We start from the raw sequence: 72089 nt of genomic DNA, 5'->3' as shown, positions 1-72089 counted from the left end.
GCCCTCCCTTGAACTCCTGGAACCGCTGACAGGTTTATCCTGTGTGTGTGTACGGGTGCTCCTTTGGGTCTGACTCGTTCAGACTCCCTGGACTGTAGCCTGGGCCAGCACTTCGATCCTTGGAGGTCACGAGCACCCTCTCGATCACCCCCTCTGGGGACGGGGACCAGCTGCCTTTTACAGGATCACTGCAGCCAAAGAAAGTTTCTACAGGACTAGTCCCCACAACCCGACCTCACACCAGCAACCCCAACTTCTGCATAATGATAGCTTCTGTAATCACATGTGCAGGGAACGCAGTAGCTGGTTATGCCCCAGGTAACCACATGCGTGTGCTCCACGTGCTCTCCATACCACGCCCTGAGGTCCCCACCCTTACTGTGGGGCCCACACTGGCAGAGGGAAGGGGACCCTGTGTATGGTAATTGCATGTCTAGCCGAGGGGCTGCCATGCTGTGCGCCCCTTCAGAAATCCCATGTATCCCTGGCCTCTGCTGGCTCTCCTGCCACCTGTGGGTGTGTGATGTTTTCCTCCTTCTAAGGTTATGCCTGTCTCCTCCCCAGCCCACACTCAGGAGGCTGACACGACCTCTGGAGACCCATGGAGCCAACTGGGCTGCTAAACACAGCCAGAATGGATACCCATCCTTTTCACACCCAATGTGAAAGCTGCCTGTATGCCTGGTGGAGAGTATAGGCCAGCAGGTGTCCTCCCACGCTCTGAAGAAGTCAGGGTGTAGGTACAGAAGGGTGGAAACGGTGACCGGGTACATCACATCTAAGCTGAGTGAAGGCTCTGAGACTCCTGTCTTCTGATGTTGTCTCTGGGGCTGATCCTCATCACGGAGGACCCCCCAGATAGGCAAGATTAAGAAACTGAACAGTAGGATCTGGGTCTTATCCTGCACGTGGCGGCGGATCATCCGGATTTGGGAAGATGGAGAAACTGTGGACAGCAGGAGCCAGGCTCCACGGCGTCGGCAGCCTCTTCCCCGTTGCCAACTCGTCTCCAGTTGCACGTCTCAGGGCCTCGGATACCGCAGGGCTGCCAAAGCACCTGCCCAGTTATCACCGCAGAACTTCCCAGGAGCACGCAGGCTGCCAGCCCTCGCACAACCCACATCCTGTGTTGCTGCCACCAAACCCACCAGGCCCGGAAACCAGAGACGGACCTTCCCGTGGGCAGGGAGAGCTGACAGCCTCCCTGGCACGCGCCTCCGCCGCAACAGCCGCTGCTGCACAGGCCTGAAGGCAGACGCAGTGCGCCGTCCTCTGCAGGATCCAGCAGGTGAAAGCAAACACCTTTCCCGCCTGCAGGAAGTACTCCTCTGACCGTTTCTGCAAACGGTGAGGAGGACGTGAAGGAGTCTGTAACTCCCCCAGGATGACAGCAGCCACGGACACTGAATGCAGAGCCAAGAGGAAGAGGGCAGGCTGCGGAGCAGCAGGGCCCAGAGACATCCCGGAGCCCAAGCTCCTTCCGCTCGGCTTGCCTCACGCAGGCCGATCCACCCAGGGCCGGGAGTCGAGTCACGAGTCACAGCCTCACTGGCAGAGCCAGTGGACAGAGCAGAGGGCCAACGAGGGTCCTCCTGAGCCGTCTGGCCTGGGGTTTGACTCTAGTTCCTCGTACGGTGCAGGGACCGGGAGGTGAGGAGGTAGAGTGCTACAGACCACAGCCTGCCGCAGACACTCCCTGCTTCCCGCCGGATTCTGCATGGAGGGCTCCGGTTCTCATCCCCTGCAGCCATGCCCAGTGGGGCTTGCCCAAGGGTTTCCTGTGAGCTGACACTCGGGCAAGGGGGCAGGGTTCAGGAGACAGCCACTCCGTACACCATGGGCCACCTCCCTGTAGCGAGCAGCTTGCAGTCAAGGCAACAGAACACAGCCGTGAAAGGGAAGGAACCAGATTCAACTTGTTCTCTCCCAAGACAAGAAGGCAAAAAGCAAAACGGCCCAACAAGCAAAATGCAGTAGAGGGCACCCTCTGTTGATACAGAGTTCTCATATTATAGACGAAAGATAAATCTTGCTTTTGATTCTGCCCTGTGAGTGAGTTTCTGTCCTCTGTGGATGGCTCTAAAGTTGTGTAAAAATGCCTGAAATATTTCCTCGTTCCTCTTGGGTACCAGCAGGCCCCCTGGGTCCACAGAGGTACAGGTGAAAACCATCCCCTGCCGGGAACGAGCCGCACAGAAGGACAAGGGAACCCGGGTCTCACAGTCAGGCCTGGCTTCTGGTCTCACCAGCCGGGGTCAGCAAGAATCACAGAGAGCATTCCAGAGGAGAGTGGGGAGCCTGCTCTTCAGGGGGCCTAAACGAAGCTTCCAAGCGAAAACCAAGGGGAACACACGGTTTGCAAGTGACCTACCAGCTAACCAGAATGAGACACATGCAATTATGAACTTTTAAGACATTTTCAGCACCTATGAATGTGACGTGAGCAGTGTCTGGTTCCAATCGCCAAAGTAGAAGGAAGTGGTGCTCTGCGGGAGGAAGAGAGGACTGCGCGGGAGGGGGCCTGGCAGCCCCCGCGGGCAGAGCGGGGTCGTGAGCCGCGGCGCAGGTTACCTCGGGCGTGCAGACCGCTGGAAGAAGGGCTGGACGTGCGGAGTGGAGACAGGCCTCCGCTCCCCTGCCCTGCCCCTCCCATGTCACCCTCGTGGACGCGGCCCTCCGCCCGCCCCTGCTCAGCCCCGCTGGCCTGATGACCAGGCTCACCCAGGGCCTCGCCCGCTGACTGTGACGCAGTCTCTGCAGATGACCCGCCCGGGCTGGGCGCTGGCAGCCCAGGCGCCCTTTGTTCTCCCTCAGCGTCTCCTCGGATGGCAGCGGCCTCAGCTCGCGGCTCAGACCTGGCTCCTCTGCGGGGCCTCCCCTTCTCTGTCCTCACTGCCCGACACCCCTGAGCAGCGCCCCCATGCTGGCCGAGGGCCGGGTCACCCTGAGGGCAGCCCTCTGGCTGATCGGGCTCTGGGCAGTGCTGGCCGCTGTCCAGTGCTCTCGGGACCGCCCCTCATGGCGCTACATCTCCACGGAGCTGGTGATTCCCAGGAAGGAGCCGCACCAAGGCAAGGGGGCCCAGGTGCTGGGCTGGCTCTCCTACAGCCTGCGTTTTGGGGGACAGAGGCACGTGATCCGCATGCGGCGCAAGAGGCTCTTTTGGCCTGGGTACCTGATGATGACTCAGGATGACCAAGGAGTCCTGCAGACGGACCGCCCCTTCGTCCCTGAAGACTGTTACTACTTTGGCTACCTGGAGGAGACCCCTTTCTCCATGGTCACCATGAACACGTGCTACGGGGGCCTCCAGGGTTATATGAAGTTGGATGACCTTACCTACGAAATCAGCCCCCTCAAGCATTCTCGAAAGTTTGAGCACGCTGTTTCTCAGATGGTGGCAGACACCAATGCAATGGGACCGATGCACAGATCGGGGTATGAGGAGGAAAGGGACCCTCTGCTCTCTCCAGCTAACACCACTGCAGGCCCCAGGGTGTCTAGTAAGACTTTTGCATTCCATGTAGCAATTATGAAAGGATCAGTTCAGTCTACTAATGCATTTTACAGAACCTTAAAGAATGTGTCATCAACTGTTCAGTACATGGTGGAGGTGGGCAATATCATTGATGCAGTTTATCGTGGTCTTGAGATAAGGTTTTATATTAGCGTCATGCACATTTATGATGTTAGGGACCCAGTCAGCACTGCGTCTCTCATATCCGGGAGTTCATATTTCCAGTTCTATGCTAATAACCTGTTTCCTGCTTTTAAACCACATACATCCATAGTCTTTAATACAGTTCAACCACCTGATGGTGCCTATGTTCCAAACCTTTATAGTTTGTGCCGTAGAAGTAGTTTGTTGCCAATTGCTACATCGGGGAAAAATCTCCTAACAGCGGCTCTGTATCTGTGCTTCCTACTCGGCAGAAGTGTGGGTCTGTATTATGACGGCGATAACTGTGTTTGCCAGAGAAGGACCACCTGCATTATGAATGGCTACCAGTCGCTGACAGATGCTTTCAGTAACTGTTCCTACGAGCATTTATATCATAATATTCTGTATGATACAGGCACTTGTATATATCAACATGAGCCAGAATATTACAATAGATCATTGACACACCAACGTTGTGGAAATGGAGAAGTGGAAAATGGGGAGCGATGCGACTGTGGCTCCTTCAAGCAGTGCTATAAAAACCCATGCTGTGACAGCCTCTGTTCTTGGACTGCTAAAAGTAAATGTGATGCAGAAACATGCTGCACAAACTGCACGTTCTCCGAGCCTGGGACACTCTGCAGACCCATCCGGAGTACATGTGACCTTCCTGAGTACTGCCGTGGAGTAAGTCAGACCTGTCCTAAAGATGTTTTTATGCAAGATGGAACCCCATGTGGTGAAGAAGGTTACTGCTTTAATGGAAGTTGCACTGACCGCAGTGTGCATTGCAAGGAAATCTTTGGTAGAGGGGCTTTCAATGCTCCACGTTTATGCTATGGTCTAAACGGAGGAGCCAACAGATTTGGACACTGTAGACTAAGAGCTGACTCTCTCCACTTTGTAGCTTGTAGGAGGCAGGATGAGCCTTGTGGAAGGCTGCAGTGCACCAACGTCACTTCTCTCCCCCGGCTGCAGGAACACGTTGCATTTCATCAAACTCCTATATTAGGGACCTTGTGTTTTGGTCTGGACCTGCACCGTGGGCAAGGAGCCACTGATGTTGGCCGAGTGAGAGATGGTGCCATCTGTGCTAACAGAGTGTACTGTTTAAACACCTTCTGCAACAATTCTGTGAGTAAAATAGAGTATAGGTGTCCCCCTAAGAAATGCAGCTTCAGAGGCGTTTGCAACAGTGAAAACCACTGCCATTGTCACAGAGGCTGGGCGCCCCCGCTTTGCAAAGCCAAGGGTGACGGAGGGAGTGAAGACAGCGGGCCGCCTCCGAAAGAATTTCGATCAGTACCATTCGAAAAAACAGTTATAGTCTATCTGAGACTGGTGTTCGCTCGCCTGTATGCCTTGACAGCTGCGCTGCTCTTTGGTGTGGCCACAAATGTAAAAACTATCCAGACCACCAAAATTAAGGAAGAAACCGTACAACCTGTGTAAACCAGCGTCCTGACCCCTGCAGAGCTGCAGGGAGGTAGGAGGAACTCCTGAGAAGCGATCAGAGACAGACAGCAAAGCTGAAGTCTGCGGCAGGCAGGGGTGGGGCCGGTACCAGGAGGGTCAGCCTTCTCACACCAGGTCTCTTCGAGAGGCCGCTGACCAGCACTCTGAAATAAATCTTGAAAACCAAACATAGGTGTCCTCTAGTATTTTGTATTCCTAAGAGCCCAAACTGAGCCTGAGACTGGTCAGGAGAGAGCTGAGACAGCTACTGGGTCTTGACCCAAAGTTGCTGGTCCCAGTGTTAACAGCCCCTTAGGGGCAGCTTTATTTGGGTTTTCTCCAAATCAGTGCTCTTGAACACTGAGGTTTTCCTCATCTCCTAGGTGCCTTCTCTTTTGCCATACTCAAACTGGATTCAGGGTGGTCGAGGACTACTCCCAGTCGAGGACTATTCACGTGGGGTGGTGGGCGAATGGAGTGGTCTGCCACACGTGGCAGCCCCACTGTCCTCTGGGAGCTGGGCAGGGTGGGTGCCTTCCACGTTCAGCCTCAGGACAGAGCAGACTCCCAGACAGACATGTCTCACCCTTGGGTGACCTCTGGCTGTTTCTGAGCTGAACGCCATGCACGTGTGTGCAAGAGTGAGTGTGCTCAAGTGCTGGGTGTGTCTGGCTTCCGTGAGGACACACCCCCAGGGAGGCCAGTCTGGTGCCCAAGGCCTCCAGGCTCTGCAGACTCAGCGCTAGAATCTAGATTGGCTCTCCTCTTTTTCCACAATTCTTGGGTAAAGGCTTTAAAATCGTCAAACTCAAACTGGGTTCTAAAACTCAGCGATGGAAGGTTCTGGAAACACTCTCCTGGCCCCACAATGGCTCCAGGAAGTGGGGGCCCAGGGATCACTGGGTCTGCTTGGGAGATGCACCGCCAGCACTCATGTGTGAAGACCCTCCCAACCACCCCAGGGTCCTCCCACCTCTCACCGATCCCTGCTTGCAGAGCCCAGTGCAGGCGGAAGAGGAGCCCTACCCTGTCCAGGGGCAGGACTGCTCCCCCCCTCTCCTGATCAGGGCTGGCAGATGCCTGGGTTTACGTGCTTGTAACACAGGGGCACCTGCTCAGAACCTTGACAAAGCCTCCTTTCGCCCACCTGCTCCCTCCCATACCTGAGGAAGCAAGTGAACCAGAAACAGCACAACATGGTGAAAGGCCGCTTTTCCACCCAAGCCCTTGAAAGACAAGGTTCTTTTCTGTCCAGCCGGTTCTTCCCCCAAGTAGGAGAAGAAGCTGGAGAAAGTGGGCTGCTATGGATTAGCCATTGCAAAGTCCCACTGAGCAAAGTCAGAGGCTTTGGGTTCATCCAGGGTTTTGGGAGGAGGGAGAGGATGCAGAGGCAGTATTGTCATGGTTCTTGACCTGAAGCAGCCCAATGGAAAACACTTATTTGGTATTAGTCGATTCTGAAACTGAAAGCAGAAGTAGCATCTAAAATAGAGGATATCTTCCCCTGTCTCTGGGGAAGAACCAAAGAAACCTGGACCAAGCAGCAAGTATCAAAGAGTGGGACTGATGAGAGTGACTAGTGAGTGAGCCCCAGGAACCCTGGACCGGCTGGGAGGGGCTCGTCGGTGGAAGGTGGGGCCCAATGGAGAGGAGATGCTCCCTAGGCCTCCCACCACCCACAAGAGCCACACCTCCCTGATCGGCCCCGCCTCAGTACCTCCATGTTGGAGAAGACTCTGGAGAGTCTCTTGGACTGCAAGGAGATCCAACCAGTCCATCCTAAAAGAAATCAGTCCTGAATATTCATTGGAGGACTGATGCTGAAGCTGAAGACCCAATACTTTGACCACTTCATGTGAAGAACTGACTCCTTGGAAAAGACCCTGATCCTGGGAAAGATTGAAGGCGGGAGGAGAAAAGGACGACAGAGGATGAAATGGCTGGATGGCATCACAACTCAATGGACATGAGTTTGAGCAAGCTTCGGGAGACAGTGATGGACAGGGAGGCCTAGAGTGCTGCAGTCCATGGGGTTGCAAAGTGGGACATGACTGAGAGACTGAACTGACTGAACTGAGGCCTCCTGCCACTCCCCAGAGCCACGCCTTCCTGCCACCTGCTCTCAGCTGTCCTTGCTCATAGACACCAGCTGGCACCCCTACAGGGGGCAGCACTGCAGTCCCTGTGGCCCGAGGGCTGCTAGCAGCCTCAAAAGGAAAACCCACCTGCATGGAGCCCCCAGGACAGGCCGACTCACCCAGCCCAGGCTGAGCGGGTAGGCATGGACACTGCTGAGGGCCTCAGCGAGCAGCCACAGCTGCCCAGACAGCTGCAGCCCCACGAGGGCACATGCCGGGGGCGCTTGGCTCCAGGGGCCCTGCTGGCCACCTGGGGCTCCAGAGGTGACCTGCAGGGGACGAGGGGAGATGCCCTCTGCCTGGGGCCCCGTGTGGTGCCCAGAGGAACCCCAGGGCAGTGGTCAGGCTCCTCTTGTCCTCAAAGGCGCACTATCAGCCTCAGAACACAGGCTGGCGAGTCCTCATTCCAGTCCCAGCAGAGCGCGCGTCGTCCACTCTGCCTGAGCTCACCGCGGACCTGCCCTGGACTCCCTGCCTCTGCGCCATCCTCCCCAGACCCACAGCCCTCCCCCAGCCCAGAACAAACCCTGCCCACCCACCCCAGTGCTGTCTTCTCTTCACAGCCTCCGTTCTTGCATGGAGATCTGGCGCCACCAGCAGCTGGCAGGCAACGGCGTGCTGGGTCCTTTGCTGCCGTGGCCAGCCTGTGGAGAAATTAGTCATCACAGTCATCACGGGTCCCCTGGGGATTCATGGTGAGGACCCAAAAAGCGGCACGTGGGCACTGGGCATGGTGCCCCGACCACAGCAAGCACTCAGTCCGCCAGGCTCTGCAACAGCTCCTGCCACTCCGCTCCTGCAACCCGAGGCGCCTCCCTCCCTCTGCGGCAGCTGACACACCTGCCCCCACCCACAGCACCCCCAGAGCACCGTGTCTGTGGAGCCAAAGTCTAGCCATGGCATTCGCTCCAGCGGCTCTGCCCCTCGGGCAGGGCACGACACACCCTCCAGCTGGAGGCTGCCTCCCCAGCGGGCCGTGCTCGCAGGCAGCCCGGCCATCCAGCCGTGTTTGCAGCATTGCTCCCTGTCTTTGCCCCAGTCCAGGGGCGCTCCCTGCCCCGCACCACCTGCAGGCTCTGCTCCTCTGCCCTGGACACAGTGCGGGCTGGGAGGCCCGAGCAGGTCAGAGCACAAGGGTTAGCAGAGTTGGCTGACAAAGTCAGCGCCGTCACCCAGAATGCTGCTTTTCCAGCAACAAAACTGACTGAGGAAGAGGTAGGAATCTAATTAGAAGGCTAATCCTCAAGAAAGCACTGAGGTTACTGAGTTTGCAATCACCTGCACAGGCGAATCTGGGCCCCGGTGGATTTGGGACAAGCTTTCAGACGTCTGCAAAACTGGTCATGCCCACGTGTAGGAATCCTGCCCTGATGCCCCATGGCCATGTGTGGGTTCCTGCCCTGATGCCCCCAAAAGGAGCTCAGGCTGGATGACGAGTCAGCAAACAGCCAGACGTCATCACTGAAAATCTTATTCTCGTTTGTTGTGGTTTAGGCGCTAAGTTGGGTCCAACTTTTCACAGCCTCGTGGACTGTATAGCCCATCAGGTTCCTCTGGCCATGGGGCTTCCCAGGCAAGAAAAATGGAGTCTGTTGCCATTTCCTTCTCTAGGGGAGCTTCCTGACCCAAGAACAAACCAACATCTCCTGCATTGGCAGGAGACTCCTTTACCAGTGAGCCACCAGGGAAGTCCAGATGAAAGTCTAGGAAGCCAAATTCTGTCCAGTTCACTGCACAGACACAAACCAGACACTCAGACCTCTGTACAGCTCACCCAGTGATCTCGCCCACGGGAAGCAAAGACTCGCTCTATTAAGCCACTGCAAGCCCATGTGGACACCAAGGGGGCACCCTCTCCTGTCCACACCTGAAGTGACCCTGAAAGCTGATGAGATGGCATTTATATTTAAGACAGGACAGTCTCTGCAGAAAGTGCCCATGGGAGCCATTACACCTAAGTCTCCCTCCCAGCCCTGCAACTTACCAGCCCGCCACCACATAGGTCAGCCTGGGGAGCTCAAGATAGACTGGCGTCCCTACCTGCCAGGTTCCTGTGAGGACGCTGTCCTCGACCACCCTGCTCTGGCCTCTGTTCAGTTTCTGAGGTTCCCTGACCCACCAACACCGGCCTGAAGGGGCTCGGAGTGCGGCTCAGCAGTACATCAAACCTGGGCTCAGAGAGCCCCTCGGTCCAGGATGAACACAGCCTTGCACCTGGACGAGAGTCCTCCATGGCCGCAGGGTGGGCTGGGCAAGGAGGCATCACAGGCCACCCTGCCGCTGGGCCCATGCAGACCTGGACCAGCTGACAGCTCCCGAGGGCTCCACGCCCACCAGACAAGACCACGGGCTCGCTGAAGGCCAGCAGCGGGCTTTCTGATGCCGGCTGTGTCACGGTGGTGTTATGACAGTTACAGTTGTACCACAGTGACACTCTCCATGACAGAAACCTCCGAATGCGAGGGCCCACAACCAGAGACGCTGTAGGCTGTGTTTGGGGTACGGCCCTGCCCTCCTGACCTCGGACTGCACCCTGCACACACTCAGCCTGCTTTCTCAGGGCAGCAACAGCCTGACGAAGGGTCCTGGGCCATTAGCTGGGCTGCTGAGACCCAGACAATGAGACCCCCAGCAGCTTCCCGCCCCCTCGACCTGGAGGAAGTTGTGCAGGCCTGAGGCAGGCTGGGCCTCTGCTGGGACGCCCATGGTCTCAGCCACTCATAGCACCAGCCGCGGGCGGGCAGTGGGCCAGGCTCAGACTCAAAGGCCCACACTCCCGGGTCCTGTCCTGACTGACCGCCCAACCTCATGACAGCAGCCCTGGGCCGGGAAGGGTAACGGGGATTCTGGGCAGTTCTGGGTCACTGCGGAGCTGAGGGGAGCGACTCTGAAAGAGGAGATGTAGCCAAACTGGCCCCCTAGGGCCCCGAGCCCAGGCCAGAGGTCAGAGAGCAGAGTGCAGCCTGACCCGCACCGCCCTAGACCTGGGGTGGGCCAGCAACATCTCCAGGTCTTGGAGCTGGGCAAGTCATGGGCTCTGACTGTGTCCCCATCCTCCTCCGTGTCTCCAGAGTAACCGGCCAGAGTTACCCCCAGTGGCCCGAGCTGCCCAGGCACATGTCCAGCCCCTGTGGACCCCGCATTGACACCCAGGAGGCTCAGAGCCGCACTGTCTGCATGTATCCACCGGGACCACAGACCCCACGCCCTGCCTGCTGCCTGGGGCTGGCCACAGTGCTGGCTCTTAGGAAGCAGATCTGGAGGACTCCACGGGAGGCAGGATCGAGGCAGCACTCAGGCCCCTTTTCAGGTGGTGGCCCCGGGAAGACCACCCCAAAAGAGGCCCCCGGGCCCTCCTCCCAGCCACGGGGGAGCCCCAGGGCCGTCTCCTCCTGGGGGACAGTCATTCTCTCAAGTCTTCCTCGGGAGCCCCACAGCATGTCCCCTCCAGGTGCTCACGCCTCAGACCCAGCTCTGATGTCTCGGCCACCCCAGGCGGCCGTGGTGGCCCGGCCCACAGCAGACCCCCAGAAGCCCGAGGCCCCCGTGGGCTCTACGTTCAGGTGTGTCCACAGCCTCCACTTGCCCGCCCATCACCCCGAGCCTGTCTGCAAGATGGTCTGGACTCCGCTCGGGGCAGAGGTTCAGGACGGCACTCACCGCGCTCCTTTCCTGGGTGTGGGCCACCCTCCAGACCTCAGAGCCAGCGCTGGTCTCCGTGGGGCAGCGGCTTGACGCACCCGGGGCCCGGCAGCCTTTTCTCTGTGCGTCAACGCCCCCGCCCCCGCCGCCCCCAGACAGGAAAGCCCTGAAGCCGCAGGCCAGCTCCGGTGACAGCTGCTCACTGAGTCTGAATGCAAGGCCCCTTCCTGCCTGGCTTCCTGCCCTGCCCCACCCCCCACACAGGCCTGGAGGTCCGCAGAGACTTCTAGCAGAGAGCCGGACTGCCCGGCCCAGAGGCAGGCTGCCCACCAATCCTTCCCTCGCTCACCACCCCGGGTCCCTGCACGGGGCCTGGGCGGGGGCCACAGTCAGGCGCAGGCCTCACTGCAGTACATGAGCAAAGATGCAGAGAATGACAGGGGGGCCAGGTCTCCCTGCTCAGTCTGGTGGAGTCAGTCGGGGTGACTTCTTGGAGGAGGCAGCACTTTCAGCTGCAGTGGGAGGGAAGGAGCGTCTAGGACTCGGTGACAGGACACATTGGTGCAGAAGGACACCCCAGGGCTCCGCCTGCAGCAGCCTGGGGAGGACGGGGAACCAGCTCAAGGTCCGGAGGCTCAGGACTCTGAGACCCTGCGCTCAGCCAGGAAGGGCTCCGCAGGCGGGGGCTCCGTGGCCCCAAGGCTCTCAGTGCTCCTGCCCCTGCACAGTGGGGAGGGCCTGAGGCCCACGCAAAGGCCCCCCACACCCGCCCCAGGTCCCTGAGATCCATGCCCAAAGCTCCAGTCCACAGGCTCCCCCAGAGTCTCACTGGAATGCAGAACGCAGGGCAGCAGTCGGGGCTGGGGGCACACAGGAGACCCTGAGCTGCTGGACCACAGTGCTGGGGCCCCAGAGTGCAGGGGCGGGGAGTGCCCTGGGAAGGAGGGGCCGCAAGCACCACTTCACCCTGCCCCCGCCCACCAGGAGGCTCCCCCACCCCCAGGAGACCTCAGTCCCCTAGGAAAGCCCTGACAGCTCCCTCGCTGGTCACACCGCCATCCGCCTGGAGACCAGCACGAACCACCGGGAGTGCCCTCCCTGGGCCCTGAGGACCGCTGCTCCCCTCACTGTCAGTCACCAGCATGCACACCTGCAATCCTGGCTGGTCACAGGCCCCGGCCTCCTCTCCCTCCAGCCTGGCCCAGGCCAAGCGCTGAAAGCCGCCACACCCACGGCCCCGCCTCCGGGATGGCCCTCTGCAGCATGGACCCTCATCCGCACACTCCCCTCTCCAGGTCCGTCCCTACTGCTCCCCTCACCCCCACCCTGCACCTTTACCCTCCCCACCCCAACCCCTCACTTTTCCCTCCCTGAATCCCCTGCACTGCCTCTCCCCTCTCTGCCCTGGCCCTGGGTTCTCCTCACCCAACTAGGTCAACCCGACACTCCACACCTGAGCACCGAGCCCCCTTCTGCCCAGCATGGCCCACATGCGACCCCTCCACCCACAGCTCCTGTCCTTCATCTCTGGGGCTGACCGTCCTCACGTCCACCTGACACCCATCCTCCCTTCATCCTTCCCAGTGCAGCCTGGACCCCTCTGCCCCCAGGGGCATCCACGTGACCCTGGTCTTCACCATGAAATGCCCTGGAATCCAAGGGCAGGGCTTCCAGAGTGCAGCTCACTCTCTGCCCATCCTGGGACACAGATGCAGTGTCTGGGATGAGCAGCCCCTTTGCCCACCAGCTAAGGACAGCAGAGCAGAATTCAGACACATCCTTGGTCGTGGTTAAGAATTTATGTTTCTCAACTGTGGTGTTGGAGAAGACTCTTGGAATCGCTCAGACTGTAAGGAGATCCAACCAGCACATCCTGAAGGAAATCTGTCCTGAGTATTTATTGGAAGGACTGATGCTGATGCTGAAGCTCCAATACTTTGTCCTCTTGATGTGAAGAACTGACTCATTGGAAAAGACCCTGATGCTGGGAAAGATTGAAGGGATGACAGAGGGTGACTTGTTTGAATGGCATCACCGACATGCGTTTCAGCAAGCTACAGGAGACAGTGATGGACAGGGAAGCCTGGTGTGCTGCAGTCCATGGGTCACAGAGTCAGAAACGACTAAAGTAACTTAGCAGAAGCATATATATATATATATATATATATATATATATATAGAGAGAGAGAGAGAGAGAGAGAGAGAGAGAGTGTTATAAGAAAATATAATATATCTTCAATAGTCTATATTATTCCTATTGAATATATATATGCATATGTGCATATATACACATATATTTCATATTGAATATGTATAATATTGTTCAGTTGCTAAGTTTTGTCCAGCTCTTTGTGACCCTGTGGACTGTAGCCCACCAAGCTCCCCTGTCCTTCACTATCTCCCAAACCCAACTCAAATTCATGTCCATTGAGTCAGTGATGCTCTCTAACCATCTCATCCTCTTATGCCCCTTTTGCTTTTTGCCTTCTGTCTTTCCCAGCATCTGAGTCTTTTCAAATACGCCAACTCTTGGCATTAGGGTTACAAAGTAGTGGAGCTTCAGTGCCAGTCCTTCTAATGAATAATCTGGGTTGATTTCCTTTATGAAGACTAGCTTGATTTCCTTGCAGTCCAAGGGACTCTCAAGGGTCTTGTCCAGCTCCATAGTTCAAAAGCATCAGTTCTTCAACACTCAGCCTTTTTTGTAGTCCAACTCTCATCTGTACACGACTACAGGAAAAGTCATAGCTTTGACTACATGGAACTTTTGGCAAAGTGGTGTCAGCTTTTTAATATGCTAAGTTTGTCATAGCTGTCCTTTCAAGGAGCAAGTGTCTTTTAATTTCATGGCTGCAGCCACTGTCTGCAGTGATTTTGGAGCCCAGGAAAATAAAATTTGTCACTGTTTCTGTTGCAGGAAGGGGGACGCCTTCCAGAGCCCAAAACTGGGCTCTTATCTAACACTCGGAAATGAATTGTCCGAGGAGACACATGTGCTGACAAAGCAAGAGATTTTATTGGGAAAGGGCGCCCGGGCGGAGAGCAGGAGGTAAGGGAACCCAGGAGAACTGCTCTGCCGCCTGGCTCGCAGTCTTGGGCTTTATGGTGATGGGATCAGTTTCCGGGTGGTCTGTGGCCAATCATTCTAATTCAGAGTCTCTCCTGGTGGCGCTCGCATCGCTCAGCCAAGGTGGATGCTAGCGAGAGGGATTCTGGGAGGTGGACGGACAGGCAGTGTCTCCTCCCGACCTTTCCCGAACTCTTCCGGCTGGTGGTGGCTTATTAGTTCCGTGTTCCTTATCAGGATCTCCTGTCATAAAACAACTCATGCAAATGTTTACTATGGTGCCTGGCCAGGGTGGGCGGTTTCAATCAGTGTGCTTCCCCTAACAGTTCCACTTTTTCCCTTCTATTTACCATGAACTGATCCTACCAAATGTCATGATCTTAGTTTTTTGAATGTTGGATTTCAAACAGCTTTTTCATTCTCCTTTTTCACCACCATGAAGAGAATCTAGGTCTGCCTCACTTTCTGCCATTAAAGTGGTATCATCTGCGTATCTGAGGTTGATATTTGGCCAGAAATCTTGATTCTGAAAGGTTGTTGCTGAACCAAGAAAAGACACCGGGATTCTTGGACTCCGGAGAAGAAAAATTCAATCTGGGGCCAGGGCCGAGGCTTGATCACTCAGAGCTTTGATGCAATAAAGTTTTATTAAAGTATAAAGGAGATAGAGAAAGCTTCTGACATAGACATCAGAAGGGGTCAGAAAGAATACCCGCCTGCTAGTTTTTAGCTCATGTTATATAGTTTCTAGCAGTCTAGAAAGGAATGAAAGAAAGGAATGTCTTCAAACTCAGAGAATAGCACCAGGCCCCTCATCATTAAATGTACTTGGGGATAATCTTGACACCAGACGATCATCCCGGGCCATAGAACGATTGATTTGAATCTTGTACAGAGGCAGATTACCATACAAGTAGTTTCTTTCCATAGATTAGGGGAACAATATCTGAGTATAACATACTAGTTGGTGAAGTTGGTTCTGAGCCTTTAGGCAGAACTGCCTGAAGACAGAGACTGGGGTAAATGTCTAGTATATTAACACAGGTTAAGGCAAGTATTTCCATAAGAAAAGTGCATTAGTTCATCAAGACCTGAGAAAAGTTAAGTTCAGGTGCAACCACGTGTCATTATGGCAGCATATTATTCTAAGAGAAGACTCTTTTCAAATTTGTATAGAGAAGGGGAAAAATAAATATACCACTAGTTTCTCTCCTCCTGCCACTTAGAGAGTAACAATGTCTGACACTTGCAGCCTGTTTCCTCCGTTTGGAGACCCCTGGCCTTCCTGCCTGTTACCCTCTCATTCCCCCCTTTTGTTTTAGGAGATTATGTTGCCTAGGGAAAGGGACAATGTTTTAGTTTCCCAACTGCTTCTGAGCTGACAAGGGCCAGTGTCCCTAACTTGGTGAGGCAACATATTCTCCTAACCCTCCTACCTAGAGTTTCTGATCCAGGGGCCCCTCGTAGTAGTTGGCGGTAGCTGCTGCAGTAGCAGAGGACTGAGCAACCATTTTAGGGTTGTTAGATGTCATCAGATGAAGAAGAGGCATCACATATGATTGCTGTCAAAGGTACTTGCAGACTTGAAGTGGAGATGTCCACCACGGGAAGCCTTCCACTGATGAAGAAGAGAGTGCTCCTCAGACCCAGCAGTTAGACTGATTGTGGAATGCAGCATAGGAGTGAGCCCAGGACAGGAAGGCACTGTTTTGAGGATCAAATGGCAAACTCAGGATTTTTGGAGTCAGCAGAAGTAGGATCACATAAGATTATCGGGCCCATCTGAAAAGTCCAAAGTCACAGCATAGAAAGTAAAGACATAAAATGAAGTCACTTAGTTCTGGTCAGGGATCCACCTCTTAACTCAAGTGTAATGTACCCAAAAATCTGTTCCTGGCACTTTGACAGCTGTGGGAGAAGAAAGAATAACCTAGTAAGTGCCTTCCCAGAGGGACTTGAGGGATGGACCCCAGACCCCAGTGATTTTATCAAGATCTCAGTTCCTGGCTCAAATAGAGGCTTGTTTGACTCAGAGGCCTGGTTAGGAGTCATCTCCCAGAGTTCTGTTAATGCCTGTTGAAAATCTGAGCGCTGAGATACATAATTATTTAATTCCAAAGCTGCAGGGTCTATAACAATGTCTGTGCATAAGAAAGGCCTTCCATAAATACATTCAAAGGGGGACAGTCCCTCCTTTTGGGGGACAGTTCGAGCCCTCGTTAAAGCTATGGATAGGACTTTTGTCCAACTGCCCTGTGTCTCTTGAGCTAATTTACGCAGATGTCTTTTCATAATGTCATTAGCCTTTTCAACCTTTCCTGAGGATTGGGGTCTCCAGGAACAGTGTAAGTGATATTCTATTCCTAGAGCTTTAGACACCCCCTGAGTTACAGCAGCTTTAAAGGTGGAGCCATTGTCACTCTGAAGGCTCCGTGGCAGCCCAAACCTAGGGATGATTTCATGGATTAAAATCCTTACAACCTCTCTAGGCTGTTCACTACGACAGGGAAAAGCCTCAATCCATCCACTAAAAGTAAACACCCAAATTTGTAAGCAAGAATATCCGTTAGCTTTTGGCATATGAGTAAAACCAAGTTCCCAGTCCTCTCCAGGATACTTTCCACTTTGTTGTAATCCAGATTTTGCTAGCTTTTCAGTCTTTGTGTTATTTTTCTGACAGGACTCGCATCTTTTTATAATACTCTTTAAAGTTTTCATTACATTTCTGCCTTCAAACAAATGAGAAGCCATCTGGTAAGTACTCTCTGCACCTCAATGAAAACTCTGGTGTCAACCCTTAAGGATTCCCCGTTGAGCATTCTCAGGAATTATTAAGCATCCATGCTCAGACTGTAACCACCCTTTATCAGTAATCTTTCCTCCTCTTTTTTCATATCTTTTTCAGTATATGATGGTTTTTCCTGTTCCACAGGACCTGTCCAGATCAAAGTTGTCTGCAGTGAAGGGGTTTCATAAAGTGCCACTTTTCTGGCTTGACAATCAGTCAGCTGATTACCCTTGGCTACTTTATTCCCATCCCTGCTGTGCCCTTTGCAACACATAACATCTACTTCTTTAGGACAATATATAGCAGTTAAAAGTCTCTTGATCTCTCTGAAATGCTTCATTGGTTCTCCTGTTGGTGTTTTAAACTGTCTTTCTTTCCATATTGCAGCATGAGCATGTAAAGTCAAACACACATACCTAGAATCAGTGTAGATATTTACTCGCTGCCCTTTGCTTAACTCTACAGCTCGGATCAGAGCCACAAGCTCTGCTAACTGGCCACTGGTTCCGTGGGGGAGAGAGTTTGCTTCTGAAACCTGTTCGGCAGTCACCACGGAGTAACCTGCTTTACCCTCTCCTTCCCGAACAAGAGAACTGCCATCAGTAAATATTTCCATGTCAGGATTGTCTAATGGGGTATCCCTCAGATCTTCCCGAGCTGCATAGTTTAAAGTTAGGGATTGGGAACAATCGTGATCAGGTGTTTCATTTTCCTTCTCAGGGAGGAAAGTGACAGGATTTAAATTTCCACAAACTTTAAGCTTAGTTATTGGTCCTTTGAACAACAATGACTATTATTTAAGAAGCCTACTCTCTATCATCTAAATATCAACCTTAGAACTTAAGATTCCACTCAAATCATGAGAAGTCAGTACAGTAAGGTTTTGTTCATTACTTATTTTTAAAGCTTCAGGTGATAATAAAGCCACTGCCCCAATTACTGTTAGGCAGTGGGGCCACCCGCATGAAATCACATCTAATTCTTTGCATAGATCAGCAAAGGGTTGCTGGTGAAGCCCTCGGCATTGTGTCAAAACTCCCAAGGCCATACCTTTTCTTTCAGTGACAAACAAATTAAATTCTGACCCTGTGGGCAAGCTCAGAGTGGGAGCTTGCAGGAGAGCAATCTGAAGAACCTTAAAAGCCTTTTGAGCCTCTGGAGACAAACTTGTTTGTCGGTTTGGGCCTGCTGAGTTTCAGCTCTTAGTTTATATAAAGGCCGGGCAAGTTCCCCATAACCAAGAATGCAGATGCTACAGAAGCCTGTGGCTCCCAAAAGTCCTCTCAATTGCCTTAAAATCAAAGGTAGGGGATGATTTAGTATAAATTTAATTCTCTCGGGGCCTATGGCCCTATTCCCTTCTGATATGATTAGGCCAAGGTATCTAACTGATTGTTGACAAAGCTGAGCCTCTTCTCTTGATGCCTTGTAACTGCCAGAAAGTTTAAGAAGTCTTCTGAGGCTCATGAACAAGCTTCCTCTTTCTCAGCACTGAGCAAAACATCATCTGCATATTGTAACACCACTGCTGTGGAGATATTAAAGTTTTGTAGGTCCCGTGACAAATTTTGTCCAAATCAGTGAGGACTGTCACGAAATACCTGGGGCAAAACTGTCCAGGTTAACTGAGAAGCTGGCTGCATAGGGTCCTCAAAGATGAATAGAAATTGCCTTTCCTCCACCAAAGACACTGAATAGAAGGCATCTTTTAAATCAATGAATGAGAAATATCTGGCTCATTCAGGAATTTCAGAAAATGGAGTATAAGTATTAGGCACCACGGGGTGTAAAGGAACTGCAGTCTCATTTATTATTTGTAAATCTTGAACTAGTCTCCATTTACCATTTGATTTCTTTATACTCAAAATAGGAGTGCTGCATGAACTGTGACAGGAAATTAATAGTCCCTACTACTTTAAATTCTCAATGATGGGTTTTAACTCTTCCTTAACCTCAGGTTTCAGTGGATGCTGCTTCTTATGTGGGAATAAGTGTGGGTCTTTGACCTTGACAACTATACGAATAGCATTTTGTGCTCGACCCACAGATTTTCCATCAGCTCATACTCTAGGATTTACATTTTGTTCAATTAAAGGGAGAGAAAGGGAGGGTTCCATATTCATGAAAACAGAGGCATAGACCTTGCTCAGTATATCCCTCCCATAAAGGGGTGAGGGAGACACTGGCACAATCAGAAACTCCTGTGAAAATAGCTCAGAGTCCCAGCCACAACTTACAGAAAAACTGAAGTAATAACTTTTGGCTCGTCCAGACAGTCCCATTAAGGATGTGGATCAGGAAGAACGTGGTGAGGGGCTCAGTTCGCATAGAGTAAGTTGCCCCAGTGTCTAAATGGAAATCGACAGGTTGGACCCCCACAGTTATCAAAACCCTCAGGGGTTCCTCGGGTGTAATTAGGATGGGAGCTTGTGTGGGGACCCCCGTGCACCTTCAGTCCTGACTGTCTTGAGAGTCCTACTGCTGAGACCTACGCCTCTGGGTGCAGTCTCTCCTCCAGTGTGGTCCCTTGCAGACCAGACATGGAGCCGGGGCGGCCTAGACGCCTGAGGGCAATCCCGCTTGACGTGGCCCTCCTTTCCACAGTGATAGCAAGCCCATCCCTTTCACCCGGGCCCCTCTGGGCAATTCTCAGGCTGTTTTTGACCGGTTCTGACAGCCACTGTGAGGGCTTCCGCCTGTTCCTTGGCCTTCTTCTGCCTTTCTTTCTTCCCCTCATGTTCCCTACCATAAGAGACTGTCTGAGCCAGCTGCAACACAATATCTAAAGACTGATTTGGTCCATACATCTGACAAAATGACTCTGATCCCATGTTCCTCCGGCCGTGTTATGGTCCCAGTCTGGTTCTATAATTGGCACCACCTGATTCCCAGTGGGGAGGGCGGTTATCTCGTCCTCCCTCTTCCCTACTGATTCATTACCAAGCCATTTGTCTCCGTAAGTAACTGCTTTTCCCAAAACTCGACTTTTTCAGTTGGGAGTCAGCGTTTGTCCCAAGATATACATCACATCCTTCCTTGTAAGGTCATAAAGCAGAGTAACACCTTTAAAAGCTCTAATATATTTTTCTGCCTAAAATATTTAGAGTATCTCTAAGTAGTCTCCCAGATCCTCCTTGATTCTTTGTATTTCTTGATAAGAAAAGGTCTTATTAAGTCTCATAGATGATTATTTCTCCCAGTGGGTGCTTCATGAAGAGGCAACAGCTTCTGTGGCTGTTCCTCAGTCTCTCTGGCTTCTCTGTGAATATGATCGTAGGTATAGATTGGAGAAACGTGCTTTTCTTTACCTCTTTGTCTCCTGTCCTCCATCTCATCTCTTACTTCGACGATCTGAGTTTCTATTGAAACCAGAGTAGTCTTAAGTCATGTTGTTTGGACCTCTACTTGGGCAGTTTGAATCTCAGTTTGCATTTCTACTGAGACCAAGGCAACCCTCCTTGGCGGGGGGGGGGGGGGGGTTGCTCTGAATTTCAGTTTGCTCAGTTGGGAGCCCTGGGTATGGGGGCAAAGTAGGAGGACAGCAGGGAACTGAAGGTTTCACAACTAAATCTATACCCTTAAGACAGAAGTATGGCATATTTCGCAGAGAGAAAAAGGGCAATACGTATGCTGCTTCTACCCATTTCCCTTGTTTCCTACAGAACTGGTCTAATTGTAAAACAGTATTGTACTTAAGAGACCCTCCAACCGGCCACCGTTCGCTATCCTCCAATGGATACCATGGCCATTCATTATCACATAGAAAGACCAAGTGTGTCTTCTTTAAGCTCTGGGGATCAAATCTATCCCAGTTTTTCAGGATACAGTTCAAAGGAGTGAGGCTGGAATTGTTAGCTCCCATCTGTAAAAGAGAATAAAAGTGACCAGTGCCATCTTGCTACTGGAGGCGTCCCTCCCTGCTCCTGATGGGCGTGTAGACAGACTTTACACCAGAGTTTTCCTTCCCCGGTCGGACTTAGTCTGTCCCTCACCGAGGCAGCCGCTGTACTCGTCCCTCCCAGTTCTACCGAGACGGGGTGGAGATGCTCCAGGGGCACACCTGATGGCATCCCAGACTGATGCCCAGCTCCTCACCATTGAAACCTTGCTTGCCTCTGATGCCACCCGGGGTGCAATCAGAGTAAACTTCTGGAATGCCTTCCAAGCTAAGACCGCTTAGGGAGACATTTGTCACCTGTGTCCCCGAGATAATTCCTGACCACAATAAGACTGGTACGAACATAAAGCTGAGAAGTTCCTTCCAAGCATCGCCACACCAGTATAAGCAATAGAAAAAGAGGAGGTGAAGGGCTGGCCAGTGAGGAAAAATTGAGAGAGCCAGTACTTCCAGTTCATTCCCACAGATTCCACAGACAGAATATAGCCACTGGAGAGCCTCCTCTGGTCCACTAAGAGATAGCATTACCAAAGGAAGAAGACCATTGCACTTCCAGTCTTAGTAACCTTTAACCTCAGAGATGCTCCTGGAGGTAGAGCTCCATTTAGCTTCTGAGTTTTCAACTCCCAGCGAGGCTAGGCGCTTCCTGACTACCAATCCAAGTTTGGGACCTAAGTAACAGTACACAGTAACAGCATAGATCACAAGTCCCTTGAAAGTCTGAGATACGACAGATTAGGTTAGTCGTTCTAATTCCCAAAAGTTATGACATGGTCAAAGAGACCAGAAAGTTTGACCGAGAAAAGAGAGTTCGGTCCACACGCTTTGTCCATTTCTGCTCAGTCCCTGAAGGAGACATTGCGTGCCACTTGGCATTGGCAGGTCGCTATAAACCCCCGACAGGTTTCTGCCTTAAGCCCTATGAGGTCACCACGGAAGCGCAGAGCAGGGCTCCTCACTTACTTCTGAAAAGGCGTGTCATTCATTCACACAAGCACACCATAGAGCTAGTAAAGTACAGCAGAAAACGTGTTCGCCAGGAGAACAAAGAACTAGAGCTCCAAGCATCCTTACTTTGTCCTGAAGAATACTGGACGAGCCCCCAAGATGAAAGGTTGTTGCTGAACCATGAAAAGATGCCGGGATTCTTGGCCTCTGGAGGAGAAGAATTCAATCCAGGGCCAGAGACAAGGCTTGATCGCTCAGAGCTTTTGTGTAATAAAGTTTTACTAAAGTATTAAAGAGATAGAGAAAGCTCCTGACATACACATCAGAAGGGGGCAGAGAGTACCCCCTTGCTAGTGTTAGCTATGGAGTTATATACCTTTTAATTAGTTATTACAGTGAATCAAAAGAATGTCTCATCTTTGTGAAAATTTTACCAGACCCACTCCCACCATTTACATTTTAGGATAGCAAGATTAGAATTTAACAGTAGAATGATCCTACGTGACCCACTCCCATAATGCATTCTAAGATAAGAGGATTAGTCAGAAGGCTTTCGGGAAGGAGAAACCATCCTCCAGCCAGATATATTGTTGCTGTATAATCCCTAGGACAGAGTTTAAGCTGAATTGTGTAATTGACTAAGACTAAGGAATGTAAAGGGGAAAAAATGTTTGTCCTTTTCTCCTTGAGAGTTCCAGACCCCTATCTCCACTTCTTCCTGACCTGCATATAGGTTTCTCAAGAGGCAGGTCAGGGGCTCCGGTATTCCCATTTCTTTCAGAATTTTCCACAGCTTATTGTGATCCACACAGTCGAAGGTCTTGGCGTAGTCAATAAAGAAGAAATAGATGTTTTTATGGAGTTCTCTTGCTTTTTCGATGATCCAGCGGATGTCGGCAACTTGATCTCTGGTTCCTCTGCCTTTTCTAAAACCAACTTGAACATCTGGGAGTTCACGGTTCACATATTGCTGAAGCCTGGCTTTGAGAAATTTGAGCATTACTAGCATGTGAGATGAGTGCAATTGTGCAGTAGTTTGAGTATTCTTTGGGATTGCCTTTCTCAGGGATTGGAATGAAAACTGACCTTTTCCAGTCCTCTGGCCACTGCTGAGTTTTCCAAATTTGCTGGCATATTGAGTGCTGCATTTTCACACCATCATCTTTCAGGATTTGAAATAGCTCAACTGGAATTCCATCACCTCCACTAGCTTTGTTTGTAGTGATGCTTTCTAAGGCCCACTTGACTTCACATTCCAGCATGTCTGGCTGCAGGTGAGTCATCACACCATTGTGATTATCTGGGTCGTGAAGATCTTTTTTGTACAGTTCCTCTGTGTATTCTTGCCACCTCTTCTTGATATATTCTGCTTCTGTTAGGTCCATACCATTTCTATCCTTTATCGAACCCATCTTTGCGTGAAATGTTCCCTTGATATCTCTAATTTTCTTGAAGAGATCTCTAGTCTTTCCCATTCTGTTGTTTTTCTCTATTTCTTTGCACTGATCACTGAGGAAGGCTTTCTTATCACTCCTGACTATTCTTTGGAACTCTGCATTCAAATGGGAATATCTTTCCTTTTCTCCTTTTCTTTTAGCTTCTCTTCTTTTCACAGCTGTTTGAAACGCCTCCTCAGACAACCATTTGGCCTTTTTGCATTTCTTTTCATGAAGATGGTCTTGATCCCTGTCTCCTGTACAATGTCACGAACCTCCATCCATAGTTCATCAGGCTCTCTGTCTATCAAATCTAGTCCCTTAAATCTACTTCTAACTTCCACTGTTTAGTCATAAGGGATTTGATTTAGGTCATACCTGAATGGTCTAGTGGTTTTCCCTACTTTCTTCAGTTTAAGTCTGAATTTGGCAATAACGAGTTCATCATCTGAGCCACACTCAGCTCCCCATCTTGTTTTTGCTGACTGTATAGAGCTTCTCCATCTTTGGCTGCAAAGAATATAATCAATCTGATTTCAGTGTTGACCATCTGGTGATGTCCATGTGTAGAGTCTTCTCTTGTATTGTTGGAAGAGTGTGTTTGCTATGACCCGTGTATTCTCTTGGCAAAACTCTGTTAGCCTTTGCCCTGCTTCATTCTGTACTCCAAGGCCAAATTTGCCTGTTACTCCAGGTGTTTCTTGACTTCCTACCTTTGCATTCCAGTCCCCTGTAATGAAAAGGACATCTTATTTGGGTGTTAGATCTAAAAGGTCTTATAGCTCTTCATAGAACCATTCAGCTTCACCTTTTTTTAGCATTACTGGCTGGGACATAGGCTTGGATTACCGTGATATTGAATGGTTTTCCTTGGAAATGAACAGAGATAATTCTGTCGTTTTTGAGATTGCATCCAATACTGCATTTCAGACTCTTTTGTTGACCCTGATGGCTATCCATTTCTTCTAAGGGATTCCTGCCCACAGTAGTAGATATAACGGTCATCTGAGTTAAATTCACCCATTCCAGTCCATTTTAGTTCGCTGATTCCTAGAATGTCAACATTCACTCTTGCCATCTCCTGTTTGACCACTTCCAATTTGCCTTGAGTCATGGACCTAACATTCCAGGTTCCTATGCAACATTGCTCTTTACAGCATCAGACCTTGCTTCTATCACCAGTCACATCCACAACTGGGCATTGTTTTTGCTTTGGCTCCATCCCTTCATTCTTTCTGGAGTTATTTCTCCTCTGATCTCCAGTAGCATATTGGGCACCTACCGACCTGGGGAGTTCCTCTTTCAGTATCCTATCATTTTGCCTTCTCATACTGTTCATGGGATTCTCAAGGCAAGAATCCTGAAATGGTTTGCCATTCCCTTCTCCAGTGGACCACATTCAGTCAGACCTCTCCTCCATGACCCAACAGTCTTGGGTGGCCCCACACGGCTTGGCTTAGTTTCATTGAGTTAGACACGACTGTGGTCCTGTGATCAGATTGGCTAGTTTTCTGTGATTATGGTTTTAGTGTGTCTGCCCTCTGATGCCCTCTCGCAACACCTACCGTCTTACTTGGTTTTCTCTTACCTCGGACGTGGGGTATCTCTTCACGGCTGCTCCAGCAAAGCAAGACCGCTGCTCCTTACCTTGGACGAGGGGTATCTCTTCACGGCCACCCCTCCTGACCTTGAATGTGGAGCAGCTCCTCTCAGCCCTCCTGCGCCCATGCAGCCACAGCTCCTTGGAGGTGAGGTAGCTTCTCTCGACCACCGCTCCTGACCTCGGGCTTGTGGTAGCTCTTCTTGGCCGCGGCCCCTGACCTCCAACATGGGGTAGTTCCTCTCTGCCGTCACCCCTGACCTTGGACGTGGGGAAGCTCCTCTTGGCCGCCGCTCCTGCACTGTCGCAGCCTGGCGCTCTCGGTCGCTACCCCTGACCTTGGGCAAGGGGTAGCTCCTCACGGCCATGCTTCTGCGCACAGACCTGCCTCTTGAGAAACCTGTATGCAGGTCAGGAAGCAACAGTTAGAACCGGACATGGAATAACAGGCTGGTTCCAGATAGGAAAAGGAGAACATCAAGGCTGTATATTGTCACCCTGCTTATTTAACTTATATGCAGAATACATCATGAGAAACGCCGGGTTGGAAGAAGCACAAGTTGGAATCAAGATTGCTGGGAAAAATATCAATAACTTCAGATATGCAGATGACACCACCCTTATGACAGAAAGTGAAGAGGAACTAAAAAGCCTCTTGATGAAAGTGAAAGAGGAGAGTGAAAATGTTGGCTTAAAGCTTAACATTCAGAAAACTAAGATGATGGCATCTGGTCCATCACCTCACAGGAAATAGATGGGGAGACAGTGGAAACAGTGTCAGACTTTATTTCTGGGGGCTCCAAAATCACTGCAGATGGTGATTGCAGCCATGAAATTAAAAGACGCTTACTCCTTGGAAGGAAAGTTATGACCAACCTGTATAACATATTCAAAGCAGAGACATTACTTTGCCAACAAAGGTCCATCTGGTCAAGGCTACGGTTCTTCCAGTGGTCATGTATGGATGTGAGAGTTGGACTGTGAAGAAAGCTGAGCACTGAAAAATTGATGCTTTTGAACTGTGGTGTTGCAGAAGACTCTTGAGAGTCCCTTGGACTACAAGGAGATCCAACCAGTCCATCCTAAAGGAAATCAGTCCTGGGAGTTCATTGGAAGGACTGATGCTGAAGCTGAAACTCCAATACTTTGGCCACCTCATTCGAAGAGTTGACTCTTTGGAAATGACCCTGATGTTGGGAGGGATTGGGGGCAAGAGGAAAAGGGGATGACAGAGGATGAGATGGCTGGATGGCATCACCAACTCGATGGGCATGAGTTTGAGTAAACTCTGGGAGCTGGTGATGGACAGGGAGGCCTAGTGTGCTGTGATTCATGGGGTCGCAAAGAGTCAGACAAGACTGAGCGACTGAACTGAACTGAACTGATCTCCACTTCAAGAGTCCCAGGCCTCTTTCTCCTCCTTGGGGACCCTGGACTCCTTATCAATCTGCCTAGAAACTGACTCTCTCACAGGGAAGACACCAGGAATACTGAATTAGGGCCACCATGATCTCCTCACTTTAACTTAATTTTTGTCACCACCGAGACTCCATCTCTAAATGCAGCCATGTTCTGAGCAGCAGGGGTGAGCTTCAGCACATGAGTTTTGGGGAAACACATTCCACCCCATGACACATCCAGAGTGAGGTTTCATTTCTTTCATCCCCTCCAGGAAGGGAGGTTCCAGGACAACCTTCATCCCATAATCAAGTGCAGACAGTTTCTCCAAATCTGGTGCAAGACTGATGTACAGAGCATATTGCAATGCACACACCTGGGTCCTGAGAGCTAATTCTTAGGTAGGTTGATAAGGAGACCAGGGCCTTCAGAGAAGAAGGAAGCGGCAACCTTTATTCAATATTCATTCGTCTCAGTCACATAAAATGTTTTTTCTTAAGCTCTTAGTTGTTATGGCAACAATCTACTTCTTCTAAGACTGCTGCTGCTGTTGCTGCTGCTGCTGCTAAGTTGCTTCAGTCGTGTCTGAATCTGTGCAACCCCAGAGATAGCAGCCCACCAGGCTCCCCCGTCCCTGGGACTCTCCAGGCAAGAACACTGGAGTGGGTTGCCATTTCCTTCTCCAACACAAAAAGTGAAAAGTGAAAGTGAAGTCACTTAGTCGTGTCCAACTCTTAGCAACCCCATGGACTGCAGCACACCAGGCTCATCTGTCCATGGGATTTTCCAGGCAAGAGTACTGGTCTTTGAAGACTAACTTTCTTTAAGCCCAGAACTAATGATTACACAGCAAAACAGCTCATCTTGCTCAAGGTTATGTTTTTCCTTAGACTCTGAATAGTATGAAGAGGCAAAATGATAGGACACTGAAAGATGAACTCCGCAGGTTGGTAGATGCCCAATATGCTGCTGGAGCTCAGTGGAGAAATAACTCCAAAAACAGTGAAGAGAGGGAGCCAAAGCACAAACAACACCTAGCTGACGCTGGGACTGGTGATGGAAATAAAGTTCAATGCTCTAAAGAGCAATATTGCCCAGGAACCTGGAATGCCAGGTCCATGAATCAAGGCAAATTGGAAGTGGTCAAACAGGAGATATCAAGAGTGAACATCAACATTTTAGGAATCAGCAAACTAAAATGGACTGGAATGGGTGAATTTAATTCAGATGACCAATATATCTACCACTGTGGGCAAGGATCCCTTAGAAGAAACACAGTAGCCATCATTGTCAACAAAAGAGTCTGAAATGCAGCACTTCGGTGCAGTCTCAAAAATGACAGAATGATCTCTGTTCCTTTCCAAGGCAAGCCATTCAATATCAGAGTAATTCAAGTCTATGCCCTGAACAGTAATGCTGAAGAAGCTGAGGTTGAATGGTTCTATGAAGACCAACATGACCTTCTAGAATTAACACCCAATTAATGATGTCCTTTTCAACATAGGGGACTGGAAATCCAAAGAAGGGAGTCAAGAGATACCTGGAATAACAGGCAAATTTGGCCTTGGAGTACAAAATGAAGCAGAGAAAAGGCTAACAGAGTTTTGACAAAAGAAGACACTGGTCATAGCAAACACACTCTTCCAACAACACAAGAGAAGACTCTGCGTATTGACATTACCAGATGATTAATACCGAAATCAGATTGATTATATTCTTTGCAGCCAAAGATGGAGAATCTCTATACAGTTAGCAAAAACAAGACCAGGAGCTGACTGTGGCTCAGATCATGAAAACCTTAGTACTAAATTCAGACTTAAATTGAAGGAAGTAGGGAAAACCACTAGACCATTCAGGTATGACCTAAAATCAATCAAACCTCTTAGGACTATACAGTGGAAGTAACAAACAGGTTCAAGGGATCAGATCTGATAGACAGAGTGCCTGAAACTATGGATGGAGGTTCATGATACTGTACAGGGAGCACCGATCAAGACCATCCCCAAGAAAAAAGAAGTGCAACAAGGCAAAATGGTTGTCTGAGGAGGCCTCAGACAAATAGCAGAGTAAAGAAGAGCCACTAAAGGCAAAGAAAAAAAGTAAAGCTATACCCATTTGAATGCAGAGTTCCAAAGAATAGCAAGGAGACATAAGAAAGCCTTCTTTGGTGATCAATGCAAGGAAATAGAGGAAAACAAAAGAATGGGTAAGACTAGATATCTCTTCAAGAAAATAAGAGATACCAAGGGAATATTTGACACAACGGTGTGCAAGATAAAGGGCAGAAATGGTATAGACCTAAGAGAAGCAGAAGATATTAAGAAGAGGTGAAACAATACACAGAAGATCTATACAAAAAAAATCTTCATGGCTCAGATAACAACGATGGTGTGATCACTCACTTACAGCCAGACATCCTAGACTGTGAAGTCAGGTCAGCCTTAGGAAGCATCACTATGAACAAAGCTAGTGGGGGGGATGGAATTCCAATTGAGTTATTTCAAATCTTAAAATATAATGCTGTGGAAGTGCTGCACTCAATAGGCCAGCAAATCTGGAAAACTCAGCAGTGGCCACAGGACTGCAAAATCTCAGTTTTCATTCCAATCCCAAAGAAAGGTGATGCCCCAAAATGCTCAAACTATGGCACAATTGCACTCATCTCACATGCTAGCAAAGTAATGCTCAAAATTTTCCAAGCCAGGCTTCAACAGTACATGAACCATGAACTTACAGATGTTCAAGCTGGATTTAGAAAAGGCAGAGGAACCAGAAATCAAATTATCAACATCCATTGGATCATTGAAAACGCAAGAGAATTCCAGGAAAACATGTATTTCTACTTTGCTGACAACACTAAAGCCTTTGACTGTGTGGATCACAACAAAATCTGGAAAATTCTTCAAGAGATGGGAATGTACCAGACCACCTGAGCTGCCTCCTGAGAACTGTGTATGCAGGTCAAGAAGCAAAGTTAGAACTGGACATGGAAAAGCAGATTCAACATTGGGAAAGGAGGTTATTAACACCCTGCTTATTTACCTTATATGCCGAGTACATCATGAGAAATTCTGTACTGGATGAAACACAAGCTGGAATCAATATTGCCAGGAGAAATATCCATAACTCAGATATGCAGATGACACCACCCTTATGACAGAAAGTGAAGAAGATCTAAAGAGCCTCTTGGTGAAAGTGAAAGTGAAAGAGGAGTGAAAGTGTTGACTTAATATTCAACATTCAGAAAACTACAATCATAGCATCCAGTCTGATCACTTCATGGCAAATAGAGGGGAAACAATGGAAACGGTGAGAGACTTTATTTTGGGGGGCTCCAAAATCACTGCAGATGGGGACTGCAGCCATGACATTAAAAGACACTTGCTCCTTGGAAGGAAAGTTATAACCAACCTAGACCTCATATTAAAAAGCAGAGACATTACTTTGCCAAAAAATGTCCGGCTAGTCAAAGCTATGGTTTTTCCAGTAGTCATGTATGGATGTGAGACCTGGAGTATAAAGAAAGTTGAGCACAATAGAATTGATGATTTTGAACTGTGTTATTGGAGAAGACTCTTGAGAGTCCCTTGGAATTTAGCAAGAATCAACCAGTCCATCCTAAAGGAAATCAGTCCTGAATATTCATCAGAAGGACTGATGTTGAAGCTGAAACTCCAAAACTTTGTCCACTTGATGCAAAGAACTGATTCATTTGAAAAGACCTGATGTTGGGAAAGATTGGAGGCAGGAAGAGAAGGGGATGACAGAGGAAGAGATGCTTGCATGGCATTACCGACTCGATGGGCATGAGTTTAAGTAAGCTCTGGGAGTTGGTGATGCACAGGGAAGCCTGGCGTGCTTCAGTCCATGGGGTCACAAAGAGTCAGACACGACTGAGTGACTGAAGTGAACTGAATTCTGTAGTAATGACTAAATAACAGCAGTGTGTCTTGCTCAAGGACATGTTTCTCCTTCTTTACAAGAACCTTCTTACTGATCCCGTTACCTTAAGATGCATGTTGAGGGAGTGGGTCTGGCAAGACCTTTCTATTGTTAGTAAACAATTGAAAATTATATAAGGCCTTGATAATTCTAGAGACTGGGGCCCTCTCTGCCCCCTTCTGATGTCTATGTCAGAAGCTTTCCCTACCCCTCTCCACTTGAGTAAAACTTCTGCCACATGCAGCTCTGAGTGACTGAAGCTGTGTCTTTGGTCCTGAAATGAGCTTCTCTCCCTCACAGATCATGAATCTAACACCATCACCATAAGCTATCAGTGCCCCACCCCCCAGAGATGCAGTCTCAGGGCAGCTGGGGGGCCTGAGATTCTGCATGTGAACGAGGCTCCCAGGTGATGCCGGTGTGAGGACCACATGGCGAGAGACCCAGGACAGGGACCACAGTGCACGCCAAAAAGGACACTCCTCACTCCAGGGCTTCTGTGTTGCCGAGGGCCCTGGGGGCTCCCACCAGCTGTGGGCGTGCACTCTTGGAGGTCATCCTGAGGCTCCAGGGAGATGCGGACGAGGACCTCTCCCTGCCTGGGGTTCCGGTTATGAGTCCCTGGGAGTCTCCCTGGAGGGGAGGGGAGCAAATATGCAAACTTATGTGGAGACACTGTCCAGATGAGCCCGGGGCCCCCTCCATAGCAGAGTCTCCCTCACTGCCCAGCTGGGTCCTTGAGTGCTGACCTTCCTGTCCTCGTCCAGGGTGGGCTCTCCCACTGTCTTCACCTCCTCCTGACTGTCTCCCACATCAGTCAGGGGCCAGGTTTGGGGTCACAGAGGAGAGTGAGTAGGAGGCATGAGCCTCTGACCAGAGCCCTGCATCTCCCACAGAGGTGTCAGCACCCAGATGCAGCTGCAGCAACCTTGGGCAGAGGCGAAGAGACCCGAGGAGACCCTGAGATCTCCTGTAGCATTTCTGGATGGAGCTTTGCCAGCTACTGGCTCAGCTGGGTACCCCAGACCCCCGGGAAAGGCTAGGAGTGGATGAGGGCCATCAATCCAGGTGACTCAGACACTTGCTGCAGCGCGTCCTTCCAAGGCCAGGCCACCATCTCTGCACACAGCCCACCAGCACTGCCTGCCTGCAGTGGAGCAGCCTGAAGGCCTCAGACATGGCCATCTGTACTGTGCAAGAGACACAGCGATGCAAAGCATGTTCTGAGGGTGACAGGATCCCTGCCCCAGCACACAGCTGCAGAGGAGACCCCGCCACCCTGCAAAGACACCCAAGGACTATTCAGATCCGGCACCGGAGGAAGTACCCTCTGCTGTGACCTCAGGAGAAGAACAGGGAGAGAAAACTGTGGAAAGAGCCCAGCCCTGAAGGGACAGGGTGGAGACCCACTCCAGGGACCCTGATAGGAACCTGATTTCTCTGGGAAACTCACACTGTGTCCTCCCCAAAGTTACTTCATAATCTCTGCTCCATGGTCACCACAAATGGGCTGCCTGGTCCAGCTTATATGCAACAAACGTCTCAATTAGTGCAAAGTCCTCGCAGCACACTGTCCCTGCCAGCCTCCCTCACTCCCTCCCTCCCTCCCTTCTTTCTTTATTTTCTCTCTTCTTCAATTCATTGGCACATAACTCCCCCTCTGGTTCTCCTGAACATGTATATATATATATATATATATAGATTGATTCTTCTTTGTCAAGATGTATACTTGTTTGCAGTGCTACAGTGGATTATTTTTAAATACTGTTCAGCATTTTCTTGCTTTGCTCTTCTATCTGTGTTTTAATGACTATTTCTCTGCTTGCAGCTCTAGGGGATTCATCCCATGAGGTCCCCTGGAAACGTGACACCAGGTGCTAATACCGTCCTGCTGTGCCTTGGGCTAGAGTTGGAGCAACTCACATGATGTGTATACACAGCTGAAAGTGACAGGCGCACATGAGACAAGAGGATGCTCAAGCTCCAATCTGGAGTCCAGGTTCATGTCTTCTTCCATACCTAGGAACACGCGTGTGGGTTTATCTGATGATCTTGCCATGACGGTGGAGTGAAATAACTGGGGTGGATCTCCACAAGGATCAGGAATGTCGTGAGTGTCCTGCAATGCCATGTTGCCAGTGCCCTCATCTGAGGTTGTCATGACAACCAACTGTTCAAACCACACCTGTACTATTGCAGAGGACTCTCCACTCCTTCCCTGAAACACCTCCCCTCACAGCCGTCTGAGCAGCACTTTTGCAATGAACACGGTGCTGTGCTGTTTGCCTCCTAGTGTCTTCTCCTGATAACCCAGGGCCCTCAGTGTAATGGTAAAAAGACTGAGTCGCTTTTCTGCATAACAGAGAGGAATACAACATTGTAAAGCAACTATACTCCCTATATATATATATATATATATATATATATATATATATATATATACACACGTAAATATATACATATATTCTCAGGTTGTGTCTAGTCTTTTTACTCACTCAGCAGTGCCTTTGTAATAAAAAAGTTTATAATTTGGATGATGTTGAATATAGCACATTATTTCATGGATCATATGTTTGATGTTTTGTCTAGGTATTATCACTATATGCAAGGTCAAACTTGAAGTTCTCCCTTGTCCACAGTGAAGCCCACACTGTAGCTGAAATGTACACTTAGCATCCATGACAGTGAGTAGATGTTTGTTCCGCTGAATTCTTACTGTGTATGTTCAAGTACAGTAATGGAGACCATTGAAAGAAGGGGTATCTACATTAGATATTTAGAATTATTCTTTAAGAGAGACTTGCCACTTCATCTTATGTTATTGTTGTTGTTCATCCTTAGTCATGTCCGACTCCCTGGTGCACCATGGACTTTTTTATTCAACCATCAATTAACATCCATATGGACTAAATATTTATTTATGTGGACCATCCCCTTGCGAATGATGAGGAACACAGCATAGGAGAGATTATAGGAAGAGAAAGCAATAAGGACAAGAGTACCGTGATCTCAGTCTGTCCCTACTTACAAGGACTGAGCTCGCCCACATGCAAACACTCATACCTTCTCTGGAGGAAAATCCACCCCTGGTCTGAGGGAGCCCACAGCTCTCTCCTCACACAGGCTGAGGTCGCAGGGAAGGCAGGGATGTGCGCTAGAAGAAGATGAGGCTGGGGGGTCTTCTCCTCTGCCTGCTGACAGCCCTACAAGGGGAGGGTCTCAGGTGTCAGACAGGGGTCTGTGGGGATGGCTGTGGCTGCAGGTGACTGACAGGGGCTGACTCTCCGTGTCCCCAGGGGTCCTGGCCCAGGTGCAGCTGCAGGAGTCGGGCCCAGAACTGCTGAAGCCTCGCAGACCCTCTCCCTCACGTGTGCTCTCTCTGGTTACTCCATCACCAGTGCTCACTCCTCCTGGGGCTGGACCCGCCAACGCTCAGGGAAGGGGCTGCAGTGGATGGGTTACATTAGCTACAGTGGAAGCACAAGCTACAGCCCAAGTCTCAAGAGCCACACCTCCATCTCCAGAGACACATCCGAGAGCCAGTCCTCCCTGCAGCTGAGCGCTGTGACCACCGAGGACACGGCCGTGTATCACTGTGCAAGAGACACAGTGACGGGGAGTCTGTGTGAGCCCAGACAAGAAGCCCCTGCAGGGGGACAGGAGGGCTACAGGGGAGCCCAGGTCCCACCAGGGGGCGCACAGTTCTCACAACTGTGTGATTCAGGATTCAGGAGGACACAAACACTCCTTGGAGGCATAGGGAACCCACGATTTGCCTTTTAGCAACAGGTCCGGTGCAGATGGCGGTTAAGCGGTTCATTTCCTGTCAGGGTTGGGCCTTCCTCTCCATGTAACAGTTTTCCCTGGGGAACCTCTCTGGACGCATGGTTCTGAGCCGATACATTCAGTCTCTGCATGAGAAGGTGTTCTGAAAAGAGGAAGAAAAAGTGTCTCAAGTGTAAAAACCAGAGGCCCACTTACAGTTAGTCATACACATTTTCCCCTGCTTACATCTAGTCTAAACTGAACAGTGTGAAAAAGTTAAGATTGGCCTTACCAAGATTTGAGCATATTCTTCCTTTCTCATTGTGAAATCTCAGCCCTGCTCTACTGGTAGGCCAGCCGTCCCTCCCAGGAGAGTGGCCCTAGGCTTGCCTGGTTGCCTCCTGCATGAGGAGCATAAATGAGCCAGGCAGCACCACGGGATCCTCAGGGATTCCAGTTAGAGGGCATGTAGATAGAGGTGTTTCTATATCTGCTCCTTGTTTCCAGGTCCAATAGGATCCCTGCTGGCTTAGATCATACCCGCATCCTGCTCTACGGTGCAGTTTCCTTTATGTCCAATAACCATCACCAGAGCTATTACCAACAGACACATAGATAGGTGGGTGAGGAAAGGTTATAGTCAGGTGGATGATAACATGAATTTCAGAAACTGCTGAAAACAGATCTATACACTCTCTTCACCAGGGCTTCTTAAAATGCAGGGAAATAGCAAGTGTTCTCCTTCTAGGAAGAGTCCTACAGCCTCACTGGGCATGTCCACCTCTGCCCAGGATCCCCTCCGATGGGGCCGGGTCCAGTGTAAGAAGCCCACGCCTTGACAGGAAACCTCACCGTCCCTGATTTGTGCTCTGCAGCACCTCTGCGACAAGTTCAGGCTAGTTTAGCTTCACATCTGTAACACGCAAGTAGACCAACCTGCTTCACACGCTTGCTGTGTGTGTGTAGAAACAGACTAGCAAAGCAGGCAAGCAGCTGTGGGATCTAAACGCCAGCACAAGATTCTCTGTAGTGGAGCTAAGCCTCTGTGCACCCCCCTGAGCAGAGAACAGAGAGAACATCTTAGAACTGTCCTGGATGAGCCTCCCTGCCCGCGATGTTTTGCTGCAAATGGCCAGTGGTCGTTCTGACCCAACACTTCTCATCAGTGTAGCCGACAGTGAACAAAACAGGGAAAGCCAGGTCATGGAGCTCACACCTATGACACACAATCAATCTCACACCCAAATCCAGAGAGTCTCTTGCCTTCAGCAGGGCTGTCACCTGATTTCTGTCTCTACTTCAACACAGGATGGGGAGATCTAAATCCTTAGAGCAGTGGTGTGCCTGGAACCTGCAATGATGACTGAGTTGAGGATGATGGTTTTGTGTGAAGCTCTCTATATAACCTTCAGAAATCCATGCCTTACATTGTTATTGTTGTTCAGTCACTAAGTCATGTTGGACTCTTTGCAACCCCATGAACTGCAGCATACCGGTCTCCTTTGCCCTCCACTGTCCTCCAGAATTTGCTCAAATTCAACTCCATTGAGTCAGTGGTGCTGTCTAACCATCTCACCTCTGCTGCCCACTTCTTTGGCTTTCAACCTTTCCCAGCATCAGGGTGTTTCCCAGTGAGTCAGTCCTTCATATCAGGTGGCCAAAATGTTGGAGCTTCAGCTTCAGCATCAGTCCTTTTAATGAATATTTATACTTGATTTCCTCTAAGATAAGGGGTGGACTTCCCTGGTAGCTCAGATGGTAAAGCATCTGCCTACAATGTAGGAGACACGGGTTTGATCCCTGGGTCAGGAAGATCCCCTGCAGAAGGAAATGGCAACCCCCTCCAGTATTCTTGCCTGGAAAATCCCATGAACTGAGGATCCTGGTAGGCTCCAGTCCATGGGGTCACAAGGAGTCAGACAAGACTGAGCAACTTCACTTCACTTCCTTTAAAATTGACTGGATTGATCTCCTTTCAGTCCAAGGGATTCTCATGAGTCTTCTCTAGTATCACAAATCTAAAGATCAGCCTTCTTTTTGATCCAGGTCTCACATTTGTATGTAAATCCTGGAAAAATTTTACTGCCGACTATATGGACTTCTGTTTCTGGTACCCACGGCTGGAGACCTGGCTCGGAGCACCTCACTGCTGGCCTCGGACCTGGTCTCTCTCCTGCCAGATCAACTTGGCCAGAAACACTCCCTTGCTCTTGGATATCTGATATGCTCAGGAATATTTATGAAGTTTCCATCAGAGACTGAGAACAGGGGGGAGAAGCGGGTTTGTCACAGGGTCCTGCTGGAGGAGATGTATCTGACTCAGCAGCGGGTCTGTCTCCCTACTGACACCAGGTCCTGAGGTCCTCGGGCAGGTGGTCAGGAGGGACGGTGAGAAGCAGGATGGAGTCTGAGGATGGATGCACCCCGCGGCCGTCCTGGTGAAGAGATGTCCTGCCAGGGGACACGCACATGGCTGACCTAGCTTCTCTGCAGGGTGCTGTTGTGGCAACCCACTCCAGTGTCCTGCCTGCAGAATCCCATGGACAGAGGAGTCTGGTGGGCTACAGTCCGTGGGGTTCCAAAGGGTCAGACACGACTGAGGTGCCTGAGCATGCTCAACGCCCCCCATCCCCCGGGTGAGCATTCCCTCAGGGCAGCACCTCCTGAGTCAGCAGACAGGGGTGCTGCCTCATCCCCCTCCGACTTCAGGTGTCTCCTCTCTCGCAGGGGTGGGCACTAGAGACCCTCAGGCGTTTGTGCTGTGCGTTGTCAGGGGCGACTGCACTGGTTTCTGACAAGGGGGCTAGTCTGGCACCTTCTTGTGGGGCCCCTGCAGGGTCCAGGTGCTGCAAGAACAGGGGAACGCAGGAGTGGGACGGTAGGTGGAGTGGGCATCGTGCCCCATGCTTCTGCGTGCAGCTATCCTGCGACATGATGCTAGCCCCCGGGGGGCTCCAGGAGGCAAAGGGACCCCAAGTCCTGGAGAGCCTCTGGACGCACTGTGAGTGTCAGCTGCATCAGGGCTCCTGCAGCCCCAGGGAGGCGACGTCCAGGTGTTCTCACAACTTTCTTCCTTGGGTCTCTCTCCAGAGTGTGTGCATTGATTGAGGCTATTTCTAGAGATGATTAAAAGACCATGCTGTCTCTAGAAGAATACTCTGACGGTAGACCACAGCCATTTCATACCAGACTAGAAACACTCTAGGATGCCCTGTGAGCCCAGGCAGGGGGGCGCCCAGGATCCCACTGCAGGGCTGCAGCCCAGGAGCACGTGGGGAGGGGGCTGGGGAGACTCAGAGACGGAGTCCTCTCTTCTCACAGAAGACAATACCTAGCAGGACAAGGACTGGTGAAGTTTAATATTGGGTCCTGATGAGAATACACAGCTCAGTGAGGCCATGGGAAGTACATGTGTATATGTCTGTGAGTGGATGTATGAGTGTGTGTGTGTGAATGTGTATGTTAGTGTCTGTGTTGTGTGCATGTGATGTGAGTGTGTGAGTGAGTGTGTGTGTGTGTGCATGTGAGTGTGTGTGTGTCTGAGTGTCTTGTGTGTGTGTTTGTGTGTGAGTGTTATGTGTGTGCATGTGAGTATGCATATGTGTGCATGTGTGTGCATGTGTGTGTGCGTGTGAGTGTGCATATGTGTGAGTGTGTGTGTGTGAGTGTGTGTGTGCAAGTGAGTGCATGTATGTATGCATGTGTGAGTGTGTGTGAGTGTGTATGTGAGTGTCTGAGAGTGTTCAGTGCAGCTTTGTGTGTGAGTGAGTGTAATGTGTGAGCATGTGAGTGTGTGTATGTGTGAGTGTGTGTGAGTGTGTGAGTGAGTGTGTTTGTGTGTGCATGTGTGTGTATGTATGTGTGTGTGACTGAGTGTGTATGTGTGTGCATGTGTGTTTGCATGTGTGCTTCTGTTTGTGTATGTGTGTGTTTGTAAGTGTGTGTGCCTGCATGTCTGTGTGACAGGTGAGTGTGTGAATACCCAGTGGTGGCAGAGTTTGGGGAACACACTGATTAAGACGTGAAGATGTCTCTGTGACATTAAAGGCTGGTTCACGCTGAGGACTGTGTCCTGTGGGGCTGGTCCCTCACTGCAAGAGCTCTGAGTGCACAGGGGTCAGGGACATGGCAGGACACACGTCCTCAAACAAGGATGAGGACACGGACACACAAATTCCCACTGAGCGTGGTCATGGGTCATAAGACTACTCCTTCCTAATATTGCCCATGAATTGAGTGTGAAGTTTTCAGCCTCTAGAACATGCAGATGGCCTGAGGTGTCCTAGGTTAAATTTGGATATTCTGAGCCCTGAGAACATCACCCACAACAGCACTGGCTCTGCACAGCAGTCCTGGGAGCACAGCCCTCACCAGGAACGGGAGCTGGAGAGTTCTCCTCCTGGGGCCTTGGCTCCAGGTCAGGGTCATCCCGGTCTGGGGTGGAGGAATGAACAGGGTCCAGTCAGGGGGGTTCATGCCCTTCTGTCTCCAGTCCACGGGTGTGCACACCCAGGTGCAGCTGGTGCGGTCAGGGCTGAGTTGAGGAAGCCTGGGGCATCAGCGAAGGTGTCCTGCACGGCTTCTTGATACACCTTCAGCGCCTACGACATGCACTGGGTGTGACTGGCCCCTCAACACGGGCTTGAGAGGATGGACAGATTGACAGCAAAGATGGTGGACAAAGTATGCACAGAAGTTCCAGGGCAGAGTCACGCTGGCTGCAGACACATCCACCAGCACCGCCTAAATGGAGCTGAGCAGTCTGAGGTCTGAGGTCATGGCTCTTTATTACTGTCTGAGACACACAGTGTGAACACCCACATCCTGAGGGTGTCAGAAACCCTGAGGTGCAGGGCGGCTGTGCTGGGAGAGGAGAGGAGAGAAATGATGGTTTTCCTGACTTCTCGTCACCAAGAGTCTGGAGTCTGAGAGATCAGATCATGTTCTCGTGGGATACTGGTGTTTTTGAGCAAGATCTCAAGATAACAAATATATGAAAGAAAGATGCGAGATAAAGATTTACCTCCAAAGGTTTATGGATTTTTATCACTTTTTTATCGGGGCTATTGAGAGCCTCACTGTTCTTGGGAATGTTAGGTGAGGCATTATCCGGGGTATTTGGTTAATATCAAGTTTGGGATTCTTGTTCTGTAGAGTGTCCTGGAAAGTCCTCTGGCTCATTCCTTCTCTTTAAAAGTGGTATCGTCCTTGGGGAACCCAAGGATGAATTTCTATTTCCCAGTCTCTGCCAAGCAGCCCACACGTGGCATCCAGTCAGACGCCACGAGCTGGCTGCAGGCTCAGGGCCGACATGTGCACAGGCCCCGATCAGTCTGTGGCAGCGCATTGCTCCTCCCGGACCACGGCCTGCAGCGCCCTGTCCCCAGGGGCGTGCTTGTGGTCCCCTCGTAAGAGGGCGCCATGTGGGAGACACTGGGTAATGTGAGACTCACGTCCTGGCCTGTATTTCTCTGCTGACCATTGTGTCAGGTTCCCACACACACGGGGCTCAAATAAACACACATGTATTCCATTCCAGTCCACAGTCCAGAGTACGATGGCAGTTTCACTGGGTTGGAATCCAGGGGTGGCAGGACCACAGTCCCAAGGCTCTCAGGGTCTGAATGCTTCTGTGCTCCCAGAATTCATGTTTGGAATTCTTAGGATAATGATGTTAGAATCGGGGTCCTAGGTGGGTGCTTAGGTCATGAGAGTGGACTCCCTTGTGAATGGGGTTGGAGTCTTTCTAAGAAGCCCCAGAGAACATGCCTGTCCCCATCCACCAGGTGGGAACCCAGAAGGAAGGTGCCTGGTGTGAACCAGGAAGGGTGTCCTCACCAGAAGGCAGCCTCACTGGTGTCCTTACCTGGGGCTTCCAGTCTCCAGGAGTGTGGGAAATAAAGGCTTGTTTACAGACCACCCCACCTGAGCTCCTGTCATGCCCCCCAAATGGATAAAGTCAGGGACAATCTGCTTCGTTGCCGTATCCTGTCTAGAGCTTCACTGCCTGCATCCCTGGCTCTCAGCCACTTCCTTCATCTGCAAAACCCAGCAGCACCCTCCATCAGTGGTCACTTCTCCCAGGGTCTGACGTCCTTGGCCTCCCTCTGAGGAACACAGTTGTGGTTTCAACGGAGCCACATGATAATCCAGGAAAATCCAAAATTTCTAAACCTCTAAATTAGTCACATTTTCCAAAGCCCCTTATGCCATGTGAGATGACATTCATAGACTCAATGAATGATTCAGACAAACACAGTCCAACTTCAGCCCTGCAAATACATCCATCCCACAGGCCCATTACACTTAGCAAATCACAGAAATCCTCCAAAATGTCAACCTAAGAATTGACACTAAATTATAATGTCAATTATAATAAAGATTACAGAGCAATGGTGGTCTAAATACCATCAACTGGAAGTCCCGAATCTAGTCCTCTAACTCAGCTATGCTTGAGGATTTGTGTTCTAAAATACAGCACTAAGACAGGAATATCTCAGCTACAAGGAGTTTCACTCCATAAAAAGGATGAATGTAAGTCAGAAGGGACCCCTGGTCCCAGTGTGCACGTGAGCTCAATCCCTGCCGTTGTGTCTGACTCTTTGTGGCCCTATGGACTGTAGGCTGCCAGGCTGCTCTGTGCATGGGACTCTCCAGGCCAAGAATACTGGAGTGGGTTGGTATTTCCTCCTCCAGGGGATCTTCCCGACCCAGGAACTGAACCCAAGTCTCCTATATTTCCTTCACGTCAAGGAGATTCTTCACTGCTGAGCCATCAGGGAGGCCCCACTGACCCCGACAGTGTTTAAGTCCATCCATGCAAACCCTACCAAGTTCAGGGTCTGGGAATAATCTTCTTTGGCTCCTGTCCCAGCCTCTGGGCCTATTGATCTGGCCCCTTACTTTCCATTCCCTTCTTTGGAAGGTGGTGCATGTTTGAAGCTGAGCACTTTCACCAGCCTGTTTCCTGCTGCTGGGATCTTGAACCATTGCCATGACCCTTGAATAAAAAACGATTGAGGATGGTGCATGATCCTTTCTGTTCAGTGTTGAATTTGATTTGCTAATAGTTATTGAGAAGTTTTGCATTAAATTCATCAAAGGTATGTTTTATAAAAGTCCCTAGGTAAGCTTTCTTTTCCTAGACTGTTGCTCAAGAAAAATTTTTAAATTATTATTATAAAATTCAGTTTAGACACAAATGATCAGTCTGTTCATGTTGTCTCCTTCATCTTGATTCAGTTCTGCAGGTTTTATAGTTTAGGAATTTGTCCATATCTTCTAGATTTCCAATTTGTTGGCATACAGCTGTTTGTAAAAATAACATATGATTTTTTGTATCTCTGTGGTATTAGCTTTATGTCTTTTCTATTTTTTATTTTTATTCCAGTAAACTCGTTTTCCTCCTCTGAAGACTGGCTAAAGATTTATGGTTTTGTTTGTCTTAGCAAAAATGACAACAACAACAAAAAGAAGCCATCTGTTTATTTCACTGATCGTTTTCACTGTTTTGTCTGTGTGTATATGTGTGTTCATCTCAATATTATTAATTTCTGCACTTTTTGTAATTTCCCTCCTTCCACTGCCTCTGGGCTCCTTTAGTGTTTTATAGTTTTTTTAGTTTTCTAGTTTTGTAGGTAGTAAGTTCGACTGTTTACTTCCAGATTCTTGAAGAAGGCCGGTATCACTGTCAGCTTTCATTTCAGAAATACTTGGCAGACACAGAGTTTAGAGATAAGTGTGTGTTACTCGATCAGTCATGTCTGACACCTTGTGACCCCATTGACTGTAGCCTGCCAGTCTTGTTTATCCTTTCCAGGTAAGAATACTGGTGTGGGTTGCCATTTCCTACTCCAGGGAATCTTTCATACTCGGGGATTGAACCCAGGTCTCCTACATTGCAAATAGATTCTTTACCACAAGAGGCAAATTTCTCATTATCTACAGAACACTGTAGATAGAAAACCCTAAAGACTCCACACAAAACTACTAGACCACACTCATCCAGAGAGGACTGAACTCAACAGGTCAGAGTGGGTACCAGTGTCTGATTGCTCACGACTTAGGAGTTGCTGGGGATTCTCTGGATCCCACTTCTGATGCCATAAGCTAAACCCCATAATAGACCAAGGCAGTGGAATTGGGGATGAGATCTACAGTCTTCCAGTACCTTGAGATGAGAAGCATATTTGGCTTTTACAGGTAGTCCAATGGGATCACAAGATCAGAGAAAGTGCAGGAGAGAGGAAACCCTGTTAGGTGATGCACACAAGACCCCACTGGCTTTGACGATAGACGAAGGTGTTGAGCCGAGGGATGAGGACACATGTAGAAGCTCAGTGACCTGGATGCCAGAGGCCCACAGTTCTAGGGTCACCCTCAGGGGTCCTGATCACAGTGCATACCATCTGGGACATTTGATCCCACAAACTGAGGCAGAGTGAGGAGGGACCTCTCCCCAGACCACATTCAGGTGTAGGGAAACAGGATCTGGTAAAGAAGACATGCTGGTGCAGAACCGCTATCGCCAAAGCCAGACCAAAAAGGGCTTTTCATAGACAGTAGGTTCTACCTCAGTCAGTGTTCAGGTGAGATCCCTGTGCTGAGGAAGAGCTGACCTGCCCCAGACGCGAAGGGGTGACGTCTCAGGGCAGGAAAGGGCCAGGGTCACTCAGACAGGGTGTCAGTCAGAGATGGGGACCCACACGGGTCTTTTCTGGCTCCAGGAGAGATAGCACCTCTGATGGCAGCACTCACCACCCCCGGAAAACCCACCTAAAGTCAGGACACGCGGTGACGGCCGTCATCCCCAGTCTACATGCTCACAGCCGGGATGCAGGTGCGAGGCCACAGCCCCAGGGCCACAGGGAGACGGGGGAGCTGAGCTCTGCTCTCCAGCACTGCTGACTCAGAGGACCTCAGGCTCCGTCCAGGACACGGAGACCCTGGGCTCGGGAAAGCTGCTCTCAGTGGGGTTTTCAAGGGAACCTGCTTCCTGAGGAGGGGCTTTCCTCTGACCATGCTGCCCTCACACTGCATGCCATTCACTGTGAAGGTTTACCTCCAAGAACCATGCGTGTTCTCTCACCGCTGTGGTGGGGACTATGTTCCCTGAGCTCCCATCTCACGGCAGGGGCACAGAGTGGAAGAAATAAGCACTTTGTGGAGCAGGGAGTCTGTGCAGAGTGACCAGGGCACCTGCCCAGCAGGTCAGAGCACCAGGAGCTCCCGGGCGCTGTCTGTCCTTAGTAATTGGTAGCCTCAAAGTTCTCAATATCCACCCTCAAGAAGCAGGTCCTGAGGTTCACAAATTCCTGCAGACACTCAGTTGTGTGCAGAAAAATGCAGGACAGGCCACCTGGCAAGTCAGCCATGCTGGGAAGACGAGCATCTCAGCAGAAACGACTACTTTGTCCGCAAAATTACCTGCATGGTTAGTTGTTAGGAGCAACCCCACCTCCGGAGCAGCTCTTAATTTTAAACTGCTCCTGGTGAAGAAATATCCTCACCACTTAAGGGAAATAATAAATCCTTTGGGAGTTATGATAAAATTTAAATTGTACTGAGTATATGTGAGTTAAATGCAATTATTATGTGCATTTTATTTGCAAGGTATTAGCATCCTGTTTATAAGCATAAGCTAAAGCAGAAAAAAAAAAACAAATAACAGTTTCTGACAGCTATGCAGACCCTGAGTCTGCAGTGCAGGGTAGACAAGTGAAGAGACGGACATTCATGGGATTACTCTCTTCCCCAAATCTGTGACTGACACTTGGCCACATCTTTTTTCCTGACCAGCCCTTCCACATCCTTTCGTTTCTGGACACAGAGGACCCCGAATATTGGGAGGGGAACTACAGCAAGGGGCTGAGTTCTCTGAAGGCACAGTCAGCACCCACTTTCACAGGGGGAGCCTCATAGACAGGGCCCTCCAGTCACTGCTTTCTGCTTTTTATGCAGAGGCCCCTCCCACATGCAAAGATCCACTCAGGTCACAGGCTGGAAACAAAGCACCAGGTCACTTAAATTCGGGCTCCGCCTCAGGCTTGAAGAGATTTCAGGAGCGGTGCCTCTCATCTGCTCGAAGATGAGCCCACTGTGGACCTTCCTCTTCGTGCTGTCAGCTCCCAGCGGTGAGTGTCTCTGGGTCAGACATGGGCACGTGGGGGAGCTGCATCTGAGCCCGCGAGTCACCGTGCTTCTCTCTGTCCACAGGGGTCCTGTCCCAGGTGCAGCTGCAGGAGTCGGGACCCAGCCTGGTGAAGCCCTCGCAGACCCTCTCCCTCACCTGCGCTGTCTCCGGATTCTCACTCACCAGCTGTGCTGTAGGCTGGGTCCGCCAGGCTCCAGGGAAGGCGCTGGAGTGGGTTGGTGCCATAGGTTATAGCGGAAGCACAGGCTATAACGCAGCCCTGAAATCCCGGCTCAGCATCACCAGGGACACCTCCAAGAGCCAAGTCTCTCTCTCACTGAGCAGCGTGACGCCTGAGGACACGGCCGTCTATTACTGTGCAAGAGACACAGTGAGGGGAAGTCAGCGTGAGCCCAGACAAAAACCTCCTGCATGGGCGCCCACGACCACCAGGGGGCGCTCAGGGCCGCCACGTTCAGGACTGCGCGCAGGAGCAGGTGCCCCGGGGGCGCCGGGAGGGACCTTGTGTTAGAATCTGGTTTTCTTGTCCCGCCCAGCGATTCCCTGGAAACCTCCTCTGTGTCCTCACTCTTCCGTTATTGTGGCCCATACTGCTTGCACTAGTCTTTTCATAGTTTTTGCGTTTCTCTCCAGTATCGCTGTGTCTTTAACACATATGTCTGTGTGAATCACACACCCACACACACGTGGTCTAGTACTCAGGGACGTGTGCTTTCTGTTTCTTCTTCTCAAAGAGGCTCAGTACAACTCTGAGTCACCATCCCTCATTTTTTTAATTAATTAACTTTTTAATTGAATGAAAATTGCTTTACAGACTTCTGTTGTTTTCTGTCAAACGTCAGCATGAATCAGCCATACATATACATATATCCCCTCCCTTTTGAACCTCCCTCCCATCTCCCTCCCCAACCCAGCTCTGTAGGTTGATACAGAGCCCATATTTGAGTTTCCTCAGTCATACAGCCATTCCCGTTGGCTATCCATTTTACATGAAGCAATGCAAGTTTCCCTACATCTCACCCTTTCCTCCCCACCTCATGGCTATACGTCTATCTTCTCTGTCTCTTCCTCCAATGCTGCCCTTTAATTAATTATTCAGTACCATGTCTGTAGGTTCCGTATATATGCATTGGAATACAATATTTCTCTTTCACTTTCTTACTTACTTCACTCTGTCTAAAGGACTCTAGGTTCATCCACCTCATCAGAACTGACTCAAATGTGTCCCTTTCTATGGCTGAGTAATCCTCCATTGTGTATAGGTACCACAGCTTCTTTATCCATCTATCTGTCGATGGACATCTCGGTTGCATCCATGTTCTAGCTATTGTAAGTAGTGCTGCAGAGAACAATGGATTACATGTGTCTCTTTCAATTTTTGTTTCCTCAGGGTATGTGCCTAGGAGTGGGATTGCTGGGTCATATGGCTGTTTTATCCTAGTTTTTTAAGGAATCTCCATACCGTCTTCCAGAGTGGCTGTATCAATTTACATTCCCGTCAACAGTGCAAAAGCAATCCCTTTTCTCCACGCCCTCTCCAGCATTTATTGTTGGTAGACTTTTTGATGCTGGCCATTCTGACTGGTGTGAGGTGATATCTCATCATGGTTTTGATTTGCTTTCTCTAATAATGAGCAATGTTGTGCATCTTTTCATGCTTTTGTTAGCTTTCTCTATGTCTTCTTTGGAGAAATGTCTGTTTAGGTCTTTTTGCCACTTTTTGATTGGGCTGTTGGTTTTCCTAGCATTGAGTTGTGTGCTGCTTATGTATTTTGGAAATGAATGCTTTGTCAGTTGTTGCATTTGCTATTATTTTCTCCCATTCTGAGAGTTGTCTTGTCACCTTGCTCTAGTTTCCTTTGCTGTGCAAATGCTTTGAAGCTTAGTCAGGTACAACATGTTTACTTTTGGTTTTATTTCCATTCCTCTAGGAGGTGGGTCATAGAGGACCTTGCTTTCTCTTATGTCATTGAGTGTTCTGCCTATGTCTTCCTCTATAGGGAAAACAATAAAGGGTTTTATAGTTTCTGGTTTTATATTTAGGTATTTAACCCATTTTGAGTTTATCTTTGTTTATGGTGTTAGGAAGTGTTCCAATTTTATTCGTTTGCATATAGCTGCCCAGTTTTTCCAGTACCACATATTGAAGAGGCTTTTCTCCATTCTATACTCTTGCCTCCTTTGCCCAGAATAAGGTGCCCGTGTGTGGGGGGGTTTGTTTCTGGGCTTTCTAGCTTGCTCCATTGTCTATATTTCTGTTTCTGTGCCAGTACCCTACTGTCTTGTGATGACTGTAGCTTTGTAGTGTAATCTGAAGTCAGCAAGGTTCATTCCTCCAGCTCCATTTTTCTTTCTCAAGACTGCTTTGGCTATTTGGGGTCTTTTGTGTTTCCATATGAGTTGGGAAATTTTTTGCTCTAGTTCTGTGAAAAATGCCCTTGGTCATTTGATAGGGATCACGTTGAATCTGTAGATTGCATTTGGTACTATAGTCATTTTCACAATATTGATTCTTCCTACCCTGGAACATGGAATATCTCTACATCTGTTTATGTCATCTTTGATTTCTTTCCTTAGTGTCTTATAATTTTTTGTGGACAGTTCTTTTGTCTCCTTAGGTAAGTTTATTCCTAGATATTTAAGTCTTTTTGTTGCAATGGTGAATGGGATCCATTCCTTAATTTCTCTTCCTGATTTTTCACTGTTAGCATATGGAAATGCAAGTGATTTCTGTGTACCGATATTGTATCATGCAATATTGCTAAATTCACTAATTAGCTCTAGTAATTTTCTGATACTAATTTTAGGGTTTGTTTTGTACAATATCATGTCATCTGCAATCAGTGAGAGCGTTACTTCTTCTTTTCCCATCTGGATTCCTTTTATTACTTTTGATTCTGATTGCTGTAGCTAGGACTTCCAGAACCATGTTGAGTAACAGTGCTGAAAGTGGACACGCTTGTCTTGTTCCTGATCTTAGGCGGAATGTTTTCAGTTTTTCACATTGAGACATATCTTTGAGAATAATGAGACAGTGAGAATAATGTTTGCCATAGGCTTATAATATATGGCCTTTACTATGTTGAGATAGGTTCCTTCTATGGACATTTTTGAAGAGTTTGAATCATAAATGAGTGCTGAATTTTGTCAAAGTCTTTTTTTCTGTGTCTCTTGAGATTATCATATGGTTTTTTTCTTTCAATTTGTTAATATGGCATATCACATTGATCTATTTGCACGTATTGAAGAATCCTTGCATTCTTGGAATAAACCCAACTTGATCATGGTGTATGAGGTTTTTTTTTTTTTTTTTAATGTGTTGCTAAATTCTGTTCTCTAAAATTTTGTTGAGGACTTTTGCATTTATGTTCACCAGTCATATTGGCCTATAGTTTTCTTTTTTGTGTTGTCTTGCCCAGTTTTGGTATCAGGGTGATGGTGGCCTCGTAGAATGAGTTTGGAAGTGTTCCTTCCTCTGAAATTTTTGGGAAGAGTTTTAGAAGGATAGATATTAGCTTTTCTATAAATGTTTAACAGAATTCTCATCTGAAGCCATCTGGTCCTGGGTTCTTTTTTTTTTTTTTTTTTGGAAATTTTTAACACAGCTTCAATTTCAATGTTTGAAATTGGGTTGTTCATAATTTCTATTAATTCCTGGTTCAGTCTTTGAAGACTGAACATTTTTAAGAAACTGTCCATTTCTTCCAGGTTATCCATTTTATTGCCATATAGTTGTTCATAATAGTCTCTTATAATCCTTTGTATTTCTCCATTCTCTGTTGTAACCTCTCCTTTTTCATTTCTAATTTTGTTTATACTTGATTCTTCTCTTTTTTTCTTGATGAGTCTGGCTAAAGGCTTGCCAATTTTGTTTTTCTTTTCAAAGAACCAGCTGTTAGTTTTATTAATCTTTACTTTTGTTTCTTTTGTTTCTTTTTCACTTATTTTTGCTCTTATGTTTATGATTTCTTTCCTTCTACTAATTTGGAGGGGTTTTGCTCTTCTTTTCACAGTTGTTTTAGGTGTAAATTTCCATTCTCTATTCGATGTTTTTCTTGTTTCTTGAGGTAAGATTGCATTGCTATAAACTTCCCTCTTAGACCTGCTTTTGCTGCATCCCATAGGTTTTGAGTTGTCATGTTTTTGTTGTCATTTTTTCTAGAAAATGTTTGATTTCTCTTTTTGTTTCTTCAGTAACCTGTTGGTTATTTAGAAATGTGTTGTTTAATCTCCATGAGTTTGTGTTTCTTACAGTTTTTTTTTTTTTTTTCTTGTAATTGATATCTAGACTCACAGTGCTGTGGTCAGAGAAGATGCTTGATATGATTTCAATTTTCTTAAATTAACTGAGGTTTGTTTTGTGACCCAAGATGTGGTCTATCCTGGAGAATGTTCCATGTGCACTTGAGAAGAAAGTGTATTCTTCTGCATTTGGATGGAATGTCCTGAAGATATCAATGAGATCCATCTCAATTAATGTATCATTTAAGACTTGTGTTTCCTTATTAATTTTCTGTTTTGATGATCTGTCCATTGGTGTGAGTGGGGTGTTAAAGTCTCCTACTCTTATTGTGTTCCTCTCAATTTCTCCTTTTATGTCTGTTAGTGTTTGTCTTATGTACTGAGGTGCTCCTATGTTGGGCACACAGATATTTGCAGTTGTCGTGTCTTCCTCCTGGACTGATGCCTTGATCATTATGCAGTGTCCTTCCTCATCTCTTGTAATCTTCTTTATGTTAAGGCCTCTTTTGTCTGATATGAGTGAAAGGTTGTTGCTGAATCATGCAAAGACGCCAGGGCTCTTGGCCTCCGGAGAAGAATTCAATCCAGGGCCGGAGACGAGGCTGGATGGCTCAGAGCTTTTGTGTAATAAAGTATTATTAATGTATAAAGGAGATAGAGAAAGCTTCTGACATAGACATCAGAAGGGGGTAGAAAGAGTACCCCCTTGCTAGTCTTAGCACTGGAATTATATGCTCTCAAATTAGTTATTACAGTGAATCAAAAGAATGTCTAGAGGTTGTAAAGACCTCACCAGCCCCACTCCCATGATTCGCATTTTGAGATAACAGGATTGGCCTGAAGGTTTTTCAGAGACTGTCCTCAAGCAGCATATATTATTGTTATATAATCCTAAGGAATGTAGAGGGGGAGAAAAGTTTGTCCTTTCTTCCTCCTTGAGAATTCCAGACCCCTCTCTCCATGCGGACCCCTCGACTTCTTATCAACCTGCCTAGGAATTGACTCTCTCATGAGGATTGCTATGCCAGCTTTCTTTTGCTTCCCATTTGCATGGAATATATATTTCTATCCTCTCACTTTCAGTCTATATGTGTCTTTAGGTCTGAAGTGGGATTCTTATAGACAGCACATATATGGGTCTGATTTTTTTATTCATTCAGCCAGACTGTGATTTTTGGCTGGAGCACTTAATCCATTTACATTTAAAGTAATTATTGACATATATGTTCCTATTGCTGTTTTCTTAATTGTTTGGGGTTGGTTTTGTAGGATCTTTTTCTTCTTTTTTATTTCTTGACTATATAAGACCCTTTAACATTTGTTGTAAAATTGGTTTGGTGTTACTGATTTTTCTCAACTTTTCCTTGTCTGAAAGGTTTTTATTTCTCCATTAATTTTGAATGAGATCCTTGCTGGGTACCGTAATCTTCACTGTAGATTTTTCCCTTTCAGTACTTTAAATATATCCTGCCATTCCCTTCTGGCCTGCAGAGTTTCTGCTGAAAGCTCAGTCATTAAGCATATTGAGTTTCCCTTGTATGTTACTTGTTGATTCTCCCTTGCTGCTTTTAATATTCTTTCTTTGTGTTTAGTCTTTACTAGCTTGATCAATATGTGTCTTGTCATGTTTTTTCCTTGGGTTTATCCTGTATGGGACTCTTTGTATCTCTTGGACTTGACTGACTATTTCCTTTTCCATGTTGATGAAATTTTCAAGTTTAATCTCTTCAAAAATTTTCTCACAGCCTTTGTTTTCCTCTTCTTTTTGGGGACCCATATAATTCAAATGCTGGTGGATTTGATATTGTCCCAGAGGTATCTCAGACTGTAATCGGTTCTCTTCATTCTTTTTACTTTATTCTGCTCTTCAGAAATTCTTTCCACCATTTTATCTTCCAGCTCACTGATTTGTTCTTCTGTTTCTGCTATTGATTCCTTCTACCGTATTTTAATATAGGTAATTTTGTTGTTTGTCTCTGTATGTTTATCGTTTAGATCTTCTAGATCATTGTTAACTGATTCTTGCATTTTCTCCATTTTGTTTTCAAGGCTTTTGATCATGTTTACTATCATTATTCTGAATTCCTATTCAGGTAGTTTGCCTATTTCCTCTTCATTTATTTGGATTTCTGTGTTTCTAGTTTCTTCCTTCATCTGTGTAGTATTTTTCTGCCTTTTCATTCTTTTCTTAAATTTGTTGTGTTTGAGGTCTCCTTTTCCCAGGCTTCAAGATTGATTCTTTCTTCCTTTTGGTTTCTGTCCTCCTAAAGTTGGCCCAGTGGTTTGTGTAAGCTTTGTATAGGGTGACAGTTGTGCTGAATTTTTGTCTGTCTGTTTGCTTTTCCTCTGCTGGGAAAAGTCAAGTGAGGTTGTAATCCTGCCTGCTGATGATTGGGTTTGTATTTTTGTTTTGTTTGTTGTTTAGATGAGGCGTCCTGTACAGGGTGCTACTGGTGGTTGGGCTATGGTGGGCCTTGTATTCAAGTGGTCTCCTTTATGTGAGTTCTCACACTTTGATACACCCTAGGGCTAGTTCTCTGGTAACCTAGGGTCTTGGAGTCAGCGCTACCACTCCAAAGACTCAGGGCTTGATCTCTGGTCAGGAAAAAAGATTCCACAAGTGGTTCATTATGGCATTAGGTGAGATTAAAACAAATATCTAAAAAGGAGGAACCAAAGATGAACCACAGACAAATGGCAGTTACAAAATCAGGCAAATAATAATCAAAATGATGGAATATACACATATACATTTACACCCATGAGCAAAGTCAAAACAGTCCAACAAAAATAAAGTACAAGAGACTGACCTGGTGAAAAAAGGAAATAAAAAAATATATTAACCAAAGAAGAACAAAACTAATTAAAGTAGAAGGTGGGGAAAAAAAAAAAACCAAAAAACTAAAGCAAGGTGCCAAGTGGGGAATGAAGCAATGACAACAAACCTAACAAATATGTTCAGAGGCAAGGAAAGAAAGAACAGATAAGCAAAGTTAAATAGAGGTAGATGAAGAAGATTTATATATATTAAAAATTAACTGCAAGGGGGAAATAACAGTAGGAGAGTCAAACAAAGGAATAAATGTACAAAAAAATATAAGTTTAAAAAAAATATATTGACGAAGAGAGAAAAAAAAGGAAAACTCCACAGAACTGCAAAAGCTCAACATAGAGGCAGAGGTTTATAACAGCAATAAAATATGGGACTGAATATACAAAGCTATGTATACATTTAAAAGCAAAATCAGCTCAACAAAAAAAAGCACAATAGATTGACCAAGTGAACAAAGGAAACCAAAAATTTTGTCTATCAGAGCAAAACTAACTAAAACACAAATTGGAAAAGAAATCTTAAGCAAGGTGCCAATTGGGGGTAAAGCAATGAAAATAAAATTAACAAATATTTTGAGAGGAAAGGAAAGAAAGAAAAGAAAGAAAGAATAGATATGCAAAGTTAAATAGAGGTAAATGAAGATTTTTATACTTTAAAGATTAACTGCAAAGGGAAAATTACAGTAGGAAAAGCAAACAAAGGAAAAAATGTAGAAAAATAACAATAGTTTTTAAAAATTAAATTTGAAAAATGAGAAAAAATCAAAGGAAAACTCTCCAGAATTGCTAAAGGCTAACATAGAGGCAGAAGTTTATAAACCCAATAAAAAATGTGACTGAGAAAAAAGGACCAAATAAACCTCAAAAGCTTACTTAGATTTCATAGTGCCAATGAAATTGACAACTACAATGGAGGGGGAAATAAAACGAGAAAAAAAAAAGAAGAAAAGAATCCAAAGGAATCTACAGAACAAGTCAAAAAATAAGAATAATAAATGCTTTCCTTGAGTCACTGCTGCCAGTTTTCTCCGTCGCTAGGAGTCACAGTCTGCCACACCTCCCCAGGACGCGCTCCAACTCTGCTCATCTCTGGACCTGCTGTGGGGCGGCTCAGACTCTTACCTGGCTCTGCTCCTCTGTGTCCTGGCTCCCGTGTCCACAGCTATCAGACTAGTGCGTTTTCTTTTGCGGAAACTCTCAATGACCTTTTATATAATCTACCTAGTTGATCTTGTGGATTTAATCTGCACCTTGTACAGCTGGTGGGAAGGTTTTGCGTTTTCTTCCTTAGACACACTACCCCTGGGCTTCAATTGCAGTTTTATTTCCACCTCTGCATCTGGGTCATCCTCTGGGGTTTGCTCCTGAGGCTGCAGTGGAGGACTTGGGTTTGCGCCCGTGAGGGCAAGCGTGGAGGTGGTGTAGCTGATTGCATCGCAGCGGGTCTGGCAGCACCAGGCACTCAGGGGAGTTGGTGGCTAGGGCAGCAGGAAGCACAGTGCTCCAGAAGGATGTGAAACCAGTATTGGCCAATATGCTCCAGCATTCCTGCCTGGAGAACTCCCCGCCCTGACAAAGAGGCCTGGCAGGCCACAAACTGCGCGATCACAAAGAGCTGGGCACTAGCGAAGCGACCCTGCACACCGAGATGCAAGACTTTTTGGCCTGCGGCAGCTCTGCTTCAGTGAGAGCTGAGCGTGAATGGGGCACAGCTGCTTGGCTTGTGGGGACCCTGGCAGCACCAAGTGTGCAGGGACATGGGCTGCATGCACTGCAGGAGCTATGGCGCTATCAGAGTCTCATCTGGAGCCTCTTGTAGCTGATGATCAGAAGGCCTCCTTGGCCAGTCTTCCTCCACGGCTCCACTCATTCAGGCACTTAGAGGGCTCCCTTACCCAGGGTCTTCCTCTGCTGTTTGGCTTGTCGGGCACAGAGAGGGGCCCCCTGCCAGGGGTCCTAATCTGTAGATCAGCGTGTCAGGCACTTAAAGGGGCACCCTGGGTGGGGTCCTACTCTGTAGTTCAGTGCATCAGGCATTTGATGGGCCACTCTATTATTCAGCTGCCAATGCTGGTGTATGGGGGGAGAGAGGCTATTGTGACGGCTCCATCCCTTACACGTGACTCAGCAGTATCACTTTGCTTCCAGTGCTGCCCAGCTTTCCTCCACAGGCATTTCTTACCACAGTCTCCTCCCTCACATCCCCTCAACATGTCTCTCGACCATTAACAGCAGCCCTCACCATGGGATTGATCCACAGCCCCTAAAGTCCAGAGTAGGGTTGCTCTAGATGGGGAAATATACGGCATAAGGACCTTCACTTCAAACTGTCCCTCAAGAGCCGCACCTCCATATCCCGGAACACATCCAAGAAGCAGTGATCTCTGCCACTGATCTCTGTGGCCACCAAGGGAACAGCCGTGTATTACTGGGTGAGACACACAGGCGTGTGAGCCCAGACACACACCTTCCTGCAGGGAGACAGGAGAGGCTGAGTTCAGAGCCCTCAGGTCCCTCAGGACCCCCAGGGCACCCTCAGTGTGCACCGGGTCCAGCCTCAGCACCAGCTACATGTGGAGGATGAGTCTGCTCTCCTGCCACAGTCTGTGGTTTCCTCTCCATCTCTATTTTCCATGGAGCCCCCTATATTTATAACTAATTGCCAGCAACTCAAATTTAGAAACTTTGCTGTAATAGGAGGACACGCTCTCACCTCACCAAGGTCACAGGGTCATGAGGACACATTCTCACCTCACCAAGGCCACAGGGTCATGAGGACACGTCCTCACCTCACCAAGGCAACGGGGTCATGAGGACACGTTCCCACCTCACCAGGGTCACGGGGTCATGAGGACACGTTCTCACCTCACCAAGGCCACGGGGTCATGAGGACACGTTCTCACCTCACCAAGGTCACGGGGTCATGAGGACACGTTCTCACCTCACCAAGGTCACAGGGTCATGAGGACACGTTCTCACCTCACCAAAGGCACGGGGTCATGAGGACACGTTCCCACCTCACCAAGGTCACTAGGTCATGAGGACACGTTCTCACCTCACCAAGGCCACGGGGTCATGAGGACACGTTCTCACCTCACCAAGGCCACAGGGTCATGAGGACACGTTCCCACCTCACCAAGGTCACGGGGTCATGAGGACACGTTCTCACCTCACCAAGGTCACAGTGTCATGAGGACACGTTCTCACCTCACCAAAGGCACGGGGTCATGAGGACACGTTCCCACCTCACCAAGGTCACTAGGTCATGAGGACACGTTCTCACCTCACCAAGGCCACGGGGTCATGAGGACACGTTCTCACCTCACCAAGGCCACAGGGTCATGAGGACACGTTCTCACCTCACCAAGGCCACAGGGTCATGAGGACACGTTCCCACCTCACCAAAGTCACTGGGTCATGAGGACACGTTCCCACCTCACCAAAGGCACAGGGTCATGAGGACACGTTCCCACCTCACCAAGGTCACGGGGTCATGAGGACACGTTCTCACCTCACCAAGGTCACAGCGTCATGAGGACACGTTCTCACCTCACCAAGGTCACAGGGTCATGAGGACACGTTCTCACCTCACCAAGGTCACGGGGTCATGAGGACACGTTCTCACCTCACCAAGGCCACAGGGTCATGAGGACAAGTTCTCACCTCACCAAGGTCACAGGGTCATGAGGACACGTTCTCACCTCACCAAAGGCACGGGGTCATGAGGACACGTTCTCACCTCACCAAAGGCACGGGGTCATGAGGACATGTTCCCACCTCACCAAGGCCACAGGGTCATGAGGACACGTTCTCACCTCACCAAGGCCACAGGGTCATGAGGACACGTTCTCACCTCACCAAGGCCACAGGGTCATGAGGACACGTTCTCACCTCACCAACCCCACGGGGTCATGAGGACACGTCCTCACCTCACCAAGGTCACAGGGTCATGAGGACACGTTCTCACCTCACCAAGGTCACAGGGTCATGAGGACACGTTCTCACCTCACCAAGGTCACAGGGTCATGAGGACACGTTCTCACCTCACCAAGGTCACGGGGTCATGAGGACACGTTCTCACCTCACCAAGGCCACAGGGTCATGAGGACAAATTCTCACCTCACCAAGGTCACAGGGTCATGAGGACACGTTCTCACCTCACCAAAGGCACGTGGTCATGAGGACACGTTCTCACCTCACCAAAGGCACGGGGTCATGAGGACATGTTCCCACCTCACCAAGGCCACAGGGTCATGAGGACACGTTCTCACCTCACCAAGGCCACAGGGTCATGAGGACACGTTCTCACCTCACCAAGGCCACAGGGTCATGAGGACACGTTCTCACCTCACCAACCCCACGGGGTCATGAGGACACGTCCTCACCTCACCAAGGTCACAGGGTCATGAGGACACGTTCTCACCTCACCAAGGTCACAGGGTCATGAGGACACGTTCTCACCTCACCAAGGTCACAGGGTCATGAGGACACGTTCTCACCTCACCAAGGTCACGGGGTCATGAGGACACGTTCTCACCTCACCAAGGCCACAGGGTCATGAGGACACGTTCTCAGCTCACCAAGGTCACAGGGTCATGAGGACACGTTCTCACCTCACCAAAGGCACGGGGTCATGAGGACACGTTCTCACCTCACCAAAGGCACGGGGTCATGAGGACATGTTCCCACCTCACCAAGGCCACAGGGTCATGAGGACACGTTCTCACCTCACCAAGGCCACAGGGTCATGAGGACACGTTCTCACCTCACCAAGGCCACAGGGTCATGAGGACACGTTCTCACCTCACCAACCCCACGGGGTCATGAGGACACGTCCTCACCTCACCAAGGTCACAGGGTCATGAGGACACGTTCTCACCTCACCAAAGCCACGGGGTCATGAGGACACGTTCTCACCTCACCAACCCCACGGGGTCATGAGGACACGTTCTCACCTCACCAAGGCCACAGGGTCACCTGTGGAGGGAGAAACGACTGTCAATGTCACCAGGTGAGATATGAAGAGGGCCAGGAAACACGGAGAGTCTCTTCCAGTCAGACTCAGAAGACAGACTTCAACAGGAATCCCAGACGGGCCAGCACACTGCACGCATTTTATATAAGAAAACTTGATTTTACTGGATTCTTTAGGGACATAGAGAAGAAAACCAGTGGTCTACAAACGATTTTAATTTCCAACTGAGTTCTCTGTCACATCCCCATCCAGACTCATATTTCTCGTCAGGAATGGTTGAAGGTGTCAGGATGACTCTTGTTCCCACACTCGGTGTCTTCCGTCCACTAAAGTGCATGCTGCACATCCCACTCATTAAATTCCAGAAATAAAAACAAATGTGAGGTGAGGTCATGAGCATGAAGATTCACCTGATATGGGGTAGGAGGCGGGAGTGGGGGGCAAGGGAAGAGGACTCACAGAGGGTCCAGAGGGGGACATTTGGTGAGAAGGGTTTGCTCAGTGTTGTGATTGTCTGGATGAGCAGGTATGTCATATATTCAAATGCAAATGTCCTGCAAATGCACCTGTGTGAACCCTGGGTCATGGACATTCTCCAGGAAACACTAGAATGCAACAAGCTCTCATGTGTTCTCACTACAAGAAAGGGTCCTGCAGACCTCACTAGGCGTATCCCACTCTGTCATGGAGCAGGTTCAGAGAAGAATTTTGGTCCAGGGTGAGTATCACAAGCCCAGGCACTAGGGCTCACACCTACCGGATACAGTCTCTTGGACACATTGCACAGTCCTTGATGATTCTGCTTGTGATTTTACATGTGATGCATGCAAATGAATTAACATTCAAACCTAAATGCTTTATTTATTTATGTGTGCAAAAATGAAAAAGTATGATGATCTTTGGAGTTCTCCCAAGATATGGCCACGTAATAGAACAATATCTTGCCAAATCCTGTCGCTGCCAACGCACTACCCTGTATACTCACGGGTGCAATGGGGCACTTCCTCCTCTGTCAGTGTCCAAACCCACATCCAGCTACATAGTCAGGGGACATGCAAATAGCATCCTCCCTCTGCTGATGAAAACCTGCCCAGCCCTCACCCTGCAGCTCTGGGAGTGGAGCCCCAGTCCCGGGATCCAGGTGCTCCCATTCAGGGATCAGGACTGAACACAGACCACTCAGCACGGACTTTGGACTGGGCGGGGTTGTCCTTGTTGCTATTTTACAAGGTGATTGATGGAGAACAAGAGATCCCGAGGATGACAGTGGATGTGAGTGAGGGAGTCAGTGGGTGTGTGACAGCCTCGTGAGCAGGATGTCTCCGAGTTTGCAGGTGTCCTGTGTGAGGAACAGCTGGGGGAGTCTGCTTGGTGCAGCGCGGAGAGGGGAGGGGTGACTGAGACTCTCCTGCGCAGCCTTTGAACACACCTTCAGGCATTACTGCATGCCCTGGGCCCGCCAGCATCCAAGGGAGGGCCTGGAGTAAGCTGGATATATCTATCCTGGTAGTGGCAGCACCTAGCATGCACTCTGTGAAGGGCCGGTTCACCAATTCCAGAGACAATTCCAAGAACACAGCTCTCTGCAAAGGAACAACCTGAGAGCAGAGGACAGGACCGTGTATTACCGGGCAAGAGACACAGTGCCGGGGAGTCAGCGGGAGCCCAGACACCAGCCTCCCCGCATGGGGCTCCGTGACCACCAAGGGGCACTCAGGACCCACCAAGTACAATGCTGAGCCCAGGAGCAGCTGCAGAGGGGCTGGGGGAGTTTGCGGTCAGAACCCCCGCATTAACTTTCCTGCCCTCACCTCGACTAGAGGCCCTCTGCTCTGTTCTAGTCTTTCCTTACTGTGGTTTGTTTTTCTTCCAGAAAATGATATTGTTATTTATGAATTTTCTTCTATTTCCTGAAGGAGTTCCAACAACACCATAATTATCAAAGTGAGTTTGAAATTCTTGAACCTGGTGACTGCCCTCAGAAGGCCCAGGTGATTATAAAACATGTATAAACTATTATTATTCTTTGTTTTTTGCAGATGTGAAAGGAATAGCTACACCCTCCAGCTTTCTGTAAAGGCACAAAGTGTCTGAATCCTTCAGCTTGCAGTGGAATAGACTCTGATGACAGAGGGCCAGTACCACACATGCAATGACCTTATTGCTCAAGGATTCCATATTTTTAAATTCAGGCACTCGATATTTGCCTCCCGAAAGGAAAATGCTTAATTTATTGACTGTTTTTCATGGACATTTACAACGCGGCCGGTACTAAAACAACACCAAATCACACATACATTTTCTCTTGAGGTTAGTCAAATTTATGCCTTCTTGTTTCAACTACTATTATGTAAATTAGTGTCATTCATGGTCAATTAATGCTATATTTTTTAAACTGTAATGCTATTGCTTGACAATTTGCCTCTTTGTAACAGATCCATCATATCCTGAAGTACAGACTACAGTCCCTAAGCACATGATTCTGTGTGTTGACTTAAATAGAAACATCAGTGACAGATAAGCTTCATTTATGAACAAATTATACTTCTGGGGATGTGATCTTGAAACTAATATCAAATATGAATATGACTTTTAAACAAGGATTGAAAATCTCACTTTTGTTATTTGAGGCAGCCTTGAAACTTCACTCAATGCCAAATAAAGATGGTAGGACAGAGATTTATGGCTAAAAACATTGGTAAGTAGACTAGACGGGAAATGACTATGAGGAGACTTCTAGTTCAGGGGTATCTGGCTAGCCTGTCTCCAGAGAATTCTTGGTAAAGGCAATCAAATGATCATATATCACCTGGGAGAAAGCAGGTGTAAAGAATTGCATTAAAGATTGAGGGTGATCAGAAGTAAAGGGTAAGAATTCTCACTAACCCAACTTTACCTCAAAACCAGGCAAAAATGGACAAGTAAAGTATTTCAAAAAACCTGACTAATAGAGTCAAGTGGTCCTTGTCACATTCAAAGTCAGTGTTTTTGTCTTCACTGCCATAATTCTCTGAGAGCCAAATGTTTAATCAAAAAGCACATGAAGTTATTCTGTTTGTTTCTCTTCTTGCTGGCATCTCCCATCTGTGAGCATCTCTCAGGTCTGAGGCATGTGGAATTATGGGGTGATGTCTGTGAAGTGGGTGTCTCACAGTTACTCCTTCCCCAAGTGTTTCTGAACTTGAGTCGTTTTTCATGGATTCAGTCATGCCTTTGTTGCTCCATCAATCATAGAACCAGCTGCATAGAATTACTTCTTCATGACAACTTGTTTTTAAATTTAGGTGACCACAAAAGTTATTAGTTATCTAGTATCTAATAAAATAAGTTTATAAATTTGTATATAAACCATACAATTTATAAACATTTCATGGCATGAATGGTTCTACTGTTGAACTTCAAATCTTTCCTCCGCTATCACAAAGATCTGCAAGTCCTGTTTTTCTGGAGTCAAGTCCTGTCCTGTTTAAGGCAACATTTTTCACTTGAATAGTCAGACTAATGTTAAACATATGGAAATGATGTCAGGGTATCACCAGAGTGATATTGTCCCCCAGGGTACATTTGTCAAAGTTTGAAGACAAGATTGTTTCTAACACATGGGAGAGGTGCTGTAAGTACCTAGTAATCTAGCTGGGAAAGTCCATGGGTGCTTCCAGACAGCCTACAATGCACAGGACAGCATCCACAGCGCAGGAATACCTAGCCTCAAATACTGATAATGATGAGGAACTCTGAACTGAAACCTCATATCTGAGGACTTCTTGGTAGTCCAGTGGCTAGGAGTCTGCCTTCCAACGCAGGGGATCTAGGTGCATCCCCGGTCACAAAGGTAACATCCCACATGCCAAGGGGCGACTCAGCCTGCACACCGCAGCTAGAAAGCAGAGCCCACCCTACAAGTGGAGAACCCGCACGTCGAACTGAAGAGCCACGTGACAACTAGGACACAATGCTGCCACAGAAAGAAAGGAGAGAAAGAAAGAATAAACCATTAAAAAGACCTGGTATCTGGTCAAATATCACTAAAACGCTGAACTGCAGAAGGCATATTGCCGGGCTTAAATTGCTCTAAGTGGTAAAGTGAAATACAAAACCCTCTGTAGTTCTGTGCACACAGAGACACCAGCACACACTCCTCTCTGCGTTTTGGGGATATGAGCAGAGAGGGCGCTGAGCACGGAGCCAACAGGAGGATGGGGTTGGGGAGGTCTTGGCAGAGACCTGGGACTAGGGAGGGAGCTCTGCATTGCCTGCATGGAATGTGCAGCCTTAGGCCAGCTCTGGGTCGGTCCAGCCAGAATCATGAGGAACAAGGCTGGGCCAAAGCAGACGTTATTGTCTTAATATTTACAACTTCGCCCCTGTGGGTGTATAGAAAATAACTGCTTCAGAATTTTGCTTTGGAATGATAGTTTAGCTCACATGTAACAAATAGATTTAAAACACATGATGCATATATCAAAAATTTCATTTACTTTAGGTCTAGAATTCTTTTACCTGTAATTTTTCAAACAATATTAATATATGCAAAATATATTGTCATAAAAATGACTTCAACTTCACCACAGAGAGTCCAAATTGTGAACTTTTCCCCACTACAGCCAGGAAAGGTCCTTACTGGCTTTCAGAAACAGCCACTGAAACTGGAAAATCTATTGATCAGGTAAACTTCCAGAGAAAATCTGAAGCAAAAGGGGGAAATGGAAAACAGAAAATAAAATAAATAAGATAAAACAAACAGGAACTTCAATTTTGTCCAACTAGGAGACCAGAAGGGGGAGCTCTTATGCCTGACAATGATAGCAGAAACCGACAGAAAGGTCAATCCCTCTATTTTCCTTACTCACTCAATAAGAGATTGTCAGAATAAGCCAGTGAAAAAACATGGACTCTGAGTATGCTATAGCCCTCAAAACTTCCTTTTCTCTCCATAAATATTTGATTCTGCCTCACTGCTGGAAGTTTTCATGTGTTTCCCGTTGTTGCAGACCCCGAATTGCAGTTCTTTGCAGATTCCCAGGAAGCTTAATTTTCTACAATAACTAACTGGCAGTCTCCTTGGTTTAGGTCAACACTGACCTTAGCCTCCCTGCTGCTTTGTGTTTCTTCCCCTGCAATTACTCAGCAGGTCACTGAGAAAGACATTTGCGCCAGAAACTGCTACATCTTCACCAGTTGGTATATCCCCTGCCCATCAGGAGCACAGAGCTGAAATCCATTTCTTTTCCTCTCTTGCAGACCAACTGTTGGCCACACTGTCTCTTATAAACAAGCATTTTCCAAGAATGACTGTGAAGTGACAATCACAAGAGAAGGGAGGTGGCTGGCAAAGAAACGCTGAACTGGTGGGCATACCACCACCAGTGTTTGTAATGAGACTAGATTTTCCAGGCTCCATGGAAGAGGGTGGAGTAGATGGGATATAAGAACCAGTTTTCCCTTCTTCTGAGTTCTGTGGCCACCGAGGACACAGCCGTGTATTACCGTGTGAAAGACACAGAGAGGGGGATTCAGTGTGAGTCCAGACACACACCTCCCTGCAAGGATGCAGACGGTGCTCAGAGCCCAAGACCAGTGACAGATCCAGGGTGACTGGGCAGGCGCTTCCCCTTGAATCAACAATTTCCTTCAGCTCCCAGCTCCCGGCTGTCCTCAGAGACATTTCTGGCTGTGTTGTTTCTGGGTCTGATGGGGACACGCTCTCCACAACCTCTAACGTCCACAAACGCTCTGTGAGAATGTGTACTCTGCTCCGCTTAGTCTGTGTGTGTGTGTTTAATGCCTAAAAAAAAGAAAAGTCAAGTAAGTCCAATTGGTCTAGCATATTATTCAGGATCTCTGTTGCATTATTGATTTTCTCTCTGAATGATCTGTGGGTAGATATTGGTGGGGTGTAAAAATCTCCTGTTATTATTGCATTGCAACTAACTTCTCCCTTTATGTCTGGTAGTATTTGTTTTATATATGTAGATGCTCCTATATTGTATGCATATATGTTAAAGTGTTTCATATTCTCATTTATTGATTCATTTTATCATTGCATAGTGTTCTTCTTTATCTTTCCTAAGGCACTTTGTTTATAGTCTATATGTCTGATAGGAGTGTTGCTACACCTGCTTTCTTCCCATTAAGATTGCAAGAAAATGCTTTCTTAATTCTCCGCTTTTCAAACTATGTGTCTCTCAACTTAAAATGGGTCTATTGTATGCAGTTTATTGTGGGATCTCATTTTATCATTTGATCCGCTTCTATGTTTTTTGATGAGAGAACTTAGTTCATTGACAACTAAAGTAATTGGTGATAAGTATTGTCATTTTACGCCTTCCCTTGTGGCTCAGCTGGTAAAGAATCCGCCTGCATTGCGGGAGACCTGGGTTCAATCTCTGGGTTGGGGAGATCCTCTGGAGAAGGGAAAGGCTACCCACCCCAGTATTCTGGCCTAGAGAATTCCATGGACTGTATAGTCCATGGGGTCGCAAAGAGTTGGACATGACTGAGCAACTTACACTTTCACTTTCATTGTCATTTTAAATCTTGCTTTTTGGGTTGATTTTCTATTTTCTATGGTACTTTCATCTCTTTTTTTCTTTTGTGGCTTGTTAATTTCATTTTGCATTATCATTTTGTTCTTTCTTTTTGATATCTGTCAATTCATGATGTTTCTGATTTGCAGTATTCATGGTTTTCTAGTATGCTATCCCATAAACATATCTATTTTATTTAGACTGGTAGTCATATAAACTCAAGCATATCCTAAAAGATGTGTGTTTTCTTACTCTCCTTCCTCACATTTAATTTTTATTTTGATGTCCTATCTTACATCTTCGTGTATATCTTTTTGCTCTTTGTAGTAGTTATAATCACTTTCACATATTCTAATTTTTAAATTATATATATTGTCATGTTTAAGAGACTTTTCAAACCTTTGATGGATTTGCCTTTCCTATTCTGATTTTCTTTTTCCTGTAGTTGTTGCTTCCTTTTTATTTATAGAATAATTAATATTTATGAACATTTTAGTATTGCTATATTTTTGTCTTTCATTTTTTGCCTGTCTGAAAAGTTTTTTATCTCTCTTTCTCTTCTACGTAATAATCTTGTGGACAGAGGCCACTGACTTTCACTCCCTTCTGACATGCAGAGTTTCTCTAGAAAAATCAGCTGATAGCCTTATCAGTTGCCTGGCAACTGACTGTCATCTCTTGTGCTGTCAGGATCCTCTCTTTATCTTTAACTTTGGTCCTTCTCATTATGATGTGTCCTGGAGTGGGTCTGTTTGAATTCCATTTCTTCAAGACTCTTTGTGCTTCCTGTGCCTAGATATATGTTTTCTTCTTTAGATTTTCCAAGTATTCAGTCATAGTTTCTTTGAGTATATTTTCAATTTCCTATTCTCTTTCTTCATAATCTGGGATTGCATTATGCATAAGTTGGCATGCATTTCATTATCCCAAATATCTCACGTGTTGTTTCATCTTTGGGGGGGGGGGGAATCTTTTTGCTGTTTTGATTGGCTGGTTTCCATTATTCCACCTTCCAGATCACAAATGTGATCTTCTGAATGATTTAGTTTGCTATTCACTACCTTGAGATTCAGTTTTTATCTTCGTGATTAAGCTGTCTACTTATGATTGGCTCTCTTTCTAGTTTCTAATGAGTGACCCACATTTTTTCTCAATATTCTTTCTTAATTCCCTTAGAGTTTTTATCACCACTTTTTTGAACTTGGGGTCTGGTAGACCTGATGAGTCTGCTTCATTGGTTCTTTCAGGAGATTTCGCTCAGTTATAGTAATTGGGAATTGTTTCTCTGCTTTTTCACTTTACTTGTGAATTTAGTTCAAACGGTTATCTGCTGTGATCTTTAAGGGTTATGTTTATGAAGAGGTGAGCATGTATAGATTGTGAGAGACCAATATTCATGGTGTGTGGGCTGTTTTTCTATGGATGCTTTCCACATCTTTCCTCATGATGCGCTGCCCCTTGTTCCTTTGATAGGAGTGTGTTCCTGTCAAAGTGTGTCCCTTTGACAGAAAGCTGTGGCAACAAGAGCCTTGCTGGATGTTCAACAGGGCTCCTTTTGGCTCTGTAGTTGCCATAGCCCTGTTGGGGGCAGGGTATCCTCTCCAGTTTTGCAGTAGAATCCCCCTGATCCAGACCTAAGTTGTGGTGTGTTCCCTCTGGGAAAGGAACCAGTGCATGCTGTTTCCCATGAGCTGTCTGCCATGATGTGTTATTCTGCAATCCTGCCTGTCTCCTAGTGTGTGCATCCTCTGAGTTCACTGTTGCTGGCGCTTCCCTGAGGGGCTGAATACATTGTAGGAATCCCTGTAATTGACTCAGAGGTACCTCAGGCAAGCATGCACAGTCCCAGTTTCTCAACCTGCTGCCTGGGTAATGTGCTAAAGCCATCTTCCTGCACCTCTTGTGGGAGTACCTGTAATCAGCCCAAATGTCAGCCCTGCTTCTCTGAACAGGCCCACAAATTTGCCAAACTCTGGCAGCCAGAGCCATAACTCTCTATGAGCAGACCAACAACAGGGCTCCTATTTCGTGCCCACACTCTGTCATGCACACACCTCAGTTTCAACCCGAGCCACACTCACTGTTTGTGAAGGTTTGCTGCTGTGAGCCAAGAGCTACACCAGGATTCATGACCTTCAGAGGAGAACATTTCAATCTGGGGCCAGAGACAAGGCTTGATCCCTTGCAGGTTTTGTGTAACAGGGATTTATTAAAGTATAAAAAACATAGGGACAGCTTCTGACATAGACATCAAAAGGGGGCAGAAAGAATGCCCTCTCACTCTTTTTTAGCAAGGCGTTTTATGACTATTTCAGTTCAGGTCGGTGCTCAGTCATGTCTGACCCTTTGTGACCCCATGGACGGCAGCATGCCAGGCTTCCTTGTCCCATCACCAACTTCTGGAGCTTGCTCAAACTCACATTCATGGCTGGTCATGCCATCCAACCATCACATCCTCTGTCGTTCCCTTCTCCTGCTGCCTTCAGCTTTTCCCAGCATCAGGGTCTCTTCCAACGAGTCAGTTATTCACATCAGGTGGCCAAAGTATGGGAGCTTCAGCTTCAGGATCAGCACTTCCACTGAATATTCAGGAATGATTTCCCCTTGGATTGGCTGGTTGGATCTCCTTGCAGTCCAAGGGACTCACAAGAGGCTTCTCCATCACCAGAGTTCAAAATCATCAACTCTTTGACACTCAGTTTTCTTTATAGTCCAACTCTGACATCCATACCGGACTACTTGAAAACCATAGCTTTGACTAGATGGACTTTTGTCGGGAAAGAAATGTCTCTGCTTTTTAAAATGCTGTCTAGGTTGGTCATAGCTTTTCTTCCAAGGAGTAAGTGTCCTTTAATTTCATAGTTGTAGTCACCATCTGCAGTGATTTTGGAGGCCAAGAAAATAAACTTTGTTACAGTTTCCATCATTTCCCCATCTATTTGCCATGAGGTCATGGGACTTGATGCCTTGATCTTTGTTTTCTGAATGTTAAGTTCTAAGCCAGCTTTTTCACTGTCCTCTTTCACTTTAATCAAGAGGCTTTTTAGTTCTTCTTCGCTTTCTGCCACAAGGGTCATTTCATCTGCGTATTTAAGGCTATTGATATTTCCCTAGCTGTCTTGATTTCTGCTTGTGCTTCATTCAGCCTGGCATTTCACATGATGTACTCTGGGTATAAGCTAAATAAGGACGGTGACAACATACAGCCTTGACGTACTCCTTTCCCAACTTGGAACCAGTCAGTTGTTCCATGTGTGGTTCTAACTGATGCTTCTTGACCTGGATATAGATTCCTCAGGAAGCAAGTAAGGTGGTCTGGTATTCCCATCTCTTGAAGAATTTTCCACAGTTTCTTGTGATCCAGACAGACAAAAGGTTTGGCTTATTCAATAAAGCAGGAGTGCATATTTTTCTGAAATTTTCTTGCTTTTTGCAATCCAACAAATGTTGACAATTCGATATCTGGTTCCTTTACCCTTTCTAAACCCAGCTTGAACATCTGGAAGTTCTTCGTTCACCCACTGACATAGCTTTGCTTGGAGAATTTTGAGCATTGCTTTGCTAGCATGTGAGATGAGTGCAGTTGTGCAGTAGTGTGAGCATTCTTTGGCATTGCCTTTCTTTGGAATTGGAATGAAAACTGACCTTTTCAAGTCCCATGGCCACTGCCGAGTTTTCAAATTTGCTGGCATATAGAATGCAGCACTTTCACAGCATCATCTTTTAGGATTTGAAAGAGCTCATCTGGAATTCTATCACCTCTACTAGCTCTTTTCCTAGTGATGCTTCCTAAGGCACACTTGACTTCTGACTCCAGGATGTCTGGCTCTACGTGAGTGATCATACCATCGTGGTTATCTGGGTCACTGAGATTTCTGTATAGTTCTTCTGTGTATTCTTGCCATCTCTTCTTAATACCTTCTGCTTCTGTTAGGTCCATACTGTTTCTATCCCTTATTAGTAAACTTCTCATCAGATAAGAGAAATACCTCGAGGCTGAGGGAGTGTCTCCAGGCCCCTCTCCCACAATGCGCATTTCTGAGATAGGATGGCATAAGGCGTGTCATCCTCGGCCATAAACAACTGACATGAATTCTGTTTTCTGCTTTTTTTTTTTTTTTTTTGAGAGTTCCTTGGACTGCAAGAAGATGAAACCAGACAATCATAAATGGCATCAGTCCTGAATATCATTGGAAGGACTGATGCTAAAGCTGAAGCTCATATACTTTGGCCACCTGATGTGAAGAACTCACTCACTGGAAAAGACCCTGATGCTGGGAAAGATTAAATGCAGGAGGAGAAGGGGACAATAGAGGATGAGGTGGTGGGATAGGATCACTGACTCGATGGACATTAGTTTAAACAAGCTCTGGGAGTTGGTGATGGACAGGGACAGCCTGGTGTGCTGCAGTCCACAGGGTCATAAAGCATCAGACATGACTGAGTGAGTGAATTGAACTGAACTGGTTTGTCCATCCATTATCAGCCCAAGGTTTGAGAAAACAAAAAAAAAAGTTAGCCTTAGGTAAAACCAGTTTGACAAAAGGCAGACTCCAACGCAAATACACAGCTTCATTAACATAGCTTAAGAAAAACATTTCTATAAGAAAAATGCATTGGATAGCTCAAGGTTTGAGGAATGTTCAGTTCAGGCAGAACCAGGTATTGTCAAGACAAAACTAAAAGAAACTGCTTTAATTTTTTGTAGAGAAGGGGAAAAAATCTGCCACTTGGAGTTTACTTCCTCCGGCTGCTTGGGGACCTCTGGCCTTCCTACCTGTGAAGATTGGTCACTCATTGGTCTGACTGTACAGCCAATCCCAATCCTCGCTATGGGTCTGTCTGCAGAACTGCAAGCTTCAACACCAAAGCTCAGTGAACACCAGCAGGTGTGTCCCAAGGTGGGCTGCGCAATGATCTCTCAGTGCTCCTTTGTGTTGGTCTCACTTTACCCTGTTGGAACCACAGGCCAGCTCCCAGACTCTCCCCTCAAGACTCTGGAGCTCTCTGTCTGTCCAGAATGACCCCTACCAGCCAGTTAAGGGGGTACCCAGGTGAGGGAACATTTCCTCCTTCACAGCTCCTTCCCAGTCAGCTCCCTCTCCATCTCCCTTTTTCCTTCATCCTACCTGGTTATACCATGGTCTGTCCTGCAGTTTTTGTTGTATGATCTCTTCTGTTATCTTTCTGTCCATGCTCTGAGAATTGTTCCACATGTACATGTACTTTTCCTTGTATGTGTGGGATGAGGTGAGCTCACAACCCTCTACACTACCATCGTGATCTCCTCCCATCTCTGCTGGTTTCTCACAATAAAACATGGGACAGAGAGAAATGACATAGTAGAAAATGAAAACGGAAGCAGAATCTGAAAAAGTCTCAGCCTATCCACGTTCCACTGAAGTAGAAGGTTTGCTTGGGAGAAATCATAACAGATTTGTCCCAATTGGACAAGCAGTTGAGCATCAGTGGCAATCCACTCCAGTTGCCTGGAAAATCCCATGGACGGAGAAGCCCGGTAGGCTACAGTCCATAGGGTCGCAAAGGGTCGGACACGACTGAGCGACTTCACTTTCACTTTCACTTTGTCCAACTTGACAAAACCAAGGATCTCTTTACCTAGAGAATATGAGCCAAAGCCAGGACCTAATTTCCTAATTAGCTAGGACCTAATTTTCCAGATAGAAAACTGACCCTGATGGCCTTTGGGAGACTTAGGGGACTGTTCCTGCCCTCACAAGTCAGGGTGTGAGAGCCTGCAAGGCAAAATGATGTCACAGTGGGGGCCCAGCTGGCCAGCGTCACTGAGAAGACCAACCCTGCACCTGTAGCCCTCAGCGGCGTCCCTTCTGTCGACCTGGGACTTGCCGGACTTTAGAACTGGGAGAGTTAAGTTCCCATTGTTCCCACTGCTGCTCAGGAAGTGGTGTTTGTTTTAGACCATAAGCAGACCCTGTGACAGACCTTTGTGGGTTTTGGTGGCCATTGACTTTCCATCTTCTCAGCTTCTCACTTGTTTCATGGATGGATCAGATGAGTTCTGAGCTTCTTAACATGATCCACCAGAAACTAGAACTCTTCATGTCATATCAGAATAAAGGTTTTATTTGCTTTCTTCATATTACTGAAGCTCCATTTATCTTATCCATAGCTTTCAAGGAAATGCTTTAGTCATTCACATTTAAAGATGACATTCTTTTTTTTTTTTAAAGATGACATTCTTAATAGTCTTGATTAATTAAATCTTGTCTTTAACTTTTATCTGACTTTTCTCATATTTAAGTGAGTTGACTTTAGACTTTTTAAAATCCAGTCACATGAACATTATCTGGTTAGTATTTCCAGACACTACAGGCACAAAATGGAGTTTCTCTACCAGGACTTGACACCTAACTTAGTTACAGTTTCACCCTCTACCAGGAGTGGACAGCACTCGTCTGTAATAAGTCTGATACACCTCTGCTGTCCCTGACAGGAAGGGACATTGCCTGAGCAATGCACCTTTGGTAGAAACTTCCTTGACCATCTACTCATTTGCTTATATGACCACCTCCTCATTTTGTTTCATTCTGGACATCTCCTTGTGATTCTCTCTATCTCCTAGATGAACACACTCTGATTTATAAATCATAAAGCAAATAAAATATTTGATAAGTATTCAGGAGAATTTTGGAGAAGGCAATGGCAACCCACTCTAGTACTCTCACCTGGAAAATCCCCTGGATGAAGGAGCCTGGTAGGCCTAAGTCCATGGGGTTGCAGAGAGTCCGACATGACTGACCGATTTCACTTTCACTTTTCACTTTCATGCATTAGAGAAGGAAGTGGCACCCCACTCCAGTGTTCTTGCCTGGAGAATACCAGGGGTGGAGGATCCTGGTGGGCTGCCATCTATGGGGTTGCACAGAGTCAGACACAACTGAAGCAACTTAGCAGCAGCAGCAGCAGTAGAATTTTTAACATTTGATAATATTGTGTTGTACCATGTATTTTGAAATGAACTTTAATTCTCAGAGCAGTAGCATTTTCTTAAGATACATCCATCTCACTCTATCAGAAAAAGTGTTCAAGGTGACCGATCCAACTCTGGGAGTATATCAACCCTGGGACCACTTGTCCACTCAAGAAGGGGAGGAGTGCAGGACATCACAAACCTTGGGCCACAATGGCTCTGATCCACCAAGCTTGCTTTTCCAAATCCGCTGTTTCTGCATCACCAGCTGCTTCTGTTGCTGAAGAAAGTGCCCATCCAATGAGCCCCGTGATCCTGCCTTGGGATCTCTTGGCTGTGTCCTCCGAGACTGGAGAGGCCCTGGGCCTGCACGGCTAACGCGACCCTCCCTGCAAATCCAGAGTCAGTGTGGTGCTTGGCTCATGTGAGCATCAGCCTTGAATGTGACCATCTTCATTAAAGCTTAAAGCTAGAAAAGTGGCACTGAAGAATTTATTTGCAGGGCAGCAGTGGAGAAACAGATGTAGAGAATAGATTTATGGACATGGGGAGGGGGAGGAGAGGGTGATGTATGGAACAATTAACATGGAAGCTTACATCACCGTATGTAAAATAGACAGCCAACGGGAATTTGCTCTATGGCTCAGGAAACTCAAACAGGGGCTCTGTATCAATCCTGAGGGGTGGGGTGGGGTGGGAGATGGGAGGGAGTTTCAAAAGGGAATGGTTATATGTATATCTATGTCTGATTCATGTCAAGGTTTTGACAGAAAACAACAAAGTTCTGTAAAGCAATTATCCTTCATTAAAAACAAACAAACAAAACAAAACAAAAAAACTTAAACCTTCTCGCTGTGGCATCTGGAGGGTTCCTGCTGGGAGAACATGCAAACCCAACCTGCCTGCTTTCCCATCTCTGCTCTAATTATGTTGCCTTTTTTTTTTTTTTTCCCCTATTTATCAACCCAAGTCACACATTCAGGCCTTGCGTTCATAGAGGCAATGCTACTTATGTGCCAGATGGGGAAGAAGATAAACTTGGGGCTATTTTTGCAACTCTCAGTCACTGTGTGTGTGTGTCTGTTAACAGTGCACGTTCAGTGGGCTTTCGATCCCCAGGATACTGTGTGGCTACTCCGCGATGGGAGGTTGAGCCAGAAGACCCTGAAAGAGAGAGTAAGCTCCTATGAAGCGCCCTCAGTCTCTGGCCTCACCATGGGTGTAGCAGACTCTCTCAGTGTGCGTGGCAGCTTCAGGGAAGCAGCTCGCTGGTTGTTTCATAAAATTCTTGCTTGCCGTCTCCGAGCAGCACATGTGGGTTTAGAAAGGACAGTTTGCTCTTTCTAGACATGATATCACAATCACATGGAGTACTAGAAATGTTGAAGTCAGAGAAAAGCTACTAATTCCCAGCGAGCAGCTCTGAGAGGTCAGTGTCTTTTAGTCCAGGCCGGACCGTCCACTGTAGGACTGGGACCTGCCTGGAGGGGGCGCTCACGACCCACCCAGCTCAGGGCTCCAGCTCAGGAGCAGGTGCAGAGGGAGCGGAGGCGGAGTTTCCCCTCAGGTTCAGGGTCATTCTTTTTTAAATGAATTTAATAGAAGCTGGCCAGTCCTGTGATGGTGCCCTTAAGCATCCTGATCTATCTGGAGACTTTACTTAACTCAGGGCAACGGAAATCACAGTTCAGAGGAGGTTCCTTAGCGCTTCTTTATTTTGAGAAGAGCAGCCTGCTTTCATGCATTCATGAGAACATTTTGGGAACACGGTCATCCCAGGACTGATACACTTAAACACCAAAGTTCAGAATACAAGTTCTGGGGTCTCTGTGTCTCTCACAGGCTGATTCATGATGAGGACCCTGTCCTGTGGGGCTGGTGCTCGTGCACGAGCTCTGTGAGCACAGACGTCAGGGATGTGGCAGGAGATCACATCCTCCAACAAGGACGAGGACACGGACCCCCGCCTCCCAGAGTTGTAGCGCTTTTGTGTCATCCATGGTCTTTCCAGATGAGTCGTCTTCTGAAATAAATACCCTACTTCACGAACATGCAAGTGAGATGAGCTGGACTAGGATAAATATGCAGAGGTCTGTGCTCTGAGAACACCACCTACAACCACACCCCCTCCTCTACAGATGCCCTGGGGGCGCAGCCCTCAGCACGGACTGGAGCTGGGGAGTCCCCTTCCTGCGGACAGTGGTGATAGGTTAGGGGGTCCCCAGTGCCTGGGTTGAGGAGGGAAGTAGGGACAGTCCAGGGAATCCCATCCACGTCTGTCTCCGCTCCATGGGTGTGCACTCCGAGGCGCAGCTGGTGCATTCGGGGATGAGCTGAGGAAGCCTGGGGCATCAGTGAAGGTGTCCTGCACGGCTTCTGGATACACCTTCTGCAAGTACGACATGCACTGGGGGTGACTGGCCCCTCAACACGGGCTTGAGTGGATGGACGGATTGACAGCAAAGATGGTGGACAAGTATGCACAGAAGTTCCAGGGCAGAGTCACGCTGGCTGCAGACACCTTCACAAACACCGCCTACATGGAGCTGAGCAGTCTGAGGCCTGAGGGCACAGCTATTTATTACTGTGCAAGACACGAACTGTGAAAACTCAAGCCTGAGGGTGTCAGAAACCCTGAGGAGCAGGGCAGCTGTGCTGGGAGAGGAGAGG

At 47.8% G+C, this 72089-nt stretch overlaps 1 gene segment (V, D, J or C); it reads left to right on the top strand.

Moving 5' to 3' along the window:
* Nucleotides 1-43825: 43825 nt before the first annotated feature.
* On the top strand, nt 43826-71836 carry LOC136155130 (immunoglobulin heavy variable 4-59-like). The segment is given in 5 exon segments: nt 43826-43871; nt 43954-44261; nt 67487-67521; nt 71558-71628; nt 71733-71836. Coding segments are annotated over 5 exon segments (564 nt in total).
* Nucleotides 71837-72089: the final 253 nt, after the last annotated feature.

The sequence above is a fragment of the Muntiacus reevesi genome (assembly GCF_963930625.1).
Source record: "Muntiacus reevesi chromosome 15 unlocalized genomic scaffold, mMunRee1.1 SUPER_15_unloc_1, whole genome shotgun sequence".
NCBI lineage: Eukaryota > Metazoa > Chordata > Mammalia > Artiodactyla > Cervidae > Muntiacus > Muntiacus reevesi.
Note: the sequence above shows the minus strand (reverse complement) of the source record. Positions and strands in the feature narration are given on the sequence as shown.